Here is a 72089-nt window from a genome sequence, read left to right as displayed (position 1 = left end):
CTTCAGAATGACCAGGTGGCAGCAATAGTCCATTAAAACACGGTAATTGTTTTTCAATCACCTTGAATAAATTTTCAGCTGATTGACTCCCAAGTGATTTGTTGTGAGCGCTATAAATAACACATGTGGCCAATAACACTCTATTTGGACTCATTTTCCTGCATCAGTTGTTTCGTACATTGGGCTTTTAAAGCAGCATATCCTGGTTTACATTAGCAGAATGATTATTTTATCTCTAAGAACAGAAATGAGCATTTATCTGCACTGCTGATGCAGCAGATGGGGTAGGTACTACATGAAAAAAGATAGAGTACTAAAACACATATCTTATTTCCAGAAATAAGGAAGTTTAAGTTCTCCTAAACCTCTGATGGATTAACCCAGAGTTTATTTTCTCCAGCAACATAACCTTGATGATATCAAGAATCAAGAGCTCCAAGTATAATGGCATCCTCCATGTCCCCCCCCCCATAGGTGAATAAAAAAGAAAATGCTTAGCCATTCAAATTTGACACCATCATATGGAAAACTGTCAGAAATATTGAACAGTGAAATAAACAAGCTCATCATTGGCCTAAAATGTGAAATCATGAAATTCCCAGGTAAATGAATGGAACTGGAAGGAAATAGTTCTGACTGAGTTATCCCAGACAGAGAAAGACAAATAAGGTATGTATTCACTTTATGTGTGGATATTAGCTTTTAAGTCAATGATATACAAGATACAATCCATAGAGCCACAAAGGGTAGGTATAGACTAAGGGATTATGGGTTGGGAAAGGAATAGATATCTGTAGGAAAAGGAAATAGAATACTTATGGGTGTATGGCTGGGGGAAGCTTGAACGTGAGGATCAAGTAGTGAGGTGGATGGAAGAGATGGTCATAGGAGAGTATGGGGGAAGATGGCTAAAATTGTCGGGTAGTATAGAAACCTAATGCAGTAGAAGCACCCCCTCTCTCCCCACAACATATATGATGTTGACTAAATGATATTGGAAATTGATTGGGGAGACAGAGCCACAACGCAACATCTCTTGTCACCAACTGAAGCTTCCAGTACCAGGATTGGATTACATCTAATTGAGCCAAAGAACCCGTGCTGTTGCAAAGACTATCAATTGCTCTTTACTACCTAATGGCAAGAACCCACTGCTGAAGATGACACCTAGAAAATTCATTGAACATGGTACAGGAAGGTACTCTGCATGCCACCAAAAGAGAAACTCCAACACGACCACAAACATTGGATCTACAATGGTGTCCTGCCTGCAAGATATGCTAGTGCAATGATGATGCAAAGCCACCACTGTGGAAGTAACCACACAGTATCTGATTTGACTGAAGGTCATACCCATACCTGACACTGCTTGGGTGCTGACTACTAGATAGCCCAGGGTCCTAGGGGAAAACCAAATAATACAGTTAAAAAAAAGTGATAAAGTCTAATAACATTCTGCTATACTCACAGATCAGTGCCTTGTTCAACCATCATCAGAGAGGCTTCCTCCTGCAAAAGATGGGAATAATGACAGAGACCCACAGACAGACATTACAGAGAGTGAGAAACCTTGGAACACCTACCTCCAAATATGATGTTTCCATCAAACCCCTCTCCTGAGGGTTCCGGGAACCTGGAAGAGGAGGCAGAAATGGTATAAGAGCCAGAGTGTCTGAAGGAGATCAAGAAAATAGGGCCCTCTAAATTAACATGAGCAACTCTCATATGAACTCAAAGGGACTGAGGCAGCATGCACAGGGTCTTCACAGTACACCAGGTCCTTTGTGTATATATTATGTTTTCCAGTTTCATGTTTTATGCATTCCTGAGTATGGGAACAAGTGAGTCTCTTTCTTTTGCCTCCTCTTGGATGTCCTTTCCTTCTGTTTGTTTGGCCAATTCTGATGTGTTAATTTTTATCTTACTATATTTTGTTTTTATATTATGTCTTAGATAACACAGTCGAATTAGATATTGTTAAGTTACTCCCACAAGATTTGTGCTAGCATTACATGAGTGTATCTTGCAGGCAGGACACCATTGTGGATCAAAGTGTTGGTGGTTGTGTTGGAGTTTCTCTTTTGGTAGCATGCAGAGTACCTTCCTATACCAAAGACACTAGCATATGGGAGTAAAGGCTCTATGCAGACACCAGTGTGACTTCTCCATGTCCAATGAGTGGTGTAGGTATCATCTTCAGCAGAGGGGCCTTTGTGTTTTCAAACAAGAGAGAGAGAGAGAGAGAGAGAGAGAGAGAGAGAGAGAGAGAGAAGAGAAAGAAGAGAGAGAATCTGGATGATCTGGATGGAAGGTGAGGTGAGGAGGAACTGCAAAGAGTAGAGAGAGGGAAAATTATATATCAGGATGTATGATGTGAAAAAAAATCTCGTTTCAGTAGAAGTATTTTTTTCAGAAAAAAGTGTTCCAAGCTGAAATAACAAATGGTAATTTACCTTCTGGATAAGTTGGGACATTTTATTTATTTATTTATTTATTTATTTATTTATTTATTTATTTATTTATTTATATTAGATATTTGCTTTATTTACATTTTATTTTTTTATTTAAAAATTTTTTATTCGATATATTTTTTATTTACATTTCAAATGATTTCCCCTTTTCTAGCCCCCCACTCCCCGAAAGTCCCATCAGCCCCCTTCTCTCCCCTTGTCCTCCCACTCACCCCTTCCCACTTCTCTGTTCTGTTTTTTTTTTGCTATATTTATTTACATTTCAAATGATTTCCCCTTTTCTGGTCCCCCACTCCCCGAAAGTCCCATCAGTCCCCTTCCCTCCCCCTGTTTTCCCACCCAAACCTTCCCACTTCCCTGTACTGATTTTGCTCTATACTGCTTCACTGACTCTTTCCAGAACAAGGGGCCACTCCTTCTTTCTTCTTGTACCTCATTTGATGTGTGAATTATGTTTTGGGTATTCCAGTTTTCTAGGTTAATAACCACTTATCAGTGAGTGGATACCATGATTGATCTTTTGAGATTGGGTTACCTCACTTAGTATGATGTTCTCTAGCTCCATCCATTTGCCTAAGAATTTCATGAATTCATTGTTTCTAATGGCTGAATAGTACTCCATTGTGTACATATGCCGCATTTTTTGCATCCACTCTTCTGTTGAGGGATACCTGGGTTCTTTCCAACTTCTGGCAATTATAAATAGGGCTGCTATGAACATAGTGGAACATGTATCCTTATTACATGCTGGGGAATCTTTTGGGTATATGCCCAGGAGTGGTATAGCAGGATCTTCTGGAAGTGAGGTGCCCAGTTTTCAGAGGAAACGCCAGACTGATTTCCAGAGTGGTTGTACCAATTTGCAACCCCACCAGCAGTGGAGGAGTGTTCCTCTTTCTCCACATCCTCCCCAACACCTGCTGTCTCCTGAATTTTTAATCTTAGCCATTCTGACTGGTGTAAGGTGAAATCTCAGGGTTGTTTTGATTTGTATTTCCCTAATGACTAATGAAGTTGAGCATTTTTAAGGTGTTTCTCTGCCATTCGAAGTTCTTCAGTTGAGAATTCTTTGTTTAACTCTGTACCCCATTTTTTAATAGGGTTGTTTGGTTTTCTGGAGTCTAACTTTTTGAGTTCTTTATATATATTGGATATTAGCCCTCTATCTGATGTAGGATTGGTGAAGATCTTTTCCCAATTTGTTGGTTGCCGATTTGTCCTTTTGATGGTGTCCTTTGCCTTCAGAAACTTTGTAATTTTATGAGGTCCCATTTGTCAATTCTTGATCTTAGAGCATATGCTATTGGTGTTATGTTCAGAAACTTTCTCCCTGTACTGATGTCCTCAAGGGTCTTCCCCAGTTTCTTTTTTATTAGCTTCAGAGTGTCTGGTTTTATGTGGAGGTCCTTGGTCCATTTGGATTGGAGCTTAGTACAAGGAGACAAGGATGGATCAATTCGCATTCTTCTGCATGCTGACCTCCAGTTGAACCAGCACCATTTGTTGAAAAGGCTATCTTTTTTTCCATTGAATGTTTTCAGCCCCTTTGTCGAGGATCAAGTGGCCATAGGTGTGTGGGTTCAATTCTGGATCTTCAATCCTGTTCCATTGATCTGCCTGCCTGTCACTGTACCAATACCATGCAGTTTTTAACACTATTGCTCTGTAGTATTGCTTGAGGTCAGGGATACTGATTCCCCCAGAATTTCTTTTGTTGCTGAGAATAGTTTTAGCTATCCTGGGTTTCTTGTTATACCAGATGAATTTGAGAATTGCTCTTTCTAACTCTGTGAACAATTGAGTTTGGATTTTGATGGGTATTGCATTGAATCTGTATATTGCTTTTGGCAAAATGGCCATTTTAACTATATTGATCCTGCCGATCCATGAGCATGGGAGGTTTTCACATTTTTTGAGGTCTTCTTCCATTTCCTTCTTCAGAGTCTTGAAGTTCTTGTCATACAGATCTTTCACATGTTTGGTAAGAGTCACCCCAAGGTACTTTATACTGTTTGTGGCTATTGTGAAGGGGGTCATTTCCATAATTTCTTTCTCAGTCTGCTTATCCTTTGAGTATAGGAAGGCCACTGATTTGCTTGAGTTGATTTTATAACCTGCCACTTTGCTGAAGTTGTTTATCAGCTGTAGGAGCTCTCTAGTGGAGTTCTTTGGGTCACTTAGGTAGACGATCATGTCGTCTGCAAATAATGATAGTTTGACTTCTTCCTTTCCAATTTGTATCCCTTTGACCTCCTTATGTCGTCGAATTGCCCGAGCTAGTACCTCAAGTACAATATTGAAAAGATAAGGATTCAGCAAAACCAGAACGGGAAAGTGGGAAGGGGTGGGTGGGAGGACAGGGGAAGAGAAGGGGGCTTGCGGGACTTTCGGGGAGTGGGGGGGCTAGAAAAGGGGAAATCATTTGAAATGTAAATAAATTATATCGAATAAAAAAAAAAAAACCTAAAAAAAAAAAAAGAAAAAAAAGAAAAGATAAGGAGAAAGGGGGCAGCCCTGTCTGGTCCCTGATTTCAGTAGGATTGCTTCAAGTTTCTCTCCATTTAGTTTGATGCTGTATATTGCTTTTACTATGTTTAGGTATGGACCTTGAATCCCTGTTCTTTCCAAGACTTTAAGCATGAAAGGATGCTGAATTTTGTCAAATGCTTTTTCAGCATCTAATGAAATGACCATGTGTTTTTTTTCTTTGAGTTTGTTTATGTAGTGGATTGCATTGATGGATTTCCGTATATTGAACCAACCCTGCATCCCTGGGATAAAGCCTACCTACTTGATCACGGTGGATGATCGTTTTGATGTGTTCTTGGATTCTGTTGGCAAGACTTTTATTGAGTATTTTTGCATCGATGTTCATAAGGGAGATTGATCTGAAGTTTTCTTTCTTTGTTGGATCTTTGTGTGGTTTTGGTATCAGTGTAATTGTGGCTTCTTGAAGGAATTGGGTAGCGTTCCTTCTGTTTCTATTTTGTGGAATAGTTTGAAGAGTATTGGTGTTAGGTCTTCTTTGAAGGTCTGATAGAATTCTGCACTGAAACCATCTGGTCCTGTGCTTTTTTGGGTTGGAAGAATTTCTATGACCCCTTCTATTTGTTTAGGGGTTATGGGACTGTTTAGATGATCTATTTGGTCCTGATTTAATTTTGGTATTTGGTATCTGTCTAGGAAATTGTCCATTTCCTCCAGATTCTACAGTTGTGTTGAGTATAGGCTTTTGTAGAAGGATCTGATGATTTTTTGGGTTTCCTCAGTTTCTGTTGTTATATCTCCCTTTTCATTTCTAATTTTGTTAATTTGGATACTTTCTCTGTGCCCTTTGGTCAGTCTGGCTAAGGGTCTATCTATCTTGTTGATTTTCTCAAATAACCAGCTCCTGGACTCATTGATTCTTTGTATGGTTCTCTTTGTTTCCACTTGATTGATTTCAGCCCTGAGTTTGATGATTTCCTGTCTTATACTCCTCCTGGGTGAAATAGCTTCTTTTTGTTCCAGGTCTTTCAGGTGTGTCATTAAGCTGTTAGTGTATGCTCTCTCCATTTTCTTTTTGGAGGCACTCAGGGCTATGAGTTTTCCTCTTAGCACTGCTTTCATTGTGTCCCAAAGATTTGGGTATGTTGTGCCTTCATTTTCATTAAATTCTAAAAAGTCTTTGATTTCTTTCTTTATTTCTTCTTTAGCCAAGGTGTCATTGAGTAGAGTATTGTTCAGCCTCCATGTGTATATGGGCTTTCTGTTGTTTTTGTTGCTATTGAAAACCACTCTTACACCATAGTGATCTGATAGGAGGCATGGGATTAGTTCGATCTTCTTGTATTTGTTGAGGTCTGTCTTGTGACCAATTATATGGCCGATTTTGGAGAAGGTACCATGAGGTGCTGAGAAAACGATATATTCTTTTGCTTTAGGGTAAAATGTTCTATAAATATCAGTCAAATCCAATTGGTCCAAGCTTCAATTAGTTTTATTGTGTCCCTGTTTAGTTTCTGTTTTCCTGATCGGTCCATTGAGGAGAGTGGAGTGTTGAAGTCCCCCACAATTATTGTGTTAGGTGCAATGTGTGCTTTGAGCTTTAGTAAAGTTTCTTTTACGAATGAGGGTGCCCTTGCATTTGGCACATAGATGTTCAGAATTGAAAGTTCTTCTTGGTGGATTTTTCCTTTGACCAGCAAGAAGTGTCCCTCAGTGTCTCTTTTGATGACTTTAGGTTGAAAGTCAATTTTATCTGATATTAGAATGGCTACTCCGGCTCGTTTCCCGAGACCATTGGCTTGTAAAATTGTCTTCCAGCCTTTTACTCTAAGGTAGTTTTTGTCTTTGACATTTAGGTGTGTTTCCTGTATTCAGCAAAATGTCTGGTCCTGTTTCCTTATCCAGTCTGTTAGTCTATGTCTTTTTATTGGGGAATTGAGTCCATTGATGTTAAGAGATATTACAGAATAGAGATTGTTACTTCCTGTCATTTTTGATGTTATTTTTATATTTGAGTGATTATCTTCTTTTGGGTTTGATGAAGGAAGGTTACTATCTTACTTTTTCCAGGGTGTAGTTTCCCTCCTTGTATTGGAGTTTTCCTCCTATTATTCTTTGTAGAGCTGGGTTTGTGGAAAGATATTGTGAAAATTTGGTTTTGTCATGGAATGTCTTGGTTTCTCCATCTATTGTGACTGAGAGTTTTGCTGGGTATAGTAGTCTTGGCTGACATTTGTGTTCTCTTAGAGTCTGCATGATATCTTACCAGGATCTTCTAGCTCTCATGGTCTCTGGTGAGAAGTCTGGTGTGATTCTGATAGGCCTTCCTTTATATGTTACTTGGCCTTTTTCTCTTACTGCCTTTAATATTCTTTCTTTGTTTAGTGCATTTGGGCTTTTAATTATTATCTGGCGAGAGGTATTTCTGCTCAGAACCAGTCTGTTTGGAGTTCTGTAGGCTTCTTTTATATTCATAGGCATCTCTCTCTTTAAGTTGGGAAAATTTTCTTCCATAATTTTGTTAAAGATATTTGCTGGCCCTTTCAGTTGTAAATCTTCACTCTCATCTATACCTATAATCCTTAGGTTTGGTCTTCTCATTGTATCCTGGGTTTCCTGGATGTTCTGGGATACAAGCTTGACTGTTGATTCAATGGTTTCTATGGTATCTTCGGCATGTGAAATTCTCTCTTCCATCTCTTGTATTCTGTTGTTTATATTTGCATCTATGGCCCCTGATTTCTTCTCAAGGTTTTCTATCTCCAATGTTGTCTCCCTTTGTGATTTCTTAGTTGTTTCTACTTCTGTTTTTAGATCCAGGATGGTTTTGCTCAGTTCCATCATTTGTTTGTTTGTGTTTTCCTGTAATTCTTTAAGAGATTTTTGTGTTTCCTCTTTCATGACTTTTGTCTCTTGACTCAAGTTCTCCTGCATTTCTTTAAGGTTTTTTTTTGCCTTTCTTCTTTATTGGCTTCTATCTCTTGAGCCTTATTCTCCTGCATGTCTTTAAGTGATTTTTCTGTTTCCATTATACAGGTTTCTAGCTTATTCATGGTCCCCTGTATTACTTTAAGAGATTCATTTATGTCCTTTTTGTGTTCTTCTAGCAGCATCATGATCAGTGATTTTAAATCCAAATCTTGTTTCTCTGGTGTGTTGGTATAACCAGGACTTGCTGATGTTGGAGAGTTTGGTTCAGATGCTGCCATATTGCCTAGATTTCTGTTAGTAGCGTTCCTGCGTTTGCCCTTTGCCATCTTGTTCTCTGGAGTTAGTTGGTCTTGCCCCTGGCTGGTGTTTGGGCCTCCTGAGGGGCTCTGGGGCTATTACTGCAACACTATATGGCTGGGTTTCCCCTGTAGCATATTGCTGATGTGCTCTTGGGTGCTCTTGCAGCTCTAGTGTGCTTTGCCCCAGATTGTGTTTGTGAACCAGATGGAGCCCGTGCGAACCTCCAGGGAGCGCAGAAGGTGTATGCTGCTGGGACCTCCCCTGCGTGCTGATCACTCCGCTGGGCAGCTGATCCCCCAACTGGGCTGGCGAACACAAGGTTAGCCTGGCTGCCCAGGCCCTGGGTCCAGGCAAAAGCCTGGGAGGCCAAGGTCCGATCAAAGTTCCCCTTGGGTATGACTGTCAACGGGGTCCGCCAGGTGACCAGGATGGTGAGCGTGCGCGCTCGTGCTCCCCGAAAGCGCCGGGATAGTCTGCTGGGTTAACAACCTCCTGGGCGGTTGACACACAGATGGCCCACCAAGCCGCCCAGTTCTTGGGGTCAGTCCAGGGCCTGTTGGGGCCTAGACCCCCACTTTGTTAGCCTCTGGCTATGCTTGTTAGCCGGCTCTGCCCGCCAGAGTTCTCTGGCGTCCTGTAGGCAAAAAGGCGGCGCACGCGCCTGCCCTGGCAAAAAACCTCCTGGCTGGGTTGGCACCCCGATGGACCCCCGACCAGCCCACGGCCTGGGTGCAGCCCCGTCGGGCTCAGACACCCACGATGTTGGCCTCGGGTTATGTTTGTGTACCTCAGTCTGTCCGATCTCTCTGGAATCCAAAACCAAGATGGAGGTGAGCCTCTCCTGACTGGCGGGAAGCCGAGTTCTGAAGTGGCTTCCGTGGAGCAATAGGCACCACAAATCTGCAGCTGCTTGCAGCCCAGCTGGTCAGCGAAGGTCAGTGGTCGTGGGCACAGGGCCTAACTGGACCCCCCGTTCTGATTTTGCCGAATACTGCTTCACTGAGTCTTTCCAGAACAAGGGGCCACTCCTCCTTTCTTCTTGTACCTCATTTGATGTGTGGATTATGTTTTGGGTAATCCAGTTTTCTAGGTTAATATCCACTTATTAGTGAGTGCATACCATGACTCACCTTTTGAGTCTGGGTTACCTCACTTAGTATGATGTTTTCTAGCTCCATCCATTTGCCTAAGAATTTCCTGAATTCATTGTTTCTAATGGCTCCATTGTGTAGATATACCACATTTTTTGCATCCACTCTTCTGTTGAGGGATACCTGGGTTCGTTCCAGCATCTGGCAATTATAAATAGGGCTGCTATGAACATAGTAGAGCATGTATCCTTATTACATGGTGGGGAATTTATTTACATTTTAAATATTAACCCCTTTCCACTTTACTCCCACTGAAAACCCCATCTCAACTCCCCTCCCCCTTCTCCCCCCAATTTCCTGACTTGCACCTCCCTATTCTGAGGAATTGAGCCCTCACAAGACCAATGGTCTCTCCTCTCATTGATGTCTGAAAGGCTCATCTTCTGCTACATATGTAGCTGGAGCCCTGGGTCCCTCCATGTGCACTCTTTAGTTGGTGGTTTAGTCCCTGGGAACTCTGGGGGGTACTGGTTGGTACTTGTTAGTGTTCCTCCTGCAGGGTTGCAAACCTCTTTAGCTCCTTGGGTCCCTCCTCTCTCTACCTGCTCCATTGAGGACCCTATTCTCATTCTGTTGGTTGGCTGTGAGCCATGGGTGTTTTGATCCACTTTCCAATAAGGATCAAAGTATCCACACCTTTGTTTTCCTTCTGGAGCTTCATGTGGTCTGTGAGTTGTATCTTGAGTGTGCTGAGCTTTTGGGCTAATACCCACGTATCAGCGAATGCATACTATGTGTGTTATTTTGTAATTGGGTTACCTCACTCAGAATGACAGTTGCTAGCTTCATCCATTTGCCTAGAATTTCATGAGTTCATTGTTTTTAATAGCTGAATAATACTCCATTGTGTAAATGTACCACATATCCTGTATCCATTCCTCTGTTGAGGGACATCAGGGTTCTTCCCAGTTTCTGGGTATTATAAATAAGGCTGCTATGAACATAGTGGAGCATGTGTCTTTATTACATGTAGGAACATCTTCTGGGTATATGCCCAAGAGTGGTATAGCTGGGTCCTCAGATAGTACTATGTCCAGTTTTCTGAGGAACTGCCAAACTGATTTCCAGAGTGCTTTTACCAGCTTTCAATCCCACCAGCAGTGGAGAAGTGTTCCTCTTTCACCACATCCTTTCCAGAATTTGCTGTACCCTGAGTTTTTGATCTTGACCATTCTGACATGTATGAGGTGGAATCTCAGGATTGTTTTGATTTGGATTTCCCTGATGATTAATAATGTTGTTGAACATTTCTTTAGGTGTTTCCAGCAATCCAGTATTCTTCAGTTGAGAATTCCTCGTTTATCTCTGTACACCATTTTTAATAGGGTTATTTGGTTCTCTGGAGTCTAACTTCTTGATTTCTTTGTATATACTGGATATTAGCCCTCTATTGGATGTAGGATTGGTAAAGATCTTTTCCCAATCTGTGGGCTGCCAGTTTATCCTATTGAGAGTGTCCTTTGCCTTACAGTAGATTTGCAATTTTATGAGGTCCTATTTGTCAATTTTTGATCTTAGAGCATAAGCTATTGGTGTTCTATTCAGGAAATCTTCCCCTGTGCCCATGTTCTCCACGTTCTTCCCCAGTTTATCTTCTATTAGATTCAGTGTATCTGGTTTTATGTGGAGGTCGTTGATGCACTTGGGCTTATGCTTTGTACAGGGAGATAAGAATGGATCAATTTGCATCCTTCTACTTGTTGACTGCCAGATGACCCAGCACCATTTGTTGAAAATGCTGTCTTTTTTCCACTGAATGTTTTCAGCTCCTTTGTCAAAGATCAAGTGACCATAGGTGTGAGGGTTCATTTCTGGGTCTTCAATTCTATTTCATTGATCTAACTGCCTGTCCCTGTACCAATACCATGTAATTTTTATCACTATTGCTCTGTAGTATAGCCTGAGGGCAGGAATGGTGATTCCACCTAAAGGTCTTTTTTTGTTGTTGTTGAGGATAGTTTTCACTATCCTGGGTTTTTTGTTATTCCAGATAAATTTGGAAATTGGTCTTTCTAACTCTGTGGAGAATTGAGTTGGAATTTTGATGGGCTTTGCATTGAATCCGTAGATTGCTTTAGGCAAGATGTCCATTTTTACTATATTAGCCCTTCCAATCTATGAGCATAGGATGATCTAAACAATTCCATAAACCCTAAAGAAATAGAAGCAGTCATTAATAATCTCCTAACCAAAAATGCCCAGGACCAGATGGGTTCAATGCAGAGTTCTATCAGACCTTCAAAGAAGACCTAATACCAATACTCTTCAAACTATTCCACAAAATAGAAACAGATGGAACACTACCCAATTTGTTTTATGAAGCTATAATTACTCTGATACCTAAACCACACAAAGACCCAAAAAAGATAGAGATCTTTAGACCAATTTCCCTTATGAATATCGATGCAAAAATACTCAATAAAATTCTTGCCAACCGAATCCAAGAACACATCAAAATAGTCATCCACCATGATCAAGTTGGCTTCATCCCAGGGATGCGGGGATGGTTCAAAATATGGAAATCTATCAATGTAATCCACTATATAAACAAATTCAAAGAAAAAATCTTTCTAGTCTAATATCCACTTATCAGTGAGTGCATACCATGATTGATCTTTTGAGACTAGGTTACCTCACTTAGTATGATGTTCTCCAGCTCCATCCATTTGTCTAAGAATTTCATGAATTCATTGTTTCTAATGGCTGATTATTACTCCATTGTGTAAATATACCACATTTTTTGTATTCATTTCTCCACTGAAGGACACCTGGGTTCTTTCCAGCTTCTGTCTATTACAAATAGGGCTGTTATGAACATAGTGGAGGATGTGTCCTTATTGCATGCTGGGGAATCTTCTGGGTATATGCCCAGGAGTGGTATAGCAGGGTCCTCTGGAAGTGTCATGCCCAGTTTTCTGAGGAACCTCCAGACTGATTTCCGAAGTGGTTGCACTATCTTGCAATCCCACCAGCAGTGGAGGAGTGTTCCTCTTTCTCCACATCCTTGCCAACACCTGCTGTCTCCTGAGTGTTTGACCTTAGCCATTCTGACTGGTGTGAGGTGAAATCTCAGGGTTGTTTTGATTTGCATTTCCCTAATGATTAATGATGTTGAACATTTCTTAAGGTATTTCTCAGCCCTCCGATGTTCTTCATGTGAAAATTCTTTGTTTAGCTCCATACCCCACTTTTTAACCGGGTTATTTGATTCTCTGGGTTCTACCTTCTTGAGTTCTTTGTATATATTAGATATTAGCCCTCTGTCAGATTTAGGGTTGGTGAAGATCCTTTCCCAATCTGTTGGTTGTTGTTTTGTTCTGTTGACAGTGTCCTTTGTCTTACAGTCTCAAAAGATCAATCATGGTATGTACTCACTGATAAGTGGATATTAGCCTAGAAACTTTGAATACCCAAAACATAATCCACATATTAAATGAGGTCCAAAAAGAATGGAGGAGTGGCCCCTTGTTCTGGAAAGACTCAGTGCAACAGTATATGGGAATACCAGAACAGGGAAGTGGGAAGGGGTAGATGGAGGAACAGGAGGAGGGAAGAGGGCTTATGGGACTTGCAGGGAGTGGGGAGCCAGAAAAGGGGAAATCATTTGAAATGTAAATAAAAATATATCAATAAAGAAAAAATCAACGTGATCATTTCATTAGATGCTGAGAAAACATTTGACAAAGTCTAACATCTCTTCATGATAAAAGTCTTGGAAAGATCAGGAATTCAAGACCCATACCTAAATTTAGTAAAAGCAATATACAGCAAACCAGTAGCCAACCTCAAACTCAAAGGAGGGAAAGTTGAAGCACTCCCACTGAAATCAGGGACTAGACAAGACTGTCCACTCTCTCCTTACCTGTTCAATAGTTCTCAAAGTCCTAGCCAGAGCAATTAGACAACAGAAGGCAATCAAAGGGATTCAAATTGGAAAGGAAGAAATCAAAGTATCACTATTTTCAGATGATATCATAGTATACTTAAGTAATCCCAAAACTTCCACCAGAGAACTTCTAAACCTGATAAACAACTTCAGCAAATTGGCTGGATATAAAATTAACTCAAACAAATCAGTAATTTTCCTCTACTCAAAGGATAAAGAGGCTAAGAAAGAAATTAGGGAAATGGCACCCTTCACAATAGCCACAAATAATTAGGGAAATGGCACCCTTCACAATAGCCACAAATAATATAAAATACCATGGTGCGACTCTAACCAAGCAAATGAAAGATCTATATGACAAGAACATGTCTCTGAAGAAAGAATTTGAAGATCTCAGAAGATGGAAGTTTTTAATGAGCTACTAGAATGTGCTACTAGTTTTAAATAACAAGAATGCTCTAAAAATTAATGAAGACAACGCCAAAAGGTATAGGTATCACAGACAAAGGTTTGAATGGGGAGCTCTATTGTATAAAAAAAGTAAGACAAAGGACTAAAGTATGTGCTGCAAGGGTGGTATTCTGAAAAATATCACTGGAGGGAAAATTAAGATTTGCTTGAAATGGAAAGCTCTGATAAAAATAATACCATTTCCTAGACTATTTCCCAAAGATGCTGGATGAGAATTTGGGACTATTCACTATTTTTTATGGGGTGTGTGTGTGTGTGTGCGCGCGCGGCGCGCGCGCGCGCGCGCGCACTTGCCTTTATGTGAGTATTGGACGTGCTCTATCACTACTTCTGTCTTCCTTCAAAACAAGGTCTCTTCCTAAACCTGAGGCTCACATTTTCTCAGCTATGTTGGAAGTCAGCAAGCCTAACAAGACCCAGCTGTTTTTGTCTCCATCCTCCTTAATGCTAGGGTTGTAGGTATATACATGATACCCATCTTGTTATGCTGGTTCTGGGATCTGGACTCCAGTCTTCATGATTATGCAAGTACATAATCTCATAGCCATCTCTCCAGCCCAGGATGGTCTCAGTCTCACTATGTAGCCCATGGTCCTCTTGCTTCTGCCTTCTAAGTGCTAGATTTTCTGGTGTGAGATACCATGCCTAGTGTATGTGTTACTGGGTGTTAAACTCAGGGCTTCCTGCATACTAATCATACTCTACCAACTGTGCTACATCTCTTTCCCCAACATGTATTTTTTAAATAAATTCTAATTCTATTGATGCTTTTTTTGTGTCTCGATGTAATTTTGACCATTCATAGATTTCTTTCTCCAACAGCTATCTTAGAGCTAAGATACATTATTTGACTTTATAAATTCTGTTCCATGTGTTCTTACAGTGATACATCAGGGGAGGGGGGAAGTATATGTCAAGTGAATGGCTGGGATTTTTTTTTTATTCGATATAATTTATTTACATTTCAAAGGATTTCCCCTTTTCTAGCCCCCCCCTCCCCGTAAGTCCCGTAAGCCCCCTTCTCTTCCCCTGTCCTCCCTCCCACCCCTTCCCAGTTCCCCGTTCTGGTTTTGCCAAATACTGTTTCACTGAGTCTTTCCAGAACCAGGGACCACTCCTGCTTTCTTCTTGTACCTCATTTGATGTGTGGATTATGTTTTGGGTATTCCAGTTTTCTAGGTTAATAACCACTTATTAGTGAGTGCATACCATGATTCACCTTTTGAGTCTGGGTTACCTCACTTAGTATGATGTTCTCTAGCTCCATCTATTTGCCTAAGAATTTCATGAATTCATTGTTTCTAATGGCTGAATAGTACTCCATTGTGTAGATATACCACATTTTTTGCATCCACTCTTCTGTTGAGGGATACCTGGGTTCTTTCCAGCATCTGGCAATTATAAATAGGGTTGCTATGAACATAGTAGAGCATGTATCCTTATTACATGGTGGGGAATCCTCTGGGTATATGCCCAGGAGTGGTATAGCAGGATCTTCTGGAAGTGAGGTGCCCAGTTTTCAGAGGAACCGCCAGACTGATTTCCAGAGTGGTTGTACCAATTTGTAACCCCACCAGCAGTGGGGGAGTGTTCCTCTTTCTCCACACCCTCTCCAACACCTGCTGTCTCCTGAATTTTTAATCTTAGCCATTCTGACTGGTGTAAGATGAAATCTTAGGGTTGTTTTGATTTGCATTTCCCTAATGACTAATGAAGTTGAGCATTTTTTAAGATGCTTCTCCACCATCCGAAGTTCTTCAGGTGAGAATTCTTTGTTTAACTCTGTACCCCATTTTTTAATAGGGTTGTTCGGTTTTCTGGAGTCTAACTTCTTGAGTTCTTTATATATATTGGATATTAGCCCTCTATCTGATGTAGGATTGGTGAAGATCTTTTCCCAATTTGTTGTTTGAATGGCTGGGATTTTACAACTTGATTGGTCACATCACTTGGAACCTAGCTGGGTTCCTTTTACTCTCCACTGAACACTTGCATGCAGTGGTGACTGGATTGAATTGACAGGCTGGCAGGGAGAAAAGTGTGGGGATGAAAGTCACAAGCTCTGTGAGAGGGGTTTGAGGCCTGTCTCTGCTGTTGGCTGGCTGTGAGAACTTTATTTTCTCTTCTGTACAGTAGGACCTCATCCCAGAAGTAGATTGAGTCATAAGCTGTATCACATCCAGGGTTGATCCTTCATCAGTCACATAGAAGTAACACCCTATAGGGGAGATGCAAGACGAGGCCTTAGCAAAGTGCCTGATATACAACAGTCCCTAATAAATGTTCTTCTAGTGCTGGCTACTCCTCTGCTGTGTTGTTCAAGTCAGAGAACTGTATAACAACCTGAAAATAGCAATCTATATTGCAGTAATATTTATGGACAACACTAGTGGTGGATAGTGCTACTGCAAGATAGGAGCCACTTCATGGGAACTGAGTACACAAAATGTTTCTATGCAAGATGAGAACTGTGTTAGAAACAGGGTTGGACATTGTTATCATTCAAGCGATGTACATTGTTGAGGACACTGTCATGTTCAAAGGTGATTTTGTGAAGATTTCTGCCCTTTGTTTGGACATTGAACATGAGAAACATACGTACATCCTTAAGAGATGGAACACCATCATGGTGTCAACGGACTCTGCTTCACAGTCTCAAAGAATTATTCTTTTGGACTTTCACTCTTCTGAGACTTGACTTTTCTTCATTATCACCAAGATTGACTCCACACATGAATTTGGACCTTAGCTTCCCTTGTAGAACTTTTGTTTTCCCAGAGACAGGTTTTCTTTTTGTAGCCCTGGCTGTCCTGGAACTTGCTCTATAGAGCAGGCTGACTGTAAGCTCAGAGTTCCTCCTGCCTCTGTCTCCCACATGGTGAAATTAAAGGTGTGTGCTACTATCACCTTGCTCCCTTGCAGAATCACTTTAAGAACTCAGGTGTCTTAGGTTACACAGAAATGGTCAGCCATGCTCAGCTCGGAGTAAAGAAAATAGTGTAGATCTTCTCTAAGTCATAAGAGATTTAGTAAGAGAGGTAAAGAGGGTCTTAAGGGGAGCAGTGGTATCAATTTGTTAATTTTGTCACTACAATTTTCTTTAGGGGGCATCTTAGCAATTCTAGGATTTGAACCAAAAAGTGGCAAAGTGATATGAAAATGGGAAGAACATGGAGGTGGCAAGGCACAGAGACTCTCAGTTTCCTCTCAGCCTTTACTATCTCTTGGATTCAGAAAGAACATGGTTCTAGAAGTCATAAAATAGTCAGGAGAAAGTGCCTTGGCAATTCAAAAAGGAATGGAAAGTTGAAGACTTAACTACATGTGAGGTGAGTGCTGTTTTTTTATACTGAGTGTACAGAGAAGAGTGTCATCTTACATGTTTAAGATTAACTGCCAGGCCAGACCAGGGAAGTGGGAGTGGGAGGGTTGGTGATCAGGGGGAGGGGAGATGTGTTAGGAGGTTTCCAGAGGGGAACCAGGAAAGGGGATAACATTTGAAATGTAAATCAAGAAAATATCTAATAAAAAAATTGCAAAAAAAAAAAAAAAAAAAAAAGACTAGCTCTCCAAAGAGTATTTGAAGGAGCTTATGGGTTAAGACATTGCAAAATGGGATATTTGGAGTGCTAAACTGAGCCAGAGGCAACACAAACACCATCTTTTTCAATTCTGGTTATAACACCTGGAGAAAGCTTGGAAACACTCATGATTTAGCCTAATCTCAACTGAATGGGAATCCCTGAGGGGTGGGTAAGTATTCATAATTTTTTAAGCTCAAAAGCAACCCTAACGTGCATCTAAGTTGAGAATCCCAAGGGACAGATGCCACCAAATCCCTGACTTGACTATAAGCTAATTGAATTGCTACTTCTAGAATGGGAGATATATAATTCTGATGTGTAGCCACGGATGAAACCCTTTGTTCTGTGGTCTACTTCATCAGATTCTTGGAAGAAGTTTTGAAAACTCTTGATATATAGAGCAAATTTAAAAACAAGGCTCTAATTGATTCTGTTATGATCTGACCTCTCCCTCCACCTCCCTCCACCCCCCCCACACCCTCAGAATAGCAGTAGCCATTTTGCTCCATGCCCGCTAGCTATTCCATATTGTTGCTGTAACATGGCTGCAGGTCATCAACACAGAGAAGAGACTTGGCTCCAGGACATGCTGACCACACACCTTGTTTTGTTCTGTATGGCCTGAATGTTCAGTATGAGGTTTGCTAATCTTAAGAAATTCCACAAAGTTTTATGCAGGACCCATCAAATCAAAGGTCAGTATGAAGTATAATATCTAAAATAGCTTAAGTCAAAGTTGACCACCAGGCAGCCCTTCCTGTACCTACATATGAGCTCACTATGGCTTTTGTGGCTGACACTGAAGAATGCTACTAAGAAGCCAAAAAGTTATGATAGTACTCATGCTTTTTTTTAATTCGATATAATTTATTTACATTTCAAATGATTTCCCTTTTCTAGCCCCCCCACTCCCCGAAAGTCCCGTAAGCCCCCTTCTCTTCCCCTGTCCTCCCACCCACCCCTTCCCCCTTCCCCGTTCTGGTTTTGCCGAATACTGTTTCACTGAGTCTTTCCAGAACCATGCTTTTTATCTCAGTGTTCTGAAATCCCCCTGTTTACCACCAATCCACATATCCCCTTACTCAGGACCAATCAGCCTAAAGTTTAGCTGACAACACTTTCCCTAGTAAGCCAACAGCTCCCTTCCGTGCCCTTGATACTTTTGAACCTGGTTCTTCCTATAAAAAGCTTACCTGAGTACTTTCCTGGAACTGCAGTCTTTTTTCAGTCATGGATGTCCAGTATTATACATTCAATAAACTTTTCTTGCATAACAGATCAGTGTTTTGTTTGAGTGGAGATTCCCGAACCTCAACATATTCATCAACTATTTGTTGAACGTTGTGTATTAGCTACTCTATTAGGTGCTGGTGATATGGGAACAAAACAGAAAAAGCTTTGCCCATATGTTATCTTCAGAATATAAGGTCAGGAATTTGTGTGCATGTGTTTGTGTTGTTCTGTTGTTGGATTTTTGTTGTTCTTCATTTTAAATTGAAAATAGGTGCCTTTCTCATAAAATATATCCTGAATATAGTTTCCCTTCCCTCCATTCTTCCCAGTTCCTCCACACCTTTGCTCCCCTCTGGATCCATTCTGTTTCTGTCTCTCCTTAGGAAAGAATAGGATTCCAAAATACAGTATAATAAGATGAAGCAACATTGCTTATACCAAAGTTGAACATAGCAAACCAACAGGAGAAAAAGAGTCTCAAGGTCAAGCAAAAGCACCAGAGACCCACTTGACCTTACAGTCAGGAGGCCCATAGAAATACAAAGCTGATATCTATAAAATATATACAAAGAACCTGGTAGAGATCCATGTAGGCCCTGTGATTCCTGCTTCAGCCTCTATGAGCTCAAATGCACCTTTCTTAGTTGACTCAAAAGGCCTTGTTCTCCTGGTGTCCTTCAATCCCCCTGGCTTTTTCAATCTTTCTGCTTCCTCCTTGAGCTCTAAGGGAAATGATTTGACTGAGACTTCCAATTTAAACTCTTTCTGCATAATGTCTGGCTATAGGTCTCTGCATTTGTTCCCATCTGCTGCCAGAGGCAGCTTCTCTGATGATGACTGGATAAGGCACCAATCTATGGCTTTATGAGGGTAAGAGAATATCATTAGGAATCATTTTATGTTTTTAGGCCAGTCCTGTTTGGTTTTACCCTAGGTCATTGGAATATCTAGTGTCTGGTTCCTGGTTACCCAAGCAGTGTCAGGTATGGTTCCTTTCTTAGTTAGGGATTTACAGCTGTGAACAGACACCATGACTAAGGCAACTCTAATGACAATATTTAATTGGGGCTGGCTTACAGGTTCAGAAGTTCAGTCCATTATCGTCAAGGCAGGAGCATGACAGGCAGAGCTGAGAGTTCTACATCTTTATTTGAAGGCTGCTAGCAGAATAATGGCTTCTAGGCAGCTAGGATGAGGGTCTTAAAGCCCATGCCCACAGTGACACACCTACTCTAACAGGACCACACTTTCCAAAAGTGCCACTCCCTGGCCCAAGCATGTACAAACCATCACATTCCACTTCCTGGCCCCTAAAGGCTTTTTCAAACATGAGTATATGGGGCCATACGTAAACACAGCATAATGCAAAATACATTCAGTCCAACTTTAAAGGTCCCCATAGACTATAGCAATCTCAACATTGTTAAAAGTCTAAAGTTCAAAGTTGCTTCTGAGATTCATCAGATCTCTTAACTGTAATCCCCAAAGCAAGACAGGAAATCAGCTGGACAATCTCCAAACTCTGCATCTTCATGGCTGATGTCAAAGCAGTCTTCAGATCTCCAACTCCTTTTCAAACAAACTTCTTTCTCCTGGGCTGGTTCCATTCCCTGTCAGCAGCTTTCCCTCAGCAGATAGCCCATGGCTCTGGTATCTCGAACATCTTGGGGTCTCCAAGGCAACTTCAGTGTTACAGCTTCTTGTTTCAATATCTGGGATCCACACATGATATGGGCTCCTCCAAAGGGCTGGCGTCACTTCTCCAGCTCTGTCCTCTGTAGCACTCTAAGCTCAGATTGATCCACTTCCACTGCTGTTGCTGTTCTTGGTGATCATCCCATGGTACTGGCATCTCCAATACACTGGGGTCTTCTGCTGAAACTAGGCTTCCCCAGTAGCCTCCCATAGGCTTTCTTCATGGTGCCAAGCCTCAAATCCTTTGCATGACCCGTTCAGTCGTAGGCTGTCAACTGTAACTGGGGCTGCACCTTCATCAGTGGCCATCCTTGGCTTCTCACAGTGCCAAGCCTCAGCTGCTCTTCATGATCCCTTCATGCCTTCAAAACCAGTGTCAGATGGATGACTCTTACACATTAAAAAGTACAGCTGCAGCATGAGGTACAGCCTTGTCTGTCTCTGGAACACAGTTTCTTTGTGTTCTCAGAAACACTTCCCAGAAGACTTTACCTCAATGGTGCTGGTCTCTTTATAATCACTAGCAATTTCTTAGCTCCATCTAGCCATTATCAATTGTCCTAGTAGTCTCCTTCTCTTAACTACAAAGCCAGAGCCAAATGACCAAAGCTGCTGCATTCTGCTGCTTCCTGGGGCTGGAACTTGGCTCCCCTGTTATATTACATTATCAGCAGCTTTTTGTTTTCCAATTCCTTCACTACCTAAGTAAGTCTCTATGTAGGCAGCAGCTCAGCTTCTTTATGTTCAATGAGTTGTATGGATATTGTCCTCAGCAGTAGGGCCCCATTGTCCATTTGAGGAGAGTAACACTGTTACTTGGGTTATTTGGGAATTTCTATGGGACTCCTTGGCCAATAACCCAATGGAATACCACCCAGATCCACCACTGGAAGCTTTGCCTGGCTATAAGAGCTGGCCAGTTGAAACTTTTTCCTCTACTACTAGGAGTCTTCATTAGGGTCACCTTCATAGATTCCAGGAAGTTTCCACTGCAATACATCCCACACTATCCCCAAAATACCTGCAAATTACAGCCATCTCTCCCTGAACGCTCTCCCTCCATCTCATCTCCTCCCTCCACCTGATCCCCCATCCACCCACCCTCTGACTAACCATAAAATCTATTTCCCCTTCTCTAGGAGATCTATGTGTTTCCCCTAGACAAATTCTCTTTACTTAACCTCTCTGGGCCTACAGATTGTAGTTTTATCATTTATTTAATGGGTACTATCTACATGTAAGTGAATATATACTATATCTTTCTGGGAGGTTATCTCACTCAGGATGATTTTTTTTCTAGTTCCATTCATTTGCATACATTTTCCATTAATAAATTTATTTATCCACTTTATAGTCCAATCACAGCCTCCCTTCTCTTCCCAGTCCCCACCTCACACAGCCCCACTCCCCTCCCCAGCTTTTTCATCTCTGAGAAGGGGGAAGTCCCTCCTAGGTATCATTCCTCTCTGGCGCCTCAAGTCACTGTGGGACTAAGCACATCCTATCCTTCTGACACCTGTGGACAACAGACAAGACTGCCCAGTTAGGGGATCAGAATCCACAGTCAGGCAACAGAGTCAGGGAGAGCCTCTGCTCCAGTTGTTGGGGGACATGCATGAAGACCAAGCTGCATATTGGCTACATATGCGCAGGTGGCCTAGATCCAGCCCTCGTATTCTTTTTGGCTTGTGGATCAGTCTCTGGGAGCCCCGATAAGGATCCAGGTTAGTTAACTCTGTTAGTCTTCTTGTGGAGTTCCTATCCTCTCTGGGTTCCTCAATCCATCCCCCAACTCTTCTATAAGACTTATCAAGCTCAGTCTAAATTTGGCTGTGGGTCTCTGCATCTGTTTCCATTGGCTTCTGGGTGAAACCTATCAGGGGACAGTCATGCTAGGGTCCTGTTTGCAAGTAGAGCAGAGTATCACTAATAGAGTGAGAGATTGGTTCTTGCCCATGGGATGAATCTCAAGTTGGGTCAGTCATTGTTTGGCCATTCCCTCACTCTTTGCTCCTCCATCTTTGTCCCTGCACTTCCTGAGGCAGGACAACTTTGAGTCAAGGAATTTGTGTGTAGATTACTGTACTTATCCCTCCACTGGGAGTCTTTCCTGGCTATAGGAGGTGGCCACTTCAGGCTCCACATCACATTCTGCTAGGAGTCTCAGCTAGAGTCACCCTTATAGACTCATTGGAGCCTTCCCATCCTAGGTCTCTGGCATGTCCTAGAGATTCTTGCTTCCCCCACTCCCCATCAATATCTGTTCACTCCCCTGGCCCTCTCTCCCTGGCACTCCCTACATCCCCCCATCCCTATCCCCTCTCCCACCCAGTTCCCTCCTTCCTTCCACTTCCAATGACAATTTTATTTCCCCTTCAAGCATCCTCTCCTGGGCCCTGTCTTAGGGTTTCTAATGCCGTGAAGAGACACCATGACCAAGGCAACTTTTATAAAGGACAACATGTAATTGGGGATAGTTTATTAGTTAGGGTTTTACTGCTGTCAACAAATACCATGACCAATGCAAGTTTTATTAAAGACAATAATTACTTGGGGCTGGCTTACAGGTTTAGCGGTTTAGTCCATTGTCATCAAGGCAGAAAGCATGGCAGCATCCAGGCAGACATGGTGCAGAGGAGCTGAGGGTTCTAAATCTTCACCCAAAGGAAGCCAGGAACAGACTGGGCATTCTCAGGCATCTAGGAGGAAGAGCTCTAAGCCCAACCCCACAGTGACACACTTCTTTCAACAAGGCCACACCTTTAAAGAGTGCCACTCCCTGGGATGAGCATATACAAACCATCACAGTTAGCTTACAGTTTCAGAGGTTCAGTTCATTATCATCATGGTGGGAAGCATAGTAGCTTTCAGGAAGATATGGTGCTGGAGAAAGAGCTGGGAGTTCTACATCTCAATCCAAAGGCAGCCAGGAGTCGACTGTTTTCCACAGACCCCCAGCAGGAGGGACTCTTCCATGTTTGGTGGAGCTTCAAAGCCCATCTCCACAGTGACACATTTTTTTTCCACCAAGGCCACACCTAATCCAACAAGACCACACTTCCAAATAGTGCCACTTCCTATGGGCCAAGCATATTCAAACCACAAGAGGCCTTCTTGTTATTTAGCTTCTTTGGATCTGTGGGTATCTGTATTTTATGGCTAATATCCATTTATAAATGAGTACATATCATGCATGTCCTTTGGGTCTAGGTTACCTAACTCAGGATAATATTTTCTAGTTCTATTCATTTGCCTGCAAATTCCAAGATGTCCTTGATTTTAATAATTGAGTAGTATTCCATTTTATAAATGAATCACATTTTCTGTGTCCATTCTTTGGTTCAGGGGAATCTGGGCCTTCAGTTTGATTCCATTGATCAACACTTCTGTTTTTATGCCAATCCCATATAGACACTTGTGCCAGAACACTAAGAGAAGCAAACTGTAGCTAGCTGTATCCGTCCTTGCATAGCCATGCAAACTTTGAGACTCTTTAATAATCTGTAAAATGAGAGACTAAGCTGTGGGTAGTTTCCAGGGCCCATTCCAACTCTCTAGTTGTTAATATATTTTTAATGCAAACTTGTAGTTACCATCTAGGATGATACTCTTTCAAATCTTCTTTATGGCTTCCTTCTTCATAGAGTTAATATTATTGCAAAGAGAAATAATTAAAATGATATACAGTATATCAGGTGCTATAAACACTAGAGATAAAATTATATCAGAAGGAGAATAATAGGGATTATTTGATCTTATCATTTTAAAGGTACTACTCAGGGAAGGCTTTCATTTAGAAAATATTTGACTGAAGATATGATGGAATTGAAGAGTGAGCTATATAGTGATCTGAGAGCATTGTGTAAGTGCTAGGTCCTGACAAAGGAGAGTGTTAGGTGTCTCTGAGGCTACTGTGGAAAAAGTGGAACAACTGAGTGGAATCATCAGAGAGGTGCTTAGAGAGACCATGGAGAGGGAAAGTGGCAACCAGAACTTTAAAAGCCTTGTAAGTGTTTGTGAAGAGCCTGGCTTCTACCCTAGGTAAGATGAAAAAGTACTTATTCCTATGTGGAATTTCTGTACTAATGGTCCCCTCTCCCAATTTATAGAATGTAAGTCATTTGAAGGCACTTTTTTTTTTTCAAAAAGTTTTGAAGAACTTCTTGCCCTATTTACAACTATATACCCATGACACTTCGACTGGTGTCCAACTTGAAGGATCTGTTCTTCAGTAAATATTTGCTGAATGAATGAATTTTGTAAGTGCATTATTACCAAAATATCCAGGAAAAGAGGTTGAAGAGAGCAATGACACTTGATTATGGTTTGTAATATTATGGATTGTATATTTGAAGTTGATACTTGACCTCTTAATATATTTTGATTAAATCACTTCAATATTACTCTGAACCTCATTTTTTCATCACCAAATCAATGGGACGGTATTAGATGGCTTCTTTTGGGCTATTATAGCCAGTGATTTCACAATGCAATCATCATATTAGTGATTTTTTTTTTACCTTATGACTAGGATGTGTTCCTCCGATTCTGAAATACTTAATTCTATTCTTTAGCTCCTTTAATGAATACCAATGTCTCCCTTGAGTGGAAAGGACATTTTTCTTAAGTCCTTGAGCCGAGAATAGGCTTAAAAGTTTAAAGTCAACTTTAGACATGTAGTTTGGCAAAAGTCACTTTTGCACTACACATAACTTTTCTTCTATGTTAGTCTAGCCCTGTCTTTGTCAGAACCACAGTGATGCTAAGATTTCAACAGAGGACTGAACACTCAACTTACACATATTTTAATAATCTAGTTCTAACAAAGACAAAAAATGAAAAGGATAAAATTTTCCCTACTTTGACTTTAATGCAAGCCAATAATTTCAGGCTTAATATTTAGCTTTAGAAGTTTTAAAACTATGTTTTAGAAGGACTAAGCTAATTGAACAAAGCAAACAAATTGTAGTAGCTCTCTTACCCATGTAAACTATCAGTGTGATGAATCTTTATCTCCTGGTTAGTTCCCAAAGAAGGTTGGTAAATATAAATTCGTAACAGATTATATAACCTGATATTAGTCACTGATGAAATCATCCAAATTATTTATGGTATCTGTACTGGCTGGTTTTGTGTGTCAACTTGACACAGGCTGGAGTTATCACAGAGAAAGGAGTTTCAGTTGGGGAAGTGTCTCCATGAGATCCAACCGTGGGGAATTTTCTCAATTAGCAATCAAGGGGGGAGGGCCCCTTGTGGGTGGTACCATTCTTGGGCTGGTAGTCTTGGGTTCCATAAGAGAGCAGGCTGAGTAAGCCAGGGAAAGCAAGCCAGTAAGAAACATCCCTCCATGGCCTCTGCATCAGCTCCTGCTTCCTGACCTGCTTGAGTTCCAGTCCTGACTTCTTTTTGTGATGAACAGCAATGCAGAACTTATAAGCTGAATAAACCCTTTCATCCCCAACTTGCTTCTTGGTCATGATGTTTGTGAGGAATAGAAACTCTGACTAAGACAAATTGGTACCAGGAGTGGAGTATTCCCGTGACAACCTGACCATGTTTTGGGGAGGACTGTGGAAGGACTTTGGAACTTTGAGCTAGAAGAACCATTAGGATGTTAATAGCTCTGTGGAAAGTTCTGTAGGAGCTTGGAAGATAATGTTAAGAACAGTGCAGAAGATGGAGGCCTGGCTTATAAAATTTCAGAGGGAAAATTAAAGACTCTTATCAGGGCCATGTTTCAATTGTGAAGATTCTGTGGTTTTGGTTAGCTGGGACTGGAGTATCAGCTGTGATTAACAAGATACCAGAACCACTAAATAGAACCTTTGTGTTACTGGGACTATTGATGCTGGTTAGCTGGAGCTAAGAAATTAGTGATGATTAAGAAGAAACCGGCATCACTGAGGTGAAATCGTCTGGGGAGTGTTTTCTGAGAGCACAGAGAGTGTGTTCCAGAGATAGCCACAGTTGTATTTTGTGCTGTGGCTGGACTTGGTACTGTGTAAGAGTGACCCAGGTGGTATGGGTTTTGAAGGCATAAAGGGGTCATGAAGAACAGCTAAGGCTCGGCACTGTGAGAGGCCATGGAAGGCCATTGGTGAAGATGCAACTTCAGTTGCAATTGGTGGCCCAGGGCTGAAGGGATCATGCATAGGAGTTGAGGTTTGGCACCATGAAGAGAGCCTATGAGAGGCTATTGATGAAGCCTAGTACAGCAGAAGTCAGCAGTGTTTTGGAGATGCCAGTGCCATGAGATGACCATGAAGAACAGAAGCAGCAGTGGAGTACAGGCAGCTGGAGCCTAGAAGACAAACTGTGTGCTATAAAGGGAAGAGCTGGAGAAGTGACCCAAGCCCTTGGAAGAGCCTGGAAGATCGTGAGTTGGATCCCAGACACTGAACCATTGGAGTTTGAGTTTTGTTTTTGGTTGTGACTGTGCCCTGGTATGTTTCCCTCTTGAAGGAAGAAAGTATTTTAGTGGAGCCCACAGTTAAGAGACTTTGAATTTTTAAAAGACTTTGAATTTTAAAGATATTGGACATTTTAAAGGGATTGAACTTTTAATATGTAAAGACTGTAGGACTTTTAAAGTAATTTAGATCTTGGGGATGAATAAGAAAGCAAGGGTTGAGGCTTAATAGTGATGTGTTTGTGTGTCAAGTTGACAAGGGGTCAATTGTACTGGCTGGTTTTGTGTGTCAATTTGACACAGGCTGGAGTTATCACAGAGAAAGGAGTTTCAGTTGGGGAAGTGCCTCCATGAGATCCAGTTGTGGGGCATTTTCTCAATTAGTGATCAAGTGGGACGGGCCCCTTGTGGGTGGTACCATTCCTGGGCTGGTATTCTTGGGTTCTATAAGAGATCAGGCTGAGCAAGCCAGGGGAAGCAAGCCAGTAAGGAACATTCCTCCATGGCTTCTGCATCAGCTCCTGCTTCCTGACCTACCTGAGTTCCAGTCCTGACTTCCTTTTGTGATGAACAGCAATGCAGAACTGTAAGCTGAATAAACCTTTTCCTCCCCAACTTGCTTCTTGGCCATGATGTTTGTTCGGGAATAGAAACCCGGACTAAGACAGTATCTTAGTAATGCTCAGGAAAAAAATACTAGTCAGTTCATGTTAACTAGTTAACTTACCAAATAATCTCCCAGAGTAAGGAAACCTACTGGAAACAAAATCTAGTGTTTAAATCAGACTTTCCAACAAGAGAATCAACCAATGTACTGAATAAAATTTCCTATTAAATATTATCTAGTTTAAATTGAGGGGGAAATGTCAGTAAAAACTTCTGTTATCCTAGCACTTTGATCTAAAAGTAAAAGATAATAAAATTCATTTTTCAAGCCATGGTATTGGCAGCACATGCCTTTAATCTCACCAATAAGGAGGAGGTGGCAGGTAGATTTCTGTTAGTTCAAGGTCAGCTTACTCTACAGAGTAAGTTTCAGGGCAATCAGGGCTACACAGTGAAACCCTGTCTTGAAAATCCAAAAACACAAATAATTTTATGTATATTTTGTACATGAGAGTATGCTCTAGCTAAACAAACCAAGAATCTGTCAATAGTCATTATTTGTATAGAAGCAAACCTGGAATGTTTGTGTTTCTGAGTTCTCAAATAAAATGAAAATGATTGCTACACTGACTTCTTTCTGGTCTTATATATTTCCTTCCACATCTCTTTCCATTTATACAAGCAATTGAGTTGCCCAAATCATTAATCTTGTATGTTAAAATCATCATGATGTCGAATAAAAAAAAAAAAGAAAAAAAAGAAAAAAAATCATCATGATGACAGGTAGGGTCAACAGCACCTCACTGAGGGGCACTGGGAAAAGGTTTATCATTTTTTCCAGTGGTGTAGCTACTTTTAAGTCCTCTTTACTCAAGTAAAACAGGTGCCATTCTCACTTGGGCAAGAAACTCCAATTAAACTCTGTGGGCCACACACAAATAGCATGGGAACTTGTTGACAAGTATTCTAGTAGAAGTGGTGGGAGGATAAGGCAGGAGAATGAGGTAGTAAAAATGACTAAAATTTATTATATAAATGTATGAAACTGTAAGGCAATTATAAAACTCATAATTCTTTAGTGTCAAATATAAAAGAAATAACCAGGTCAGTTTTTGTTGTACCAAATTCTTCCCATGGTATAAAGTGATCCCCTCCCAGTTAGTGATTCCTCTAGTAAATTAGGCATTAATGGACTTCAACTTTATTCTGTGCCTTACTTTATGTTTAGAGTTCATGTTAAAGATAGGCTTAGGGTTTGACTTTCTCTTAGCTACAGACATTGAAGAAATCAAGTGGTCAACAGTCAGTGTGCCCTGCTAGAAGAAGAAACATCTTACAGTTGCCAGAGAGTCACCTTGGCAGACTGCCCAGGCTTTGTGGAAAATCCTGCTTGCCTTATTTCTTCCCCTGTCTGTATAAATTCCCTGAGAAAATACAGTTTGTCAGACCTTGATCAGAAAACCTGTCTTGGTCTCATTCCTTGCGTTTCCTGTCCTTTCCATTCTCTCCCCTTCTCTCTTAGGGTCCCCTGTTGAAAACCCCTGCAGGCTGGGACAATACTGTACTTTGATTCTCTCTGTCTTTGGTATTTTCTAACCAGTCTTCACCCCAATAGTCATTTGCTCCTTTAATAATCTAAATTCTTTTCCTTATTAAAAGTCCAATGCTAGTGTTAGTGCTTTTGAGAATTTTTCTCCTAGTTCTCCAACCATCTCCTACATTTTTGGGATTGTGTTGACAATGGTATGATGTTGAGAAATTTAGAATTAAGAAAATTAAGTTGTACCCCTCTGAGAAAGTCACAACTATAAGGACTGTGATTAACTGAGTGCCTGTCTCCCAGATTCAATAATCTACAATACCTAGACTACTATACTAAAGCACAAATCTCAGTAGAAGAAATCAGAGGCCAGATAAATGGGAATGGCAGAGGAGAGGGGAATAGAAGTAACTCCAGCAGTGAGTTAAGGAAGAGAGTGAGGGAAAATTAAGGAACTAAACATTGGCCTCCTCATAGGTTGATCCAAAGCTCTCACTCTTTCTCTGAGAACAGTTTTCATTTTTATTTTTAGATTTTCTTAGGTAAATTATATTACTTTAATTGTATATGTTAAATGAAGACAGATCTTTTCTGAATGTTCCACATATGAAAGAAATCACGAGTTTTGTAGATTTAATTTCTTCTACCTGGAAAATCATAAATCAAGAATTATACAAAATTAAAATAAGCAAAATAAAACATACTGTAATATTTCTTTGTCTATGTAGCCAATATTCCTGACCAGACACACATGTGGTTTGCTAAAAAGCAAGTTTACCAGATGAGCTCCTGAATTGACCAAAGTTGTATCTCTGTTTTTTGTTTGTTTGTTTGTTTTTTGTTTCTTGTTTTTTAGTGGATCAGTTTCTTGGTTATATAGGTATAAGGATGGTTAATTCAGGAAGTTGTCATACCAGGAAATCTAACTTATTTGTAGATTCTATATAGTATATATAGAATTCAAATTTTTGGGTAAGGTCAACCCAAAAGATCAATGGGGTTTAGAACATCACTGGAAGGATAAGGAGCCAAGGACTAAAGCTAATTGTGAATTTTAAGGGCTGATTGCAGTAGTATATATAATAATTTTAGCAAGAGTTACATAGCTAGTCAGTGGCAGAACCATTCCCTACTTCAATCTTTTTTACTTCTTTCAAATCATCTCCTGGTACTGCACAGTAATAGAAGATTTGTGTGCCCAAAACGTACAATGAATAATTATCAACCAGCATATAAAGGGTGAATGGATTAATTTACATAAATTAACTTGTATTTCTCGTTAAAGGTTTACGTTTTCTCCCTTTTTGTGTGTTTTTACGTAGCTAATGATTCTTTCCACAATTACCTGGACCCATTTCCCTCATCCCCAACACTGTAGCTTCAAGTGTTAAGTATTAGAATCCAGTGAGACTGATCAAAATCTGATTTAGTACCCTTTTCTTACTAACAAACTTATTTTGCTTAGACTAAGTTTGTGAAACTTTATTGTTTTTATAGAATCCCACCATTAATAATTATGTTTATTACTTATATTAGATGGTATCTTTTTTTCCAACTAGACTCTGTTTCAAAGGACAGTTTGATACTTTTATATAAGCCTCATATAAAAGTTTTTAAAAATTATATTCCAGATCTCCCAAAGCTCTCAGGGGCTAAACCACCAACCAAAGAGTACACATGGGAGACCCATGGCTCCTGCTGCATAAGCAGCAAGGACGGCCTTATCTGGGATCACTGGGAAGATAGCCCCTTGGTCCTGTGGAGGCTTGATGACCCAGGATAGGGGAACACTAGGCCACTGAAGCAGGAGTGGGTGGGGGGGAGCACCCCCATACAGGCAGGGGTAGGGAGGAGGGCATAGGGGGCTTGTGGAGGGCAAACTGGGAAGGGGGGTAACATATGAAATGTAAATAAATATAATAACTAATAAAAAAGAAAAAATATATTCTCATTCCTGTAGTTTTCTGTTACTGCACTAAAATACCATAATCAAGGCTACTTATAAAAGATAGTGTTTAATATGGAGCTGACAGTTTCAAGGAGTTAGAGCTTATAGCCACCATGATGGAGAGCAGGCAGGCAGGTATGGCAATGAGGCGTGCCACTGAGAGCTTACATCTTGGGACAAAATATGAGACAGTGAGAGAGAATGGGAGGAGTTTTTTGAAACCTCAAAACCTGACACTAGAAACATAACTCCTCCACAAGGCCACAACTCCTAATTCTTTCCAAACAATTCCACCAATTAAATACCAAGTTTTTAAATATATGAGCTTATGGAAGGCATTTTTTTTTCGTAGCAGCCTTATTTCATTATTTATTTATTTATTTATTTATTTATTTATTTATTTTTTATTTTTGTTTTTAATTTATTTTTTTATTCGATATAATTTATTTACATTTCAAATGATTTCCCCTTTTCTAGCCCCCCACTCCCCGAAAGTCCCGTAAGCCCCCTTCTCTTCCCCTGTCCTCCCACCCACCCCTTCCCACTTCCCTGTTCTGATTTTGGTCAATACTGCTTCACTGAGTCTTACCAGAACCAGGGACCACTCCTCCGTTCTTCTTGTACCTCATTTAATGTGTGGATTATGTTTTGGGTATTCCAGTTTTCTAGGTTAATATCCACTTATTAGTGAGTGCATACCATGATTCACCTTTTGAGTCTGGGTTACCTCACTTAGTATGATGTTCTCTAGCTCCATCCATTTGCCTAAGAATTTCATGAATTCATTGTTTCTAATGGCTGAATAGTACTCCATTGTGTAGATATACCACATTTTTTGCATCCACTCTTCTGTTGAGGGATACCTGGGTTCTTTCCAGCATCTGGCAATTATAAATAGGGCTGCTATGAACATAGTAGAGCATGTATCCTTATTACATGGTGGGGAATCCTCTGGGTATATGCCCAGGAGTGGTATAGCAGGATCTTCTGGAAGTGAGGTGCCCAGTTTTTGGAGGAACTGCCAGACTGATTTCCAGAGTGGTTGTACCAATTTGTAACCCCACCAGCAGTGGAGGAGTGTTCCTCTTTCTCCACACCCTCTCCAACACCTGCTGTCTCCTGAATTTTTAATCTTAGCTATTCTGACTGGTGTAAGGCATTCTTATTGAAATCACCTGACTCATTAAGGTCGATCACTTCAGTTGGGATTATTTCAGAATAGTTTGGGGATGCTTTTGCTAAAAAATAGATTTTTTTCCATACATTTTTTTTTTTGATTACTGTTTTCAGGGAAGCCTCTGTGTTTGCAATGAGTGGTGTATTTTCTTCCACTGGATCTTCAAATAGACCTGCTAAAAATCCTCCTTTTATCAACTTTGGTAAAACAACCTCTTCATTAGATCTTACACTTATTCATGTATTATTATTATTATTATTATTATTATTTCTAATCAACCTATATCATGAGCTATTAAGCATGTGCTAAGATCTTCTTACTTCTGACATATTTTAGTTCTACCACAGTGATGTTAGTTTTGTCAAGTCTTTTTTTCTTTTTTTGAGACAGGGTTTCTCTGTATAGCCCTGGCTGTCCTGGAAATCACTCTGTAGACCAGGCTGGCCTTGAACTCAGAAATCCGCCTGCCTCTACCTTCCAGAGTGCTGGGATTACAGGTGTGTGCCACCACCCTATTGTCAAGTCTTTAAACAAATTCCTGTCTGCTATCTGGAATCAAAAATATAATGGATATTAAAGAACAAGTACTATAGTCATTTTCCTTGTGATTCAATTGTAATAAAATAATTTTATATAATTTCTAGTTTCAAATTAAACTATATTCATATGTGGCTTACTTACATATTAATGAGGTATTTAAATGAAAAAATATATGAACACCTTAAACATTTTTTAATCTATATCTATTATCAGACACTGAGATTCAAAGATGAGAACCTAGCTAAGGTTCTTCAGTTTGAATAAAAGGTTACTTTTATTTACCAAGAAATGTAAATGTACATGTTTTTAAAACTATATTTCATTTTCCTAATTTATTTGGAAAATTTCATATGAGACTTTGTAATAACATTTTTCCTGAGAATCTTAATAAAAAACTAATCACCCAGCAAAACAAATACTGACATTTTCATTAGAAACACTACCTTGGATTTTTTAAAATGATGAATAATGACCAAAATTGTAAAGGTTTTCAAACTTTAACTCCTTGCTACTCTACTGCTAATTATTTGAACACATTTACCAACAGACACTTCCAAGTATAATATTTAAGTCCCCTAGCCTCCTTAGTTGAATGCCAGTTTCTATTTTATAATTTTGAAGACAGGTCAAGGAAAGGTATGATTAAATAACTGACCTTTTCTATTTCTTTTGCCATTGATAATACCATAGAATCTTTAAAATAGTTTGAGTTATCAATCTTATATTCCAACATCTCTTTGTAACACTATAGGCCAGATTTTTAAATAAATGCTACCATAAAGGAGTATTTTTTGAAGCAAAATGAAAAACAGACTTTTGAAACAATCAATTTTGATTGTGTGCTGATAGAGGGGAAGAGCAACTCAAAATATGAAAACAGTTTATGGCTTTGGATGTTCTCAACATGTGAAGATTTAATCTGCATGTGTTTGATATGCTAGGAAATTTTGGTGCCTCCAAAGAGCAAATGAAGCCGGTAGATTCCAGAATCAGGAATTGTCTAGGTTCTAACTCAACTCCTGTTCTTTCTACAAGCACCTCTCTTATGCTGAGGAAGGATGGGCATTACTGTCCTGGTTGCTGAAAAGCATTAGTTACAGTTGAGATGCTTGTATCTATTTCCTTTCCTTCAGATAACTTAAGCTCCCATTATGAGAGCCAGGGATATGTAGCTATTGTTCCTTAATTTGTTGTTATTTTTTTCTTGATGACTGCTATTCTGATTGGAGGAAGATAGCATTTGAATGTAATGTTAATTTGCTCTTTCCTTATGGATAGTAACACTGAAAATGTTCTCTAGCTTGTTGGCCATTTTTAATTCATATTTTGAGAATCATGTATATTTTATTAGTCATTATTGATGTTTATTGATTTCTCATGGTTTAATTTTTTGAGTATTTTGTATAGTCTAGATATTAATCCTTTGCCAGATCTATAGCTTGAAAAGATTTTCCTACAATTCTAAATGCCTTCTCTTCACTCCATTGTTCCCTTCATTGTCAGCCATAAATAAGAGCAAATTTAATTAGCATGAAAACAGATGCAGTGCAGGCTTGTACAGCCAGGAGCACAGGGAACACAGGAGTGGTAGAGCATCATGGACAGGGTCCTTCCAGGTTCCATCTGCAACCCAAAAGCTGGTCTGAGCCACAGCCCTCTGAGCCAGGGAAGAGCTGGTCTCCCAGGAGTGCTGACATGGGCTTTCAGGTCCACAGGAGGGACAGACTCCAGCCTGAGATAGTGGAACCAACTAATACCAGAGATAACCATATGGCAAAAGGCAAACTCAAAAACATTACTAACAGAAACCAAGGCAACACGGCACCATCCAAACTCAGGTCTCCCACAACAGCAAGTCCTGGATACCCCAACACACCTGAAAATCAACATCTGGATTTAAAATCACATCTCATGATGCTGATAGAGGACTTAAAGAAGGACATAAATAACTTCCTTAAAGAAATATAGGAGAGCTCCAGGCATCTCAGCTGCCTCGTGGTCAACAAATCATGGATGGAGATGAATGCCTAATATCTGAGGATCTTGAAAACTTCCTTAAGCAGCAGTTGCTGTGCTCGCCTCCTAGGACATTCAGCAGTTGTCCTGTCACCTGCCAGGGTCTCTTTTTTTGGTGTTTGTCACCACCTATTAAAATCAATTTTCGAGTCCTGAGGCCTCTGACGGCAGCCCTCAGACCTCTCCGCTTCCAGATCCAGATCAGCCTGAGCAGCAACACCACATCTCCAGGTCCTGAAAGAGGCAAGTGGGGCTTCCAGGCTGCCAGCGGGGAGAAGTCGGTGTGCTCCAGTGAATCCAGCGGGCCCCAGCAGGAGCCTTCAGGCTCCAGCTTTGGTATCTGAACAGCCTGGGCCACAGCACTAGGTCTCCAGGAAGTGCGGGAGACCTGGTGTGCACCCAGAGGCAGTCTGGGAGCTCAAAACACAGCTCTTCTTGCTGCACAGAGCTTAGGCTTCAGTCCTGAGGCCTCTGGCAGTAGCCCTCAGATCTCTCCGCTTCCAGATCCAGATCAGCCTGAGCAGCAACACCACATCTCCAGATCATGAAAGAGGCAAGTGGGTCTTCCAGGCAGCCAGCAGGGAGAAGTCGGTGCGCTCCTGTGAATCCAGCAGGCCCCAGCAGGAGCCTTCAGGTGTCTGCTTCAGGATCTGAACAGCCTGGACAACAACACCCTGTCTCCAGGCAGTGCAGGAGGTAAGCTGTGCACCAGAGGCCACCTGGGAAGGGGCAGCTTGCACTGGTGAGTCCAGCATTGACAACACCAACTAACACCAGTGAGCACTAGATGGCAAAAGGCAAACGCAGGAACGTCACTAACAGAAATCAAGGCAATATGGCAACATCTGAACTCAATTCTCCTTTACCAGCATGTCCTGGATAGGCCATCACACCAGTAAAACAAGATTTGGATTTAAAATCACTGGTCATGATGCTGGTACAGGAACACATGAAGGACATACTTAAAGAAATTCAGGAGAAAATGGATCAAAAGTTAGAAGCCCTTGCAAGGGAAACACAAAAATCATTGAAAGAAATCCAGGAGAATACAAAAGCCAATAATGAGGAAACGCAAAAAAACACGTAAAGAAATACAGGAGAACTTTGGTCAACAGGATGAGGTCATGAAAGAGGAAACACAAAAATCTCTTAAAGAATTACAGGAAAGCACAAACAAGCAAGTGAAGGAGCTAAGCAAAACCATTCAGGATCTAAAATCAGAAGTAGAAACAACTAAGAAAACTCAAAGGGAGACAACTTTGGAGATAGAAAGCCTTGGGAAGAAATCAGTGGTTATAGATGCAAATATCAACAACAGAATACAAGAGATAGAAGAAAGAATCTCAGATGCTGAAGATACCATAGAAACCATGGACTCAACAGTTAAAGAAAATGCAAAAAGCAAAAAGCTTGTAACCCAAAATATCCAGGAAATACAGGACACAATGAGAAGACCAAACCTAAGGATTATAGGCATAGATGAGAGTGAAGATTTACAACTTAAAGGGCCAGCAAATATCTTCAATAAAATTATGGAAGAAAACTTCCCTAACCTAAAGAGAGAGATGCCCATGAATATACAAGAAGCCTACAGAACTCCAAACAGACTGGACCAGAACAGAAATACTTCCCCGTCACATAATAATCAAAACACCAAATGTACTAAACAAAGAAAGAATATTAAAGGCAGTAAGAGAAAAAGGCCAAGTAACATATAAAGGAAGACCTATCAGAATCACAGCAGACTTTTCACCTGAGACTATGAAGGCTAGAAGATCCTGGGCTGATCTCATGCAGACTCTAAGAGAACACAAATGCCAGCCAAAACTACTATATCCAGCAAAACTCTCAATCACCATAGATGGAGAAACTAAGATATTCCATGACAAAACCAAGTTTACCCAATATCTATCCACAAATCTAGCCCTACAAATGATAATAGGAGGAAAACACCAATACAAGGAGGGAAACTTCACCCTGGAAAAAGCAAGATAGTAACCTTTCATCAAACCCAAAAGAAGTTAACCAATCAAATTTAAAAAATAACGTCAAAAATGACAGGAAGTAACAATCTCTATTCCTTAATATCTCTCAACATCAATGGACTCAATGCCCCAATAAAAAGACATAGACTAACTGACTGGATAAGTAAACAGGACCCTACATTTTGCTGCTTACAGGAAACACACCTCAGGGTCAAAGACAAACACTACCTTAGAGTAAAAGGCTGGAAGACAAATTTACAAGCAAATGGTCTCAGGAAACAAGCTGGAGTAGCCATTTTAATATCAGATAAAATTGACTTTCAACCCAAAGTCATCAAAAGAGACTCTGAGGGACACTTCTTGCTGGTCAAAGGAAAAATACAACAAGAACTCTCAATCCTGAACATCAATGCTCCAAATGCAAGGGCACCCTCTTTCGTAAAAGAAACTTTATTAAAGCTCAAAGCCCACATTGCACCTAACACAAAAATTGTGGGTGACTTCAACACTGCACTTTCCTCAATTGACTGATCAGGAAAACAGAAACTAAACAGGGACATAATGAAACTAATTGAAGCTTTGGACCAATTAGATTTAACAGATATATATATATAGAACATTCTATCCTAAAGCAAAAGAATATACCTTTTTTCTCAGCACCTCATGGTACCTTCTCCAAAATCAACCATATATTGGTCACAAGTCAGACCTCAACAAATATAAGAAGATCGAACTAATCCCATGCCTCCTATCAGATCACTATGGAGTAAAAGTGGTCTTCAATAGCAACAAAAACAACAGAAAACCCACATACACGTGGAAATTGAACAATATTCTACTCAATGATACTTTGGTCAAGGAAGACATAAAGAAAGAAATTAAAGACTTTTTAGAACACAATGAAAATGAAGACACAACATACCCAAATCTATGGGACACAATGAAAGCAGTGCTAAGAGAAAAACTCATAGCCCTGAGTGCCTCCAAAAAGAGAATGGAGAGAGCATACACCACCAGCTTAATGACACACCTGAAAGCCCTGGAAGAAAAAGAAGCTATTTCACCCAGGAGGAGTAGAAGGCAGGAAATCATCAAACTCATGGCTGAAATCAATCAAGTAGAAACAAAGAGAACCATACAAAGAATCAACAAAACCAGGAGCTGGTTCTTTGAGAAAATCAACAAGATAGATAAACCCTTAGCCAGACTGACCAAAGGGCACAGAGAAAGTATCCAAATTAACAAACTTAGAAACGAAAAGGGAGATATAACAACGGAAACTGAGGAAATCCAAAAAATCATCAGATCCTACTACAAGAGCCTGTACTCAACACAACTGAAGAATCTGGAGGAAATGGACAATTTCCTTGACAGATACCAAATACCAAAATTAAATCAGGACCAAATAGATCATCTAAACAGTCCCATAATGCATAAAGAAATAGAAGGAGTCATAGAAACTCTTCCAACCAAAAAAAGCACAGGACCAGATGGTTTCAGTGCAGAATTCTATCAGACCTTCAAAGAAGAGTTAACACCAATACTCTTCAAATTATTCCACAAAATAGAAACAGAAGGAACACTACCCAATTCCTTCTATGAAGCCACAATTACGCTGATACCAAAAACACACAAAGATCCAACAAAGAAAGAAAACTTCAGACCAATTTCCCTTATGAACATCGATGCAAAAATACTCAATAAAATTCTTGCCAACCGAATCCAAGAACACATCAAAACGATCATCCACCATGATCAAGTAGGCTTTATCCCGGGAATGCAGGGTTGGTTCAATATACGGAAATCCATCAATGCAATCCACTACATAAACAAACTCAAAGAAAAATCCATATGGTCATTTCATTGGATGCTGAAAAAGCATTTGACAAAATTCAGCATCCTTTCATGCTTAAAGTCTTGGAAAGAACAGGAATTCAAGGCCCATACCTAAACATAGTAAAAGCAATATACAGCAAACCGGTAGCCAGCATCAAACTAAATGGAGAGAAACTTGAAGCAATCCCACTAAAATCAGGGACTAGACAGGGCTGCCCCCTTTCTCCTTATCTTTTCAATATTGTACTTGGGGTACTAGCTCAGGCAATTCGATAACATAAGGAGGTCAAAGGGATACAAATTGGAAAGGAAGAAGTCAAACTATCATTATTTTCAGATGACAGGATAGTCTATCTAAGTGACCCAAAAAACTCCACTAGAGAACTCCTACAGCTGATAAACAACTTCAGCAAAGTGGCAGGTTATATAATCAACTCAAGCAAATCAGTGGCCTTCCTATACTCAAAGGATAAGCAGGCTGAGAAAGAAACTAGGGAAATTTCCCCCTTCACAATAGCCACAAACAGTATAAAGTATCTTGGGGTGACTCTTACCAAACATGTGAAAGATCTGTATGACAAGAACTTCAAGACTCTGAAGAAGGAAATGGAAAAAGACCTCAAAAAATGGGAAAACCTCCCATGCTCATGGATCGGTAGAATTAATATAGTTAAAATGGCCATTTTGCCAAAAGTAATCTACAGATTCAATGCAATACCCATCAAAATCCCAACTCAATTCTTCAAAGAGTTAGAAAGAGCAATTATCAAATTCATCTGGAATAACAAAAAACCCAGGATAGCTAAAACTATTCTCAGCAACAAAAGAAAGTCTGGGGGAATCAGGATCCCTGACCTCAAGCAATACTACACAGCAATAGTGTTAAAAACTGCATGGTATTGGTACAGTGACAGGCAGGAGGATCAATGGAACAGGATTGAAGATCCAGAAATGAACCCACACACCTATGGCCACTTGATCCTCGACAAAGAGGCTGAAAACATCCAATGGAAAAAAGATAGCCTTTTCAACAAATGGTGCTGGTTCAACTGGAGGTCAGCATGCAGAAGAATGCGACTTGATCCATCCTTGTCTCCTTGTACTAAGTTCAAATCCAAATGGATCAAGGACCTCCACATAAAGCCAGACACTCTGAAGTTAATAGAAAAGAAACTGGGGAAGACCCTTGAGGACATCGGTACAGGGAGAAAGTTTCTGAACAGAACACCAATAGCATATGCTCTAAGATCAAGAATTGACAAATGGGACCTCATAAAATTACAAAGTTTCTGTAAGGCAAAGAACACCATCAAGAGGACAAATCAGCAACCAACAAATTGGGAAAAGATCTTCACCAATCCTACATCAGATAGAGGGCTAATATCCAATATATATAAAGAACTCAAGAAGTTAGACTCCAGAAAACCAAACAACCCTATTAAAAAATGGGGTACAGAGTTAAACAAAGAATTCTCAACTGAAGAACTTCGGATGGCGGAGAAGCATCTTAAAAACTTCATTAATCATTAGGGAAATGCAAATCAAAACAACCCTGAGATTTCACCTTACACCAGTCAGAATGGCTAAGATTAAAACTTCAGGAGACAGCAGGTGTTGGAGAGGGTGTGGAGAAAGAGGAACACTCCTCCACTGCTGGTGGGGTTGCAAACTGGTACAACCACTCTGGAAATCAGTCTGGCGGTTCCTCTGAAAACTGGGCACCTCACTTCCAGAAGATCCTGCTATACCACTCCTGGGCATATACCCAGAGGATTCCCCACCATGTAATAAGGATACATGCTCTACTATGTTCATAGCAGCCCTATTTATAATTGCCAGATGCTGGAAAGAACCCAGATATCCCTCAACAGAAAAATGGATGCAAAAAATGTGGTATATATACACAATGGAGTACTATTCAGCCATTAGAAACAATGAATTCATGAAATTCTTAGACAAATGGATGGAGCTGGAGAACATCATACTAAGTGAGGTAACCCAGACTCAAAAGGTGAATCATGGTATGCACTCACTAATAAGTGGATATTAACCTAGAAAACTGGAATACCCAAAACATAATCCACACATCAAATGAGGTACAAGAAGAAAGGAAGAGTGGCCCCCTGTTCTGGAAAGACTTAGTGAAGCAGTATTCGGCAAAACCAGAACGGGGAAATGGGAAGGGGTGGGTGGGAGGACAGGGGGAGAGAAGGGGGCTTGCAGGACTTTTGGGGAGTGGGGGGTTAGAAAAGGGGAAATCATTTGAAATGTAAATAAAAATATATCGAATAAAAAAATTAAGAAAAAAAAAGAAATATAGGAGAACATGGGTCAACAGGTAGAAGCCATTTAAGGAGGAAACAAAAAAATCCCTTAAAAATTACAGGAAAAAAAAAGCAAACTGAACAAAACCATACAAGATCTAAAAAGGGTAGTAGAAACAATAAAGAAATTAAAAAGTGAGACGAAGCTAGAGATAGAAAACCTTGGAAAGAAATCAGGAGTCATAGATGCAAGCATCAAAAACAGAATACAAGAGACTGAAGAAAGAATCTCAGGTGCTGGAGATACCATAGAAAACATTGACACAACAGTCAAAGAAAATGCAAAATGCAAAAAGCTTGTAACCCAAAACATCCAGGAAATCCAAGACACAATGAGAAGACCAAACCTAAGGATTATAGGTATAGAAGAGAACAAAGATTTACAACTTAAAGGGCCAGTAAATATCTTCGACAAAATTATAGAAAATGTCCCTAACCTAAAGAAAGAGATACCCATGAACATACAAGAAGACTACAGAACTCCAAACAGACTGGACCAGAATGGAAATATCAAGACATGTCAGAATGTGCACAGTGTACTAATAAATTTGTGTTTTTTTCTCTGAAGTAATGAGAAGCTACCATGCTCTTTAAATAGCAAATAAATGCCTATGAATCTACCTAAATATACAAACATGTAAATGCTATATCTTTTTCTATATATATACACTTGTATGCCTAGGTTAATATATATATATTATCATTATATATTTTGATAAAGCAATATACTATAACTTTTGAAGTACAAAAAATAAAATATAATTTAAATAAAAAAACCCGGTCACAAAAGAACACACATGGTGTGTACTCACTGATAAGTGGATATTAGCCCAAAAGCTCAAAATAAACAAGTTACAATAAACAGACCACGGGCAACACAAGAAGAAGGAAGACCAAAGTGGGAGTGCTTTGGTTCCTCTGGGAAAGGGAACAAAATAATCACAGGAACAACTATGGAAACAAAGTATGGAGCAGATACTGAAGGAAAGGCCACCCAGAGACTGTCCTACCTGGGGATTCATCCTATAAATAGTCACCAAACCCCAAAACTACTATGGATGACAAGAAGTGTGTACCAAAAGGAGCCTATTATGGTTGTCTTCTGGAGCGGCCCTGCCATAGCCTTACAGATACAGAGGTGAATACTAGCAGCTAACCATTGGACTGAGCGAGGGGTTTTCAATAGAGGAGTTGGAGGGCAGACTGGAGGAGCTTGGGGGGGTTGCAGCCCCATGGGAAGAATGAAGATGTCGGCCACCCAGACACCCCAGGTCTCCCCGGGACTAAGCCATCAACCAAGGGGTACACATGGTTCCAGCCAAAAGAGTGGCAGAGGAATGCCTTGCCAGGCATCAGTGGGAGGAGTGGTCCTTGGTCAGGTGAAGGCTCAAAGGTGCTGCACCCTGGAGAAATTCAGAAGTGTTCGTGGGAGTTGGTTGGGTTGAGGAGCATATTCTTGGAGGCTGGGGGTAGGAGGATGAGTTGTGGGTTTTCAGGGAAGGGGAAAACAAGGAAAGAGCATAACATTTGAAATGTAAATGAAGAATATATTCAATAACAAAAGAAGATTGAATTAATCTCACGCCTCCTATTAGAGCACTACAGACTAAGGTTGGTCTTCAATAGCAACAAAAACAACGGAACGCTCACATACACATGGAAGCTGAACAATACCCTACTCATTGATAACTTGGTCAAGGAAGAAATAAGGAAAGAAATCAAAGACTTTTTAGAATTTAACAAAAATGAGTGAACGCACAACATAACCAACCTCATGGGACACAATGAAAGCAGTGCTAAGAGGGAAATTCATAGCTCTGAGTGCCTCCAAAAAGAAACTGGACAGAGCACACACCAGCAGCTGAATAGCACACCTGATATCTCTAGAACAAAAAGAAGCTAATAATATGCACAAGAGGAGTAGAAGGCAGGAAATAATCAAACTCAGGGCTGAAATTAACCAAGTAAAAACAAAAAGAATTATACAAAGAGTCAACAAAATCAGGAGCTGGTTCTTTGAGAAAATCAACAAGATAGATAAACGCTTAGACAGACTAAGGAGAGGGCACAGAGACAGTATCCAAATTAACAAAATCAGAAATGAAAGGGGGGATATAACAACAGAAACTGAGGAAATTCAAAAAATCATCAGATCCTATTACAAAAGCCTTACTCAACACAACTGGAAAATCTGGATGAAATGGACAATTCCCTAGACAGATACTAACTACCAAAGTTAAATCAGGATCAAATAGATCATCTAAACAGTCCCATAAGCCCTAAAGAAATAGAAGCAGGCATTGAAAGTCTTCCAACCAAAAAAAAGTACAAGACCAGATGGTTTTAAAGCAGAATTCTATCAGACCTTCAAAGAAGACCTAATACCAATACTCTTCAAACTATTCCACAAAATAGAAACAGAAGGAACACTACTCAACTCATTCTATGAAGCCACAATTGAGGCTGTTACCAAAACCACACAGAGGTCCAACAAAGTAAGAGAACTTCAGACCAACTTCCCTTATGAATATCCATGCAAAAATACTCAATAAAATTCTTGCCAACCAAATCCAAGAACACATCAAAACGATCATCCACCATGATCAAGTAGGCTTCATCCCAGGGATGCAGGATGGTTCAATATACAGAAATCCATCAATGCAAATGACTACATAAACAAACTCAATGAAAAAAAAAACGCATTATCATTACATTAGATGCTGAAAAAGCATTTGACAAAATTCAGCATCTCTTCATGTTAAAATTCTTAGAAAGATCAGGAATTCAAGGCCCATGCCTTTTTTTGATAACATTAATGATTTTTATTTCCTTCAATAAAAAGATATAGATTAATAGATTGGACATAAAAAGAAGACTCATTTTTCTGCTGTATTCAAAGAAAGACATTTCACCATCAAAAACTGACATTACTTTAGGTTAAAAGGATGAAAAATGATATGCCAAGAGAATGGACTCTAAAAGAAAATCATTTCTATATCTGGTAAAATAGTCTTGAGACCAAAACAAGTCAGAAAAGATAGCGAATGAAACTACAAACTCATTAAAGAAAAAAAATCAACCAAGCGGATATTGTAATTCTAAACATTTACATAGCAAACACAAGGGTACCCAAGCTTGTAAAAGAAACACTAATGTACCTAAATTCATATACTGGCCTTCACACAGTAATATTAGATGACTTTAAAACCCTACTTTCACTATTTTTAGATTTTAAATCAATATTATGTACTTTTTTATTTATATTTATTTTTATTTATTTATTTTATTTTCTATATTCTATGTTTACATTCCAAATGATTTTTCCTTTCCTGGTTCCCCCCTCCCCATAAGTTCCCTGAGCCCTCTTCCCTCCGCCCATTCTATCAACCCCCTCCTACTTCTCTGTTCTGGTACTCCCCTGCAATGCTGGAACAACCCTTTTCAGGTTCTGAGACCTCTCCTTCCTTCTTCTTGGGAGTCATTTGATATGTGAATTGTGTCTTGGATATTCAGAGTTTCTGAGTTAATATCCACTTATCAGTGACTGAATTCTATGAGTGTTCTTTTGTGACTGGGTTACCTCACTTAGGATGATATTTTCCAGATTCAACCATTTGCCTATGAATTTCATGAATTCATTGTTTTTAATTGCTGAATAGTACTCCATTGTGTAAATATACCACACTTTCTGTATCCATTCCTCCATGAGGGACATCTGGGTTCTTTCCAGATTCTGGCTATTATAAATAGTACTGCTATGAACATAGTGGAACATGTGTCCTTATTGCATGCTGGGGAATCCTCTCGGTATATGGCCAGGAGAGGTATAGCAGGGTCCTCCAGAAGTGTTATGCCCAATTTTCTGAGGAAAAGCCAGACTGATTTCCAAAGTGGTTGTAGGAAAGTGTCATGACCAGTTTTCTGGATATATTCCCAGGAGTGGTATAGCAAGGTCCTCCAGAAGTGTTATGCCCAATTTTCTGAGGAAAAGCCAGACTGATTTCCAAAGTGGTTGTACCAACTTGCATTCCTACCAGCAGTGGAGGAGTGTTCCTCTTTCTCCACATCCTCACCACCACCTATTGTCTCCTGAGTTTTTCATCTTAGCCATTCTAACTGGTGTAAGGTGAAATCTCAGGGCTGTTTTTATTTGCATTTCCCTAATGACTAGTGATGCTGAACATTTCTTACGGTGCTTCGCAGTCATTCGAAGTTCTTCATGTGAAAATTCTTTGTTTAGCTCTGTACCCCATTTTTAATAGGGTTATTTGGCTCTCTGGCATCTAGCTTGAGTTCTTTGTATATATTGGATATTAGCCCTCTGTTGGATGTAGGGTTGGTGAAGATTCTTTCCCAATTTGTTGGTTGCCATTTTGTCTGCTTGACAGTGTCCTTTGCCTTACAGAAACTTTATAGTTTTATGAGGTCCCATTTGTCAATTCTTGATCTTAGAGCATAAGCTATTAGTGTTCTATTCAAAAACATTTCCCCTGTGCCCATGTCCTCAAGGGTTTTCCCCAGTTTCTTTTATATTAATTTCAGTGTGTCTGGTTTATGTGGAGGCCCTTAATCCACTTGGAGTTGAGCTTAATAAAAGGAGATAAGAATGGGTCAATTCACATTCTCCTGCATGATGACCTCCAGTAGAACCAGCACCATTTGTTGAAAAGGCTATCTTTTTTTCCACTGGATGTTTTCAGCTCCTTTGTCATGGATCAAGTGACCATAGGTGTGTGTGTTCATTTCTGGGTCTTCAGTCCTATTCCATTGATCTACCTGCCTGTAACTGTACCAATACCATGCAGTTTTTTAACACTATTGCTCTGTAGTACTCCTTGAGGTCCCATATACTGATTCCCCCCAGAAGTTCTCTTACTGTTGAGAATAGTTTTAGCTATCCTAGGGTTTTGTTATTCCAGATGAATTTGAGAATTGCTCTTTCTAACTCTATGAAGAACTGAGTTGGGATTTTAATGGGGATTTCATTGAATCTGTATATTGCTTTTGGTAAGATGGCTATTTTAACTATATTAATCCTGCCAATCCATGAGCATGGAAGATTTTTCCATTTTCTGATCTTTTTCGATTTCCTTCTTCAGAGACCTGAAGTTCTTCTCATACAGACATTTCACTTGTTTGGTTAGAGTCACACCAAGATACTTTATACTGTTTGTGGCTACTGTGAAGGGTGTCATTTTCCTAATTTCTTTATCTGTCTGCTTATCCTTTGTGTATAGGAAGGCTATTGATTTGCTTGAGTTGATTTTATAACCAGCCACTTTGCTGAAGTTGTTTATCAGCTGTAGGAGTTCTCTGGTGGAGTTTTTTGGGTCGCTTAAGTATACTATCATATCATCTGGAAATAGTGGTAATTTGATTTCTTTCTTTCCAATTTGTATCCCTTTGACCTCCTTATGTTGTCTAATTGCTCTAGCTAGAACTTCAAGTACTATATTAAGTAAATATGGAGAGAGAAGGCAGCCTTGTATAGTCCCTGATTTCAGTGGTCTTGCTTCAAGTTTCTCTGCATTTAGTTTGATGTTGGCTACTTGTTTGCTATATATTACTTTTACTATGTTTATGGATGGGCCTTGAATTCATGGAAGGATTGCCCAGGACACAGTCTGTCTGCATTCCTTCCCCACCAGGAAGCCAGGCAGCTCTACAGCTGTCTGGGCATTTATCCTTAAGGGAGCTTCTGACCTGTAGGAAGCCCTGTGGTTAGGCTGAGCCCCTCAGGTTTGAGGTTGCCAGCCACCATCTTGGCTCTGGGAGCTCAGCCCGGGAACCATCTGACCTCAAGGCCCATACCTAAACATAGTAAAAGCAATATATGGCAAACCAGTAGCCAACATCAAACTAGATGGAGAAAAACTTGAAGCAATCCCACTAAAATCAGGGACTAGACAAGGCTGCCCTCTCTCTCCATATCTTTTCAATATAGTACTTGAAGTTCTAGCTAGAGCGATTAGACAACATAAGGAGGTCAAAGGGATACAAATTGGAAAAGAAGTCAAATTACCACTATTTGCAGATGATATGATAGTCTACTTAAGCAACCCAAAAACTCCACCAGAGAACTCCTACAGCTGATAAACAACTTCAGCAAAGTGGCTGGATATAAAATCAACTCAAGCAAACATTAGCCTTCCTATACTCAAAGGATAAACAGGCTGAGAAAGAAGTTAGGGAAATGATGAAACCCTTCACAGTAGCCACAAACAATATAAAGTACCTTGGTGTGACTCTATTTTTTTAATATTTTTATTTTCTATATTCTTTGTTTACATTCCAAATGATTTCCCCTTTCCCAGATCCCCCCTCCCCATGTCCTATAAACCTTCTTCTCTCCATTCATTCTCCAATCACCTCCCTCCTTTTTCTCTGTCCTTATATTCCCCTCCAATGCTAGATCAATCCTTTCCAGGATCAGGACCTTCTCCATACTTCTTCATGGGAGTCATTTGTTATGCGATTTGTGCCTTGGGTATTCAGGGCTTCTGGGCTAATTAATATCCACTTATCAGAGATTGCATTCCATGTGTATTCTTTTGTGACTGGGTTACCTCACTTAGGATGATATTTTCCAGATCAAACCATTTGCCTAAAAAATTTGTGAATTCATTGTTTCTAATTGCTGAGTTTCTAATTCCATTGTGTAAATATCCCACATTTTCTGTATCCATTCCTCCTTTGACAGGCATCTGGGTTCTTTCCAGCTTCTGGCTATTATAAATAAGGCTGCTATGAACATAATGGAGCATGTGTCTTTATTGCATGCTAGGAAATCCTTTGGGTATATGCCCAGGAGAGGTATAGCAGGGTCCACTGGAAGTGTCATGTCCAGTTTTCTGGAGAACCACCAGACTGATTTCCAAAGTGGTTGTACCATCTTACAGCCCCACCAGCAGTGGAGGAATGTTCCTCTTTCTCCACATCCTCCCCAACACCTGCTGTCTCCTGAGTTTTTGACCTTAGCCATTCTGACTGGTGTAAGGTGAAATCTCAGGGTTGTTTCGATTTGCATTTCCCTAATGACTAATGATGTTGAGCACTTCTTAAGGTGCCTCTAGGCCATCTGAATTTCTTCAGTTGAAAATTCTTTGTTAAGATCTGTACCCCATTTTTAATAGGGTTATTTGGTTCCCTGGGGTCTAACTTCTTGAGTTCTTTGTATATATTGGATATTAGCCCTCTATCAGATGTAGAGTTGGTGAATATTCTTTCCCAATTTGATGGTTGCTGTTTTGTCCTTTTAACAGTGTCCTTTGCCTTACAGAAGCTTTGTAATTTTATGAGGTCCCATTTGTCAGTTCTTGATCTTAGAGCATAAGCTATTGGTGACCTGTTCAGGAACTTTCCCCTTGTGCCCATGTCCTGTAGTGTCTTCCCCAGTTTCTTTTCTATTAGTTTCAGTGTGTCTGCTTTTACATGGAGGTTCTTGATCCACTTGGAGTGAAGTTTAGTACATGGAGATAAGAATGGATCTATTCGCATTCTTCTGCATGCTGACCTCCAATTGAACCAGCGCCATTTGTTGAAAAGGCTATCTTTTTTCCACTGGATGTTTTCAGCTCCTTTGTCGAAGATCAAGTGACCATAGGTGTGTGTATTCATTTCTGGATCTTCAATTCTATTCCATTGGCCCACTTGTCTGTCACTGTGCCAATACCATGCAGTTTTTAATACTATTGCACTGTAGTATTGCTTGAAGTCAGGGATACTGATTCCCCCAGAATTTCTTTTGTTGTTGAGAATAGTTTTAGCTATCCTGGGTTTTTTGTTATTCCAGATGAATTTGAGAATTGCTCTTTCTAACTCTGTGAAGAATTGAGTTGGGATTTTGAAGGGGATTGCATTGAATCTGTAGATTGCTTTTGGCAAGATGGCCATTTTAACTATATTAATCCTGCCGATCCACGAGCATGGCAGATTTTCCCATTTTCTGAGGTCTTCTTCGATTTCCTTCTTCAGAGACCTGAAGTTCTTGTCATGTAGATCTTTCACTTGTTTGGTTAGAGTCACACCAAGTTACTTTATATGGTTTGTGGCTATTGTGAAGGGTGTCATTTCCCTAACTTCTTTCTCAGCCTGCTTATCCTTTGAGTATTGGAAGGCTACTGATTTGCTTGAGTTGATTTTATAACCTGCCACTTTGCTGAAGTTGTTTATCAGCTGTAGGAGTTCTCTGGTGGAGGTCTTTGGGTCACTTAAGTAGACTTCTTCCTTTCCAATTTGTATCCCCTTGACCTCCTTATGTTGTCTAATTGCTCTAGCTAGAACTTCAAGTACTATATTGAAAAGATATGGAGAGAGGGGACAGCCTTGTCTTGTCCCTGATTTTAGTGCAATTGCTTCAAGTTTCTCTCTGTTTAGTTTGATGTTGGCTACTGGTTTGCTGTATATTGCTTTAATGATGTTTAGGTATGGGCCTTGAATTCCTGTTCTTTCCAATACTTTTAGCATGAAAGGATGCTGAATTTTGTCAAATGCTTTTTAAGAAACTAATGAAATGACCATGTGGTTTTTTTCTTTGAGTTTGTTTATGTAGTGGATTGCATTGATGGATTTCCGTATATTGAACCATCCCTGGTCTGATTGAATTCTGCACAGAAGCCATCTGGTTCCGTGGTTTTTTGTTTTTGTTTTGTTTTGTTTTTTTTTTTGGTTGGGGGACTTTCTATGACCCTTTTTATTTATTCACGTGTTATGGGACTGTTTAGTTGATCTATTTGATCCTGATTTACTTTTTGTGTCCGATATCTGTCTAGGAAACTGTCCATTTCCTCCAGATTCTCCAGTTGTGTTGAGTATAGGCTTTTGTAGTAGGATCTAATGTTTTTTTTAATTTCCTCAGTTTCTGTAGTTATATCTCCCTTTTCATTTCTAAGTTTGTTACTTTGGATACTTTCTCTGTGCCCTTTGGTCAGTCTGGCTAAGGGTTTATCTATCTTGTTGATTTTCTCAAAGAACCAGCTTCTGGTTTTGTTGATTCTTTGTATGGTTCTCTTTGTTTCTACTTGATTGATTTCAGCCCTGAGTTTGATGATTTCCTGCCTTCTACTCCTCCTGGGTGAAATAGCTTCTTTTTGTTCCAGGGCTTTCAGGTGTGTCATTAAGCTGTTAGTGTATGCTCTCTCCATTTTCTTTTTGGAGGCACTCAGGGCTATGAGTTTTCCTCTTAGCACTGCTTTCATTGTGTCCCATAGATTTGGGTATGTTGTGTCTTCATTTTCATTGTGTTCTAAAAAGTCTTTAATTTCTTTCTTTATTTCATCCTTGACCAAGGTATCATTGAGTAGAATATTGTTCAATTTCCATGTGTATGTGGGTTTTCTGTTGTTTTTGTTGCTATTGAAGACCACTTTTACTCCATAGTGATCTGATAGGAGGCATGGGATTAGTTTGATCTTCTTATATTTGTTGAGGTCTGTCTTGTGACCAATTATATGGTCGATTTTGGAGAACGTACCATAAGGTGCTAAGAAAAAGGTATATTCCTTTGCTTTAGGATAGAATATTATATATATATATATATATATATATATATATATATATATATATATATATATATATATATATATGTTTCCTGATCGATCCATTGAGGAAAGTGTAGTGTTGAAGTCACCCACAATTATAGTGTTAGGTGCAATGTGTGCTTTGAGCTTTAATAAAGTTTCTTTTATGAATGAGGGTGCCCTTGCATTTGGAGCATAGATGTTCAGGATTGAGAGTTCTTCTTGTTGTATTTTTCCTTTGACCAGCAAGAAGTGTCCCTCAGAGTCTCTTTTGATGACCTTGGGTTGAAAGTCAATTTTATCTGATATTAGAATGGCTACTCCAGCTTGTTTCCTGGGACCATTAGCTTGTAAAATTGTCTTCCATCCTTTTACTCTAAGGTAGTGTTTGTCTTTGACCCTGAGGTGTGTTTCCTGTATGAAGCAAAATGTAGGGTCCTGTTTCCATATCTAGTCGGTTAGTCTATGTCTTTTTATTGGGGCATTGATGTTAAGAGATATTAAGAAATAGTGATTGTTACTTCCTGTCATTTTTTATGTTATTTTTAAAATTTGATTGGTTATAACCTGCCACTTTGCTGAAGTTGTTTATCAGCTGTAGGAGTTCTCTAGTGGAGTTTTTTGGGTCACTTAGGTAGACTATCATGTCATCTGCAAATAATGATAGTTTGACTTCTTCCTTTCCAATTTGTATCCCTTTGACCTCCTTATGTTGTCAAATTGCCTGAGCTAGTACCCCAAGTACAATATTGAAAAGATAAGGAGAAAGGGGGCAGCCCTGTCTAGTCCCTGATTTTAGTGGGATTGCTTCAAGTTTCTCTCCATTTAGTTTGATGCTGGCTACCAGTTTGCTGTATATTGCTTTTACTATGTTTAGGTATGGGCCTTGAATTCCTGTTCTTTCCAAGACTTTAAGCATGAAAGGATGCTGAATTTTGTCAAATGCTTTTTCAGCATCCAATGAAATGACCATGTGGTTTTTTCTTTGAGTTTGTTTATGTAGTGGATTGCATTGATGGATTTCCGTATATTGAACCAACCCTGCATTCCCGGGATAAAGCCTACTTGATCATGGTGGATGATCGTTTTGATGTGTTCTTGGATTCGGTTGGCAAGAATTTTATTGAGTATTTTTGCATCGATGTTCATAAGGGAAATTGGTCTGAAGTTCCCTTTCTTTTCTGGATCTTTGTGTGCTTTTGGTATCAGCGTAATTGTGGCTTCATAGAAGGAATTGGGTAGTGTTCCTTCTGTTTCTATTTTGTGGAATAATTTGAAGAGTATTGGTGTTAAATCTTCTTTGAAGGTCTGATAGAACTCTGCACCGAAACCATCTGGTCCTGTGCTTTTTTTGGTTGGAAGAGTTTCTATGACTCCTTCTATTTCTTTAGGCATTATGGGACTGTTTAGATGATCTATTTGGTCCTGATTTAATTTTGGTATTTGATATCTGTCAAGGAAATTGTCCATTTCCTCCAGATTCTCCAGTTGTGTTGAGTACAGGCTCTTGTAGTAGGATCTGATGATTTTTTGGATTTCCTCAGTTTCCGTTGGTATATATCCCTTTTCATTTCTAAGTTTGTTAATTTGGATACTTTCTCTGTGCCCTTTGGTCAGTCTGGCTAAGGGTTTATCTATCTTGTTGATTTTCTCAAAGAACCAGCTTCTGGTTTTGTTGATTCTTTGTATGGTTCTCTTTGTTTCTATTTGATTGATTTCAGCCCTGAGTTTGATGATTTCCTGCCTTCTACTCCTCCTGGGTGAAATAGCTTCTTTTTGTTCCAGGGCTTTCAGGTGTGTCATTAAGCTGTTAGTGTATGCTCTCTCCATTTTCTTTTTGGAGGCACTCAGGGCTATGAGTTTTCCTCTTAGCACTGCTTTCATTGTGTCCCATAGATTTGGGTATGTTGTGTCTTCATTTTCATTGTGTTCTAAAAAGTCTTTAATTTCTTTCTTTATTTCATCCTTGACCAAGGTATCATTGAGTAGAATATTGTTCAGTTTCCACGTGTATGTGGGTTTTCTGTTGTTTTTGTTGCTATTGAAGACCACTTTTACTCCATAGTGATCTGATAGGAGGCATGGGATTAGTTTGATCTTCTTATATTTGTTGAGGTCTGTCTTGTGACCAATTATATGGTCGATTTTGGAGAACGTACCATAAGGTGCTGAGAAAAAGGTATATTCTTTTGCTTTAGGATAGAATGTTCTATATATATATCTGTTAAATCTAATTGGTCCAAAGCTTCAGTTAGTTTCATTATGTCCCTGTTTAGTTTCTGTTTTCCTGATCGGTCCATTGAGGAAAGTGCAGTGTTGAAGTCACCCACAATTATTGTGTAGGTGCAATGTGTGCTTTGAGCTTTAATAAAGTTTCTTTTATGGATGAGGGTGCCCTTGCATTTGGAGCATAGATGTTCAGGATTGAGAGTTCTTCCTGTTGTATTTTTCTTTGACCAGCAAGAAGTGTCCCTAAGTGTCTCTTTTGATGATTTTGGGTTGAAAGTCAATTTCATCTGATATTAAAATGGCTACTCCAGCTTGTTTCCTGAGTCCATTTGCTTGTAAAATTGTCTTCCAGCCTTTTACTCTAAGGTAGTGTTGGTCTTTAACCCTTAGGTGTGTTTCCTGTAAGCAGCAAAATGTAGGGTCCTGTTTACGTATCCAATCAGTTAGTCTACGTCTTTTTATTGGGGCATTGAGTCCATTGATGTTAAGAGATATTAAGGAATAGTGATTGTTACTTCCTGACATTTTTGACGTTATTTTTTAAATTTGATTAGGTAACTTCTTTTGGGTTTGATGAAAGGTTACTATCTTGCTTTTTCCAGGGTGATGTTTCCCTCCTTGTATTGGTGTTTTCCTCCTATTATCCTTTGTAGGGTTGGGTTTGTGGATAGATATTGGGTAAACTTGGTTTTGTCATGGAATATCTTAGTTTCTCCATCTATGGTGATTGAGAGTTTTGCTGGGTATAGTAGTTTTGGCTGGCATTTGTGTTCTCTTAGAGTCTGCATGAGATCTGCACAGGATCTTCTAGCCTTCATAGTCTCAGGTGAGAAGTCTGGTGTGATTCTGATAGGTCTTCCTTTATATGTTACTTGGCCTTTTTCTCTTACTGCCTTTAATAATCTTTCTTTGTTTAGTACATTTGGTGTTTTGATTATTATGTGACGGGAGGTATTTCTGCTCTGGGCCAGTCTGTTTGGAGTTCTGTAGGCTTTTTGTATATTCATTGGCATCTCTGTCTTTAGGTTAGGGAAGTTTTCTTCCATAGTTTTATTGAAGATATTTGCTGGCCTTTTAAGTTGTAAATCTTCACTCTCATCTATGACTATAATCCTTAGATTTGGTCTTCTCATTGTGTCCTGGATTTCCTGGATATTTTGGTTTACAAGATTTTTGCATTTTGCATTTTCTTTAACTGTTGAGTCCATGGTTTCTATGGTATCTTCAGCATCTGAGATTCTTTCTTCTATCTCTTGTATTCTGTTGTTGATATTTACATCTATGTCCCCTGATTTCTTCCCAAGGTTTTCTATCTCCAAAGTTCTCTCCCTTTGAGTTTTCTTAGTTGTTTCTACTTCTGATTTTAGATCTTGGATGGTTTTGCTTAGCTCCTTCACTTGCTTGTTTGTGCTTTCCTGTAATTCTTTAAGAGATTTTTGTGTTTCCTCTTTCATGACCTCAGCCTGTTGACCAAAGTTCCCCTGTATTTCTTTACGTGATTTTTGCGTTTCCTTTTTATTGGCTTTTGTATTCTTCTGAATTTCTTTCAATGATTTTTGTGTTTTCCTTGTAAGGGCTTCTAACTTTTGATCTATTTTCTCCTGAATTTCTTTAAGTATGTCCTTCATGTGTTCCTGTACCAGCATCATGACCAGTGATTTTAAATCCAAATCTTGTTTTACTGGTGTGATGGGGTATCCAGGACATGCTGTTAAAGGAAAATTGGGTTCAGATGCTGCCATATTGCCTTGATTTCTGTTAGTGACATTCCTGTGTTTGCCTTTTGCCATCTAGTTCTCACTGGTATTAATTGGTCTTGTCAATGCTGGACTCACCAGTGCAAGCTGCCTCTTCCCAGGTGGCCTCTGGTGCAAAGCTGACCTCCTGCACTGCCTGGAGACAGGGTGCTGTGGCCCAGGCTGTTCAGATCCTGAAGCAGACAACTGAAGGCTCCTGCAGGGGCCTGCTGGACTCACCAGAGCACAGTGATTCCTCCCTGCAGGCCTCCTGGATGCCCCTCTTGCCTCTTGCAGAACCTGGAGATGTGGCGTTGCAGGCCAGGCTGTTCTGGATCCCTAAGCGGAGATCCAAAGGCTCCTGCCTGAGACCTCAGGACTGGAACCAAAGCTCAGTGCTGCTGGAGCAAGCTGTGTGCTCCCAGTCTTCTTCCAGGTGAACACCAGGCCTCTTGCACTTCCTGGAGACAGAGTGCTGTGGCCCAGGCTGTTCAGATCCCGAAGCAGACACCTGAAGGCTCCTGCAGGGGCCTGCTGGACTCACCAGAGCACACTGACTCCTCCCAGCCGGCCTCCCGGATGCCCCTCTTGCCTCTTGCAGGACCTGGAGATGTGGCATTGCAGCCCAGGCTGTTCTGGATCCCGAAGTGGAGATCTGAGGGCTCAAGCCAGAGGCCTCAGTACTGGAACCTAAGCTCCATGCGCCAGAGCAAGCTGTTCTTGGTGTGACTCTAACCAAACAAATCAAAGATCTATATGATAAGAACTTCAAGTCTCTGAAGAAAGAAATTATAGATGATCTCAGAAGATGGAAAGTTCTCCCATGCTTGTGGTTTGGCAGGATTAATACAGTAAAAATGGCCATCTTGCCAAAAGCAATCTACAGATTTCTACAGATTCAATGCAATCCCCATCAAAATTCCAACTCAATTCTTCCTAATGTTATTAAAAGCAATTCTCAAATTCATCTGGAATAATATAACCCAGGATAGCTAAAACTATTCTCAACAATAAAAGAACTTCTGGGGGAATCATTTTCCTGGACCTCAAACAGTACTACAGAGCAATAGTTATTTTTAAAACTGCATGGTATTGGTACAGTGACAGACAGGTAGTTCAATGGAACAGAACTGAAGACCAAGAAATGAACCCACACACCTATGGTCACTTGATCTTTGACAAAGGAGCTAAAACCATCCAGTGGAAAAAAAGATAGCCTTTTCTACAAATGGTGCTGGTTCAATTGCTGGTTAGCATGCAAAAGATTGCAAATCAATCCATTCTTATCTCGTTGTACTAAGCTCAAGTTCAAGTGGATCAAGGACCTGCACATAAAACCAGACACACTGAAACTAATAGAAAAGAAAGTGGGGAAGAGCCTCAAGCATATAGACATGGGAAAATTTCCTGAACAGAATGCCAATAGCTTATGCTCTAGTATCAAGAATTGACAAATGGGACCTCATAAAAAGACAAAGTTTCTGTAAGGCAAAGAACACTGTCAATAGGACAAAATGGTGACCAACAGATTGGGAAAAGATCTTTATCAACCCTTCATCCAATAGAGGCTAATATCCAATATGTACAAAGAACGCAAGAAGGTAGACTCCACGGAACCAAATAAACCTATTAACAAATGGAGTACAGTGCTAAACAAAGGATTCTCAATTGAGGAACACCGAATTGTCAACCATGCAAATAGATTAAAAATATTTACTACCCCACAAAATGTTGTACCAGCCCTTCTGCTTTTGTGATATCCCAATTATAATAAAGCTAATGCAATTAGCATTTTATGACTCAAAAAAAAAGATTTGATGTGCCACGGTGGTTTATTCCCCATGGAGGACTTATTTTTCTCTGAGAAGAAAGGGAAGAGTAATGGGGAAAAAGATTTGTGTGGAACTTGGAAGAGAGGAGGGCGGGTGCTGTGATATATAACTTATAAATAAATAAATAAATAAATTATCATATAATATAAATAAAGAAATTAATGAAAAACAAACACTTCAGAGTCAGAGTCAGTTTTTTAAAAGAATACAAATAGTATTTTTTTAAAAATCTCAAAACCAGTAGCCAACACTCTCCAAACCTCTGTTTTAGCTCCTGTCTCCAGGTTCTTGCCTTGAGTTCCCTTCATGATGGACTGTAATTAGGATATATAAGCAACATAAATTTTTTTTTCTCCCCATGTTCCTTTTGGCTATGGCATTTTATCACAGCAATAAAAAGCAAAGTATGTATCACTTGGATGTCACAAACTTTTGAGAGATTGAGCAGTGTCCAGTATGCTGACCAACATGGCAGGCACACTCACTGTCTTGTTTGTGTTTCAGAAATAGATCCTAGGTATCTTCCCCCTGGGAGTCCTCTTCTATGGTCAATCTCCATGTTCAACTATCTTATCCTTTTCTCTCAGCGTCAGTCAGGCCTCCTGTAATGATTGCATCTGACTAAAATCTACCACATTGGCAGGCATCTGTCAGCAGCTTCTGGAGTTCATCTTTGACAGTGAGATCTAGCATGTATTGCAAACTGCTGTACCAGGTGGACAGAGGAAAGGGGGAAGACCTGTCATCTAAGTGACAGTATTTTCCTCTGGATGTTTCCCATCAAAATTTACTCTCAATTTGCCTTGATAACTTGGCAGCTTCACTTTGTTTAAAGAAAAAAACTGTATGTACTTAGCTATCATGGGTCTATGCATTATTTCAAATATCATAATTTAAAATTCAGTATGAATTTAAAAGCTCCAAATGAAGTCTGGTTTTCAAGTTAGTAATGTAAAGTGTATACAAATTATGTGTTGATTCCATGAATTCATAAGAAACAAATATTCTAAAAAAAGTTGCTGATCAGACAATGAGTGTTCCTAAGTGCTGCCACATCATACTACCTTTTCTTACCCAAGTAGGTCTTTTATCCTTGTATGCAGCAACATGGGCAATAATAGCAGCATGTCAAAAATCTACCTTGTCATAAACTAAATACCTACTCGTTCATTCAACTCTTCTCATATATGTGGTTTGCTAAAGCTGTCCTTCTCTCTGGGTGATAGATCAGAACACACTACATCTAACCTGTGAGCAGATAAGATTTTTTTTAATGCTGCTCACTGTGAAATGTCAGGAGGGAAGTGTGAGACACTCCAAAATATAAAGAGATGGCTTTGGGAAACTTTGAGGCCCTAGAGATCAGAAACTTGACAGGACATGCATCATTTTTCCTGGCCAAAATGAATTGAACCCATCACTAGCAAACTAAATGTAATCAGGACCTTGAGTTAAATCATAAATTGTGTTTAAATTATAGCTATCAGGGCATCAGGGCAATATATAAGAGAAAGGAGTTTATAAAATCTTGTGCATGTATGATTATCCCTTTCTTGGAGTTTGTGATGCTTTTCTTTAGAAAATACTCTTGTAGAGTATTTTCTAGGACTAGGCATATGCATACATTTGCTTGAGAAAAGAGAAACGGAAAGAAGGGAAGGATGTGGTAGGGATGAAGAGAGGGAGGGAAGGTGGAACAAGAAAGAAGAGAGAACAAAGTGCTTCATAGTTCAACTGGAATATATATAGTAATATTAAGTATATATTCACTTACATGTGGATATTAGTCATTAAAAAATGATAACCAAGCTACAATCTGTAGACTCAAAGAGGTTAGGCATAGAGAAAGAGACTAGGTGGCAGGGCTGGGGGAGATACATGGATCTCCATGGAAGAGGGGAATACTATAAATTTTATGGGTGGATTGGAGGCTTGTTGCGGACAGGAACAGGAGGATCTGGTGGGGACAGGGAGGGGAGATGGACTTATCAAAGGGAATATGTAGAGACAGCTAGATTTGAGAAGTACTAGAATTAGAATTGGGAGGTGTTATAGAAACTTATCCCAGCTGAAAGTTCCTAAAATATATAAAGGTGAATCTTATGAAAATTTCTAATACTTGGAGATATAGAGTCGCAACTGGCCAACTCTTGTCATCAAAGTGTCCAATACTGGGACAGGGTTGCATACAATTGAATTATTGGCCAAAGGAGTCCTGTGGAATTAGAGTGCTCTCCACAAACTGAGATCAAGGCCCCATTGCTGAAGACAACACCCACACAATTCATTTGAACATGGAGATGTTGGGCTGGTACCTACATAGAACCTTCACCCCCATATGTTGTATTAGTTATTTAATCTCAATCAGGGGTTTCTACCTCACCTTTGGTCATTCAATTCCCAGATAAAAACATACAAAAGATATATTTATAATAAGCCTCATGTACTACAGTAGGGCAGATATCTACCCTCTAAGTTATGAGAATCTACTTCCACATCAATAACCCTGAGTTATAACTTGCCATGTTCCATCTAGACAGCTCTTAACTCCAATTGACCATCCCATAGTGTCTTCTCCTCTCCCCTCTTCTTCTCTTCTTCTCTTCCACATAGTCTCTCCTTAGATCTCAAGCTGGGGAATTGAAACCACAACTATCTCTCTTCTACCCAGCTATAGGCTGTTGGCATCTTTATTCAACCAATATTCTTTTAAATTAAGAGGCAAGGTCATAGCATTACTTGGTGTACCTGCAAATTTTTTAATTCCTGAGGTAACTAGGGCCAGTATTTAGCATTACAATACATAGCAACAGACCAAACCTCAATACCCTTGTTCTAGTGTCCTTAATATGGGAAGATACTGTGATACCAGAAGAGAAATATAAACAGCAACCTACCACAAAAACCATTGATCTACAATCTGTCCTATTTACAAAATATGCTAGGGCAAATGTGACACAAAGCATGTGGAACAAATGTCAACAAATGTCTTATTTGACTTAATGCCCACTCCATAAGATAGAACCCATACCTGGCACTACTTGTGTGACCAAGAAACAGAGACTAGATAACACAGAGATCTGGGATATAACCAAATACTTTGGGTCTAAAATAAAAGTAGCAATAAAATGACTCCTAATGATATTCTACTATAATTGTAGATCAGTGCCTTAGTCAGCCATCATGAGAGAAGCTTTCTTCTCAACCAAATGGAAACAAATACAGAGACTACAGTCAGACATTATACAAAGAGAGAGAGACCTTGGAACACATATCTCTAAATGGGATGACTACATCAGAATTCCGGGAACCCTTCAGAAGAGGAGGAAGAAGGAATAGAGGAACCATGGGGAATGGAGGACACCAGGAGAACAAGACATTCTAAATCAATTGAGCAAAGGTCATATGAATTCACAGAAACTGAAGCAGCAGGCACAGGGCCCACATGGACCTAAACCAGATCCTCTGTGTATATATTATAGTTTTCAGTCTATGGGACTCCTGAGTGTGTTAATGAGTGGGTCTGATTCTTATGCCTTCTCTTGGCCTCTTTTCCTTCAGTTGATTTGCTTTCACCAACTCAATGTCATGTGTTTGTTTTATCTTAATATATTTTACTTTGTAAAACAAAGGAAAAACACAAGAAACACACATAAGATTAGAAAACATAATATAAAATCAAATGATCAGTAAAACAATAAATAAAAGGCCTAAACAAGGCCACCTGAGACAAATTGTCTACAAAAGTACCATTGACTTCATTGTCTTTTGGCCAGTAACTGCTGGGCATGCGACCTACGCTTAAGTATGATTTTTATACTGGTGAGTGTCCATTGGCAAAAACTAAGTTTTCCTTTGGGCAAGTGTGTTTCAACTGCAAATAGTTTCTTGGAGGTAGGTGTCTATGTCTACTTCCTCCTCTCAGCACTAGACCCTATTTAGCTTTGACTTGTGGAGACCCTGATCATGCTGCCACAGACTCTGATTTCATGTGTGCATCAGTCCTACTGTGTCTTACAATCTCTCTACCTCTTCTTCTGAGGAGCTCTCTGAGTGCTCCGAAATCTCTTATTCTTTGTTGTCCAGTTGTAAGCCTCTGTATTAGTTTCCATCTGTTGCAGGAGGAAGCTTCTCTGATGATGGCTGAGCAAGGCACTTATACTTTCTATAAGTATAGAACAATGCCCTTAGGAGACTTTTTTGCTATATTCCCTTAGCATGACAATGGTATTTGGTTTTTCCCTACTCCCATGGTCTATCTAGTTTCAGGTCCTTTGCCACCATAGCAGCATCTATCACTATAAGACAGTGGTTGGTTATTCACCCAACATTTGTGCTCCTATTTCACCAGCATATCATGAAGGCAGGTCACCATCAGAAGTCATGGGGTTTGTAGCTAGGTTGGTGTTTCCTTTTCTCCACTGGTAACATACAGAGTACCTTCCAAGACCATGAACACTAGTCAGGAGAAGTGAAGCTCTAGTGTGGTACAAGCTCAACTTTTCTATGTACAACTAGATATGTAAGTATTGTCTTCAACATTAGGGTCTTATTGCCTTAGCAATAGCCAAGACGTCTGAGGGTTTCTATGGGGCCCCTTTGGCCAACAACTCAACTAGATGTAACCCACCCATTCCTGGCACTAGAGGTTTCGCCTGTGATGAAAGTTGTCTATTTGTGGCATTGTCTCCCCATTTAAAAGGACTTTTTTCACATATGTTTTAGAATGTTTCTACAATTGTAAATGTCCGCATGACCCTTTATTGTTAACTGTCCCTCCCCATATTCTTTCTCTTACCTCTCCTGTCCTTAACTTTCCCCATTTAATCCACCTATTGTAACCTCACCCCACAATGCAGTCTCTCCCTAACTATATATTCTATTTCCTCTTCCTTGCTGGGAATCCTCTCCTCCCCCCAAGTCTCTTACTAGATACCTAACTTCTGGTTATATAGATTGCAACACATGTATCGAAGTCTAAAAGAGAAACTAACATCCACATATAATTTTTAAAAATTCAGTGTTCTACTCCTCCACTGCTGGTGGGGTTGCAAATTGGTAAAACCACTCTGGAAGTCAGTCTGGTGGTTCCTCCGAAAACTGGGCACCTCACTTCCAGAAGATCCTGCTATACCACTCCTGGGCATATACCCAGAAGATTCCACAGCATGTAATAAGGTTACATGTTCCACTATGTTCATAGCAGCCCTATTTATAATTGCCAGAAGCTGGAAAGAACCCAGGTATCCCTCAACAGAAGAGTGGATGCAAAAAAAATGTGGTATATTTACACAATGGAGTACTATTCAGCCATTAGAAACAATGAATTCATGAAATTCTTAGGCAAATGGATGGAGCTAGAGAATATCATACTCAGTGAGGTAACCCAGACTCAAAAGGTGAATCATGGTATGCACTCACTAATAAGTGGATATTAACCTAGAAAACTGGAATACCCAAAACATAATCCACACATCAAATGAGGTACAAGAAGAATGGCGGAATGGCCCCTTGTTCTGGAAAGACTCAGTGAAACAGTATAGGACAAAACCAGAACAGGGAAGTGGGAAGGGTTGGGTGGGAAAACAGGGGGAGGGAAGGGGGCTGATGGGACTTTTGGGGAGTGGGGGTCTAGAAAAGGGAAAATCATTTGAAATGTAAATAAAAAATATATCGAATAAGAAAAATTCAGTGTTTGTCTTTTTTGGGTCTGGTTTACCTCACTCAAGATGAATTTTTCTAACTCTATCCATTTACCTGCAAATTTCATAATTTCGGTGTTTTTTAAATAGATAAGAGTCCATTGTATAAATATACCACATTCTACTTATCCCCTCATCAGTTGGTGAACACCTAGGCTATTTTTAATTTCTGGCTACTATGAATAGATCAGAAATGAACATAGATGAACAAGTGTCTCTGTAGTGAGCTATAAAGTCCTCTGGACATATGTCCTGTTGTGGGAAATACTAAAAAAAAAAGATCCTGCCAAGTCTCTAACCACACTCCTGCACTCCTGTAGCTGCCAACTCTCTGGAGCTGCTGGTCTCTAGACCCTCAAACTCCCTGGCCCTGTGGGGCCATAGGGCCTCCACTGTGCCATCTCACTTGGCATTCCCTCTGTTAGCCATCTTCTCTGGCAGGGGACCCCCAAGTTCCTCTTGCTACCACCAAACCTCCACATACACCCCGCAATCTGCCTCTTCACCCCCCAATTACCTGGTAGAATCATGACTCTTAATCTTAATTAGTTAGCCAATTATATATATGTATAATTAAAATCACAATTACAAGATGCCAAGACAGCAATTTAAGAGCCAATTGGTTATGATAAAAGCTTTATCTCAATATTACTAACCTTATAAAAATTAGCTATTTTGGCTAGTAGATGTCACACAGGTCCACTTCTGAAGTCATCTTGATTCCTTTCTTCTCCTCCTTTGACATCTGAGACTCTCCAACTCCTAGCTCCATCTCCCCTTTCCTGTCCAATCACAGGCCTTCCACTGCCCTAATATGATTAGATATGGAAAATTTTGCAACAACATCCAGGAGAGATATAACTAGATATTGAGACAGAATTCCCAGCTTCCTGAGAACTGCAATGCTGATTTCCATAGTGAGTATACACCCACCAGTAATGAACAAGTGTTCCCCTTTCCTTGTATCCTAACCAGCATGAGCTGTCATTTTGTTTTACTGATCTTGGCCAAGGTCCTCTTTTAACCACTGAGCCACATGTTCAATCTAGCAAGAATAGATTATCAAAAGTCAGATTAAAATTGAAAGACAAGTCAAAGAATCAAGCACGATATCATTAGCAGACAAGGCAACTAATAAAAAAAGTAGTTTTTACTTATAACACTGTTTTAAAGCATTGTGGTTCATATATTGCAATGTTAGAGGACAGAATGCATAAAAAAATCTGTGCAACACTATAGGAAAATTTCACACACCTTTACATGACTTTAAAATTGTTAAAAGTTAGAAACTCACTATATGTGCACATCTGAATGAAGAAATGTTATGATTATTTGTGTAATACAAAGTGTTTTTAACAAAATGTTTGGGGCTGGTGAGATGGCTCAGCGATTAAGAGCACTGATTGCTCTTCCAAAGGTCCTGAGTTAAAATCCCAGCAACCACATGGTGGCTCACAACCATCTGTAATAATATCTGATGTCCTCTTCTGGAGTGTACTTAGATAAAATAAAGCTTAAAAAAATGTTTGAACCCCTGATCAATATTTTTAAAAAGCATGAGTCAGCTAAAATAATGATGATGATGATTATATTAATGATAATGACTGAAGATGATGATGATGGGTCCAGACAAGCAAATATACGCTCTCTTTTAGTGTAGATTAGTATGGCATTGTCCAGAGTGTACAGATTCATTATAGGATTATAATTCCTAGGAAGGAAAAATCACCATGTTTGGAATTAGCTTTAGAAATTGTCAAAATTATGGAAAATGTGCAAAGATTGGTAAAGATTTAAAAGGAAAAGTCTTTTAATATAGAGAGATCATTCTGTTAGGTAACACATTTTTACAGGAAATATTGGTCATGTTTTGGTTAAATTGCCAAGTGCCTGAAGCAAAGTTGTAAAAAATTATCAGACCGACTCAAGCAAGTCACATCTCACCTGACAAAATCTGTGAGGGACAAAAGTATTGGCATTTTAGCTCTTGATCTCAACGAACATCTTAAAAGAGAAAGTAGAGAAAGTATTTCGCAGACCACTGATTCTGTATATAACCATATACTACACGAATGTGGAACATGTGAAGAAGTTCATTATGACAGGAAAATTCAAAGCTGCTTTCCTGGTAAGGGAGCTCTAATTACTGGTTAAGTTTTAAATCATACACTAGAAACAGTTACCCACATATTAATCTCAGCAGTGAGCTGAAATGTGCAGGAATCATTGAGAAGGCACATTGAGTATGCTGTTAAAATGAACCCTGAGTTAGAGGGGGGAAATGAGTTCAATCAAGATTCAAAAGATGAACTTCCAAATTAAAAGAATTCCTCACCATGAGAAATGACCAATCAGTGTCTACCCAGAGATTGCAGCAAACACTTAGAAATCATGCCTGTAAAAATACATCCTCTTTAAGAACTCCAAATGGACCATATACCTACAGCAGGACAAAGCACAGAATCTCTGCAAAGAACATCAATAAGTGGAAATTATTATTTCACAGATTCATTCACAGGAATAAAGAAAGACAGATCAAATTACACTGGACAAGGCTCTACAACTCAGGGTAAAACCACTACAGCTTAGTATGAGAAGAACTGAGGAAAGGCAATGAACATCTAGTGAGACCTTGGCCCCCTTCTGTGACATTGCTCTTGAGAAAGGCCTATGAAATGCATTTGTAAAATAAGGTTAATTTGTCCCAGCCCAGTAGAATTGAATAGTCTTGATTCATGCAGTATAACTTTGTGCCTTCCTGCAGAGTATTTCATTAGCTCAATGGCTAAGTATAAATGTATCAAGATAGTTTACATGAGCCAGTCATACTGATCTGACATTTCTTAAGGAGTAAGAATGCAGGGAAATAGTCCGGACAGCTTGAATCAATTTGGCACTCTTTACAATTCTAACATCTTTTTGATGGATTCACAGTATCATGACTATAGAGATGTAAATGGGTCAGTTAGATCAACTAACCTAGTCTGCAATGTGCATTTAAACTAACAAACATAAGGCTTCACAGAAGTTCCCATTTTTTCCTCTAAAGCATTCATCAAGAGACTGCAGACTCCTGAGATTTCACTCATCTTATTTTAGTTTCATGACAGAAGACTTTTGCAAAGATAGACTTACAACTATTTGACACCATATTCTCATTTAATATCTATGGCCTTTGGTATAGAGGAGCCTCTTGGAGCCTTTTGTATTAGAATTGGAACCTATGGCTTAAAAACTAAGCTACTTCGAAAAAAGAATATTCAACCCCCCCCCCCCCCAATCTAAGCAGCTTTAAGGACACCAGCTTCCCTGAAGCATAAGACTGGAACATGTTTTTATTTACCACTATTTTCCAACCCACTAAGTATCCAAGTTGGTGAGTACATTGATAGGCATGTTTTGCAGTCCCAAATATGGGGAAATTTATGGGTTTAAACATGAATGAAATTTCCTTTGCCCTTAGATAATTGAACAAGATGAAAATAGTTTCCAACTCTGAAATATCCAGTTCTCCCTGGGTTCTCAAATTTATATTCATTTAATATATAGCCTTCATTTTTAGGTATATAATTTCTTGGGTATAAATATGGATGATTGAACTGTAACATGATACCAAGTCAATCTTTAACTTCAGAAGCTTCCATCCCAGTCCTTATTCTTGGCTACCTGTTCTGTTCACTTGAATCCTTTATCAGTATTTTAACCATCTCTTCATTGCACAGACAAAATTAGAAAGAATATTTAATCCAAAACAATTCTCTGGCCTGCCTGTTTTTTACTTTATCTGAAATTCTCAATAACATATATAATTGTATAAAGATATTTAATTATATTCTCACATGATGTACTTTATTCACTCATATCTTTTCTAATCCTCTTTCCACCTTCCTGGTGGTTCCTACCTCTAGTTTCACACACTCCTCTTTCCTGCTTAGCATGCTCTATTTGTTTTTGTCAGGCTGCCTTACTTCACTCCTCACTACTGTCTCCAACTCCATGCATTTTTCTACTTAAGTTTAGTATTCTTTCTGGCAGGATAAAACTCCATTGTGTATTTCTCTGATATTTTTTTTCTATTCTTCCTTGTGGATTTTGTTTATTTTCATTTGCACATACTCATTATATTTAGCACTGGGTTCCAGAGGGGCTTATTCATTGAAGGATTTCATATATTTTAACATGTTTCACCTCCATAATTTCCTACCCTCTTTACTCTCCCTCCTGTTAATTCCTTCAGTCACCTAGGCAGTTTTATTTCCACATGAATTTTATGTAACTATAAAATGTCTCAGGTCCACAAATGAAGCATAAAAACTGTTGTTTTGAATCTGAATCAATTCACTTATTACAATAACCTCTAGTTTCATCTATTTTCTATTTTTTCTTTTTTATTGCATATTTTCTTTATGTACATTTCAAATGTTATCCCCTTTCTCGTTTCCCCTCTGAAAACCCCATATCCCATTCCCATCACCAACTCACCCACTCTAACTTCCCTGTCCTGGCATTCCCCTACACTGGGGCATCAAGCTTTTTCAGGGCCAAGGACCTCTTCTCCCTTTGATGTCCCACAAGGCCATCCTCTGCTACATATACAGCTGCAGCCATGGGTCCCTCCATGTGTACTCTTTGGTTGGTGGTTTAGTCCCTGGGAGCTCTGGGGCTACTGGTTGGTTCATATTGTTTTTCCTACTATGGGGTTGCAAGCTCCTTCAGTTCCTTTGGTTCTTTCTCCAGTTCCTCCATAGGAGGCCTTGTGCCCAGTCCAAGGGTTAGCTGGGAGAACCCACCTCTGTATTTGTCAGATGCCAGCACAGCCTCTCAGAGACAGCTATATCAGGCTTTCATCAGCAAGCACTGCTTGGCATCCACAATAGTGTCTGGATTTGATAAAAATGTATGGGATGGATCCTAAGGTGGGGAAGTCTCTGGATGGCCTTTCCTTCAGCCTCTACTCCACACTTGGTCTATGTATCTCCTCCCATGAATGTTTTCTTCCCCTTTCTAAGAAGGACCAATGTATCCACACTTTCATCTTCCTTCTTCATGAGCTTTCTTTGGTCTGTGAATTGTATCCTGGGTATTTCAAGTTTCTGGGCTAATATCCATTTATCAGTGAGTGCATACGATGCGTGTCCCTTTGTGTGCTACCTCAAACAGTTTCTGTATCCATTACTCTGTTGAGGGACATTTGGGTTCTTCCCAGCTTCTGGCTGGTATAAATAAGGTTGCTATGAACATAGTGAAGCACGTGGACTTGTCATATATTGGAGTATCTTCTGGGTATATGCCCAGGAGTGGTATAGCTAGGTTCTCAGCTAATACTATGTCTAATTTTCTGAGAAACCACTAAACTGATATGCAGAGTAGTTGTACCAGCTTACATTCCCACCAGCAATGGAGGAGTGTTCATTTTTTCCACGTCCTCACCAGAACCTGCTGTCCCTTGAGTTTTTGATCTTAGCCATTCTTACTGGTGTGAGGAAAAATCTCAGGGTTGTTTTGATTTGCATTTCCCTGATGACTAAGGATGTTGAACATTTTTTTTTCATTTTTTTGAACCTTTCTTCACTATAGAGTAGACTCTGTGTAGACCCTGCCCCTAGAAAAGCAAACGCCTCTGTTTTCATTCTCAATGTCCTTTAGACATTTTATATATATCTTTCTGGGTTATCTCATTCAGGATTTTTTTTTTTAATTCTATCTACTTGACTGAAAAAATCGTGATGTCTTTCATCTTTAAACATCTAAGTAATACTCCATAGTGTAAATGTAATACATTTTCTTCATACATTCTTCTGTTGAGGGGCATCTAAGGTATTTCTAATTTCTGGCTATTATGAATAGAACAGCAATGAACATGGTTGAGCAAGTGTCCTTGTAGTAGGATGAAGTGTTCTTTAGGTATATGCCCAAGAGTGGTATAGCTGAGTCTTGAGGTGTTATATCAATTTTCACCTTTCTGTGGAAACACCATATTTATTTCCATAGTATCTATACAAGTTTGCATTCCCATGAGCAATGGAGGAGTGTTCTCCATGTTCTACATCCTTACTAGTATGAGCTGTGACTTGTTTTATTGATCATAGTAATTCTGACAGGTGTAACATGGAATCTTAAAGTAGTTTTGATTTGCATTTCACTGATGGCTAAAAGGTGTTGAACATTTCTTTAAGTGTTCCTCAACCATTTGAATTTCTTCTATTGAGAAGTTTAGCTATCTTGGGCTGTCTTAGGATTTCTTTGCTGTGACATGACCAAGGCAGCTCTTACAAAGAACAAAATTTAGTTGGGGCTGACTTACAGTTTTAGAGGGTTAGTCAGTTCTCATCATGGTGGAAAGCATGACAGCATCTAGAAAGACATGATGCTGGAAGAGCCAAGAGTTCTGCATATTGATCCAAAGGCCACCAGAAGAGACAAGTAGTCAGGAGGAGCCTCTTTCTTCTGCCTTGGGCAGAACTTGAACATAGGACTCAAAATCGATAGCACACTGACGCACTTCCCCAAACAAGGCTGCACCTACTCCAACAAGGCCACACCTTCAAATAGTGCCATTTACTTTGGACAAAGCATATTCCAACCACTACATGGGCATTTTGTGTTTCCATAAGAAGCGAAAAATTGTCTTTTCAAGATCTGTGAAGAATTGTGTTAGAACTTTGATAGGGATTGCATTGAAACTGTAGAGTCTTTTTGGTAGGATGACCATTTTTACTATATCAATCCTAACAAACTATGAGCATAGATTTCTATTTTCTAATATCTTCTTCCATTTCTTTTTTCAAAGATTTGAAGGTTTTATCATACAAGTATTCTGCCAGGAGTCAACCCATTCTGGAATAGTTTGAAGAGAAATACATCATTGGACATAGAGGTAGCTTTAAAGACTCATAGTTTCTGGTCTTCTAGCTCTCTACCTATACCAATCACTTACTGATAACTTCTAAAAATCCTAAAAACTTTCGTGCTTATTCTATGGTTTAAAACCACTGGCTTGGGGAACTAACACCTATCCCTAGCAGTGGAGAATTAACTAAAATATTTGAAGCTATCATTCTCTTCTCTGTCCAGACAGCCAGAAGCCTCTCTGGCTAGGCTGGTTAAGTCCTTGTGAATCAGAGAGGATGGAAAGGAAAATAATTAACATGTTGTATACAGGCAAATATTTAGACACATATACATTCATACATACATTTACATTTTCATTAACATTCTCATTTACACATTAACAGGTTCACATTTATGCTGGGCCCAACCACATGTTTTATACATTCCAAATATATTCATGCATTATTACATATATACACATATGCCTACACATGTACATACAGACAAGCAGGCATATACATTTGGATGATGGATTCTATGTATGTATTTATGAACGTATGTAACAGAGCTCCCGAAGCCAAACCATTCAACCAACACTTTTATTTATTTTCTCTGGCCTTTTTATACCTTCTTAGACAAAAAGTTCTTTAGAGAATCACCTTGAGTCTGGGCCATGGTGGCCCATCTCCAGGCAGTGCAAGAGGCCAGCTGGGTACCCGGAGGCCAGCTAGGAAGAGGCAGCTTGCACTGCTGAATCCGGCATCAACAAAAAGACCAACTAACACCAGTGAGAACTAGATGGAAAAAGGCAAATGTAGGAACATTACTAACAGAAATCAAGGCAATATGGCAGCATCTGAAGCCAATTCTCCATTAACAGCAAGTCCTGGATACCCCAACACACCAAAAAAACAAGATTTGTATTTAAAATCACTGGTCATGATACTGTTACTGATACATGATACATGATACATGAAGGACATAAATAAATCTCTTTTAAAAATTCAGGAGAAAATGGACCAAAAGTTAGAAGCCCTTACAAGGGAAACACAAAAATCATTTAAAGAAATTAAGGAGAATATGGGTCAAAAGATAGAAGCCAATAAGGAGGAAACTCAAAAATCACTTAAAGAAATACAGGAGAACTTTGGTCAACAGGGAGAAGTCATGAAAAAGGAAACACAAAAATCTCTCAAAGAATTACAGGAAAACACAAACAAGCAAGTGAAGGAACTGAGCAAAACCATCCAGAATCTAAAAACAGAAGTTGAAACAACTAAGAAATCGCAAAGGGAGACAAATTTGGAGATAAAAAACCTTGGAATGAAATCAGGGGCCATAGATGCAAATATCAACAATAGAATACAAGAGATAGGGGAAAGAATCTCAAATGCCAAAAACACCATAGAAACCATGGACTCAACAGTTAAAGAAAAGGCAAAATGCAAAAGGCTTGTAACCCAAAACACCCAGGAAATCCAGGACACAATAAGAAAGCCAAACCTAAGGATTATAGGCATAGATGAGAGTGAAAATTTACAACTGAAAGGGCCAGCAAATATCTTTAATAAAATTATGCAAGAAAACATCCCTAACTTAAAGAGAGAGATGCCTATGAATATACAAGAAGCCTACAGAACTCCAAACAGACTGGACCAGAACAGAAATACCTCCCATCACATAATAATTAAAACCCCAAATGCACTAAACGAAGAAAGAATATTAAAGGCAGTAAGAGAAAAAAACCAAGTAACATATAAAGGAAGACCTATCAGAATCACACCAGACTTCTCACCTGAGACCATGAAAGCTAGAAGATCCTGGGCAGATCTCATGCAGACTCTAAGAGAACACAAATGCCAGCAAAACTCTCAATCATCACAGATGGAGAAACTAAGATATTCCATGACAAAACCAAGTTTACCCAATATATTTCCACAAACCCATCCCTACAAATGATAATAGGAGGAAAACACAAATACAAGGAGGGAAACTTCACCCTGGAAAAAGATAGTTACCTTCTTTCATCAAACGCAAAAGAAGATAACCAATTGAATATAAAAAATAACATCAAAAATGAAAAGAAGTAATAATCACTATTCCTTAATATCTTTATTTAATTATACATTTTTATTTTCTATATTCTTTGTTTACATTTTAAATGATTTCCCCTTTCCCAGTTCCCCCCTCCCCATATGTCCCATAAGCCTTTTTCTCTCCACTCATTCTCCAATTACCTCTCTCCTGTTTCTCTGTCCTGATACTCCCCTACAATACTAGATCAATCCTTTCCAGGATCAGGACCCTCTCCTTACTTCTTCATGGGAGTCATTTGTTATGCTAAATGTGCCTTGAGTATTCAGAACTTCTGGGCTAATTAATATTCACTTATCAGAGATTGCATTCCATATGTATTCTTTTGTGATTGGGTTGCCTCACTTAGGATGATATTTTCCAGATACAACCATTTGCCTAAAAATTTCGTGAATTCATTGTTTTTAATTGCTGAGTAGTAATGGACTCAATTCTCCAATCAAAAGACATAGACTCGGCAGCAGCAGCAGCGGTGGCAGCAGCGGAGGCAGCAGCAGCAAAGGCAGCAGCGGTGGCAGCAGCAGAGGCGGCAGCTGGTCCAGCAGAAGGGACATCAGTAGTGGAACCAAGAAGCCACATCAGAACTCTGCCTCCCGCCTGTCAGTTACAAGAGTCTCTCTGCCATCTTGGATCTCGGGCACCAGAGAGATCAGACAGACTGATGTACACAAATATAACCCAAGGCCAACATCACAGGGGTCTAAGCCTGATGGGCGTTGGCCTGCACCCAGGCCCTGGGCTGCTGGGGGGCGGGCCATCGGTGTGCAAACCAGGCCAGGAGGTTGATTGCCCGGCCAGCGCACACTCTGCCATTTTGACTAGAGGACACCAGAGAGTCCTAGCAGGCAAAGTCAGCTAAGAGTCATAGCCCAAGGCTAACATAGCAGGGGGTCTAAGACTGACAGGCCTTGGACTGACCCCAGGCCCTGGGCTGCTCCGTGGGCCATCTGTGTGCCAACACAGCCAGGAGGTTGTTAGCCCAGCAGACTCTGCCAGCACTTTCAGGGAGCTCACACATGCTGCCATCCTGACCACCTGACAGAATCAATTAACACTCATAGCCCAAGGGGAACTTTGCTTGGGCCTTAGCCTGCCAGGCTTTTGCCTAGACTCAAGGCCTCAGCAGCTAGGCTAGCCTTGTGTGCACCAACCTAGTTGGGAGATAGGCTCCCCAGCAGAGTGACCAGCACTCAGAAAAGGTCCCGAAGCAGCATAGACCATCAGCACTCACTGAAGGAACAAACAGGCACCCCCTGGTTCACACAGACAACCTGGGGCAAAGCAAACTAAGGCTGCAGGGACACCCAAGAGGATGACAGCATATCAGCAATCTGTAACAGGGGAAACCCAGCCATCCAGTGTTGCAGAAATAGCCATATAGGCTCACAGGAGGCACAAATACCAGCCAGAGACAAGACCAACTAATGCCAGAAATAACAAGATGGCAAAGGGCAAATGCAGGAAAGCTACAAACAGAAACCTAGGCAATATGGCAGCGTCTGAACCAAACTCTCCAATATCAGCAAGACCTGATTATGCAAAAACACCAGAAAA

Source organism: Apodemus sylvaticus, chromosome X, assembly GCF_947179515.1.
Source record: "Apodemus sylvaticus chromosome X, mApoSyl1.1, whole genome shotgun sequence".
NCBI classification, from domain to species: Eukaryota; Metazoa; Chordata; class Mammalia; order Rodentia; family Muridae; genus Apodemus; species Apodemus sylvaticus.
The sequence above is the reverse complement of the archived record's forward strand: the minus strand, read 5'-3'. Positions refer to the sequence as shown.